We start from the raw sequence: 70861 nt of genomic DNA, 5'->3' as shown, positions 1-70861 counted from the left end.
CTAACTTAGATGCCTCCTATTTGGGACATGCCTTGCTCACAGTTATCTACATTTTAAACACAGTATGACCTTATGAACTTGGCAAACTAGTACAAAGAGGAAAGAAATGTGTTCTTGGTTATTCTAACACACTGCAAAGGTTATGTATTCATTCTTGCATTTGGAGTATGAGAATAGATGTATTGATTTCTGAGTCAGAGACACAACTTCCTCAGAGGATAACAAGACTTGTTTATTGTTTGAACTCACTAAATGAACTAGTGGTGAGTTAATACCACTTAATCAAGAGGTAATAATGTTGGTCCGAGTGAAAGCTTAGTGCTTCCACAAAATGCTAGTGATGATGAGAAGATTGACCAAGATTACCCTGTGGAGGTTATCAGTGATAAAAAATGATTAAAACGGCAATCAAGTGCCGCTCCTACCGAATGAGGTTGAGTTACCTCAACAGGAGTTCTTGCATCAAGTGTTGGTCCGAGGATGGCCTGGCATTCGATCGTATGCTTTGGTTTCCAGATATGTCATTCAGGTGCCTCAGGCTCACTTTTGAATGTCATAGAACAATTTTCATTCCTTAATTATTTAATAAATCAATATCGCATTCTTTCACTATATCTTAAAAACATTCCAGTAACAATTTTAATTGTTTAAACAGAAATCAAAGGTCTAATGCAATTGATGATTCGATACATAACTAAATAAATAATGTAAGCAAAAACATACCAAAATATTGCAGTTGATGCATCTTTTATTCTCGGGAAGTTTGAGAAGAGCCCGAATTGTCCTCTCCATTCGTTCATCATCCTTTAATTTCTTCCTACTCCCCATTTTCTCCAAAAAAGAAGAGAAGGAAAACATTTAGCCCTTCTTCATTAAAAAAGAATCAGAATCCCAAATCATTAGAGACACAATTGTTTTGATAGAAACCAACACAATAATAACAATGATGATTTGAAGCTTGATACATCCTTTCGCCATATTTTTAAAACCAAAATTTCCTAATTTTCTTTGGAAACAAAGGAGAATGGTAAAGGAATGTGAAATGCACCTTAAGTATTAGCAACAGAAAACAGGGAGATCAGAAGATGATGATGAAAAAGAAGAAGGAAGGAAGGAAGGAAGAAAAATTATATATTAGAGAAAAGGGAAAAGGGAAATTTTCCCGGAAAAAGTGGTTTCAACACCGTTTTGAACCGTTGAACTTCAATTTTGCTCACACAAATCCGCTTTTTTTTGCCCGCCAGATTCTGCCTTTTTTTTTTTTAGAATTGCACAGTGCACACCCACAAATAGCTTAAAATTTACTATAAGTCCCTGTATTCTTTATAAATTTAAAATTTAGTCCCTATACTTTTATTTCTAAAAATGTAGTCCCTCTACTTTTTATATTTCAGAATTCAGGTCCAGTTGTTAACACGGTTAAAATTATTTTATTAAATTCTGGTTCGTTCCAATATCATTCTTAGTTACATTACTATCTAATGAGTAATTTATTATTTCAAAATGTCACACAAACAAATTTAATAATAAAATTTAACGGTGTTAACAATTGACTCAAATTTTGATATTTGAGAAGTAGATAGACAAAATTCCTAGAAATAAAATTACATGAATTAAATTCTAAATTTATGAAGAGTATGGGAACTATGACATATTTTAACCAACTAAATAATAAAAATAATGAATTTAAAAGTATTTCTAAATTAAAGAAAAAAATCAAGGTTGTTAGGACTAACTGGGTAGGTCGGTTGGACCAATTGAATCGAGAATCGATTGGTACACTAGTCCAAAGAAAGAAGTTAAATTGATTGATCTATAGATTGATCTGGGCTAAAAACTAGTTAAATCAGTTTTTTTATGAATTTTTAATAATATATTTAATCAATTTAGACCGACCGGTCAAATCGCTCAAGCCGATTGGATTAGGAACTGATGGCTTGATTGGTCTTGTTACAAAAACATTGAGAATAACGAATTTAAGAATCTTTTAAATTAAATAATATACCTGCTTTTTATAAAACCTTTGATTGAATTGATGTCGTTAATTGGAAACCGATTCAACTAAAAAAATTAAAACTCAAAATTTTTAAAACAACAAATTTTATTATAAATATATATATATATATATATATATATATATATTAAAACATCAAATAGCTCAAATTACAACTTTAAAATAAATCTTATGACAATTGAGTGATTAAATTGAAAGAGTAATTGGTTACGATTTTCTTTTATATATAATTTTTCGCCGACAACATGAGTGTAAAGTATAATATAATATTTTAGTAGTCGTTAAAAGTATTTTATTTTGCTTTTCTTTTCATTTTCAAATGAGTTTTGCTTTATTTAAAAGAAAAGAAATAGTTAAAAGATTATTGATACAATTTTCATTTATTGTTAAATTTGAATTTTTGTATATATAATTTAATATTCGATTAAATCGTAATCTCAAATCAATAAAAGAATTTTAATAAAAAGTGAAAATGGAAACATAAATTATTGGCAAAATATTATAAGAAAAAGATGATACATTAATAGGGTCAAATGAGTAATTTAATTTTTTAAAGAAAAATTGTACAAGTTATATTATTTTAAAAAATTGGATTAATATTTGATAAATTAAAAATACGATTTTTAACTCTATGAGTAAAGTTAAAATTATCAATTTATTTCATTCTTTTTATATTTTTTTATTTTTAATATATTTTACAAAAACATGTCACCCTCTTCATTCTACTTGTGGAATTTTCAAACTCTAATGAGGTTTACTATTTTTAAAGGTAAAATAGATAGTATAACTTTTTATGCTCAAGAGAAATATTTCATTGAAAAAGAAAAGTAAAGATTGGACGGAAAACATTAAAAAATAAAATTATAATATTAATTTAAGAAAAAAATAAATGGTATTTTGTCATTTAAGTTTTTATAGATTATCCCGTGATTTAAGGACAACATGTATTCTATTCAGAGTAGAGGTGTTCATGAGTTGAGTTTATATATGATATTATTAAACTTTATGCTTATTCATACTAATAGTAAAATACACGTAGACTACCACATGGATTGTAACACCCTTAACCCGAATTCGTCGCCGGAATAGAGCTACGGAATATTACCAGAAATTACAGATCAATTTATCAGACATTTCATATCATATAACATTCATGCCAGAAATCAATCAAATTCAAACGTATTGTCCCTTAAATGAGCTGTAATAACTCGATTTTCGGTGATGTCAGAAAAAGTGGTTCGAGACCACCAAATTCGAAAAATAAGCTCGTACATTTTTATTATTTAATATTTATGAGCCAAATGTGATTTTTAAAAAAAGATTTTTGAAATAATAATTTGTGTTTTATAAGGCTTTATTAGGTCAAGTGATTTGGAAAAGAGGTATCGAGATCTCGGTCCTATAAAATGAGCCGTAAATATTTTTATAAATATTTACGGAGCGTCATTAAGGTATTATTAAAGTTTCGTTAGAAAATTTTAACGTTTTGGTAGTTAATTAATTAAAAAGAACTAAATTGAAAAATGTGCAAAACTTGTTAATTAAAGAAATAGTGATTAAATAGCCTAAATAGTAAATAAATGAGGACTAAAAGGGAAATTGGACCCACATGGGATGGTTGAGGCGGCATAAGTATAGAAAAATCAAGAAATTGATGTGAAATAAGGGCAAAATTGTAAATTTTGCCAAATTTAAGTGAAATAAAAGGGAAATTGAAATTGTAGACATTTTCATCATCATTTTTTAGTTCCAAAACAGCCATTGAAGAGGGTTTAAGCTGGTTTTTCAATATTTGATTCATGTAAGTTTAATCCTTGCTCTTTCCTTGAAATTTTTATGTTTTTGGGACTTTTACAATTAGGTCCAACTAACTATTTCATTAGTTTTTTTTATTTTGTTGAAAGTTTTGGAAGATACCACTGATAAGTTTATAAGATTTTAGTTATTAGATGATGAAATTGAGATGTTTATGGATATTTAAAGGTATTTTATTAAAGGATTTTGGATGAAATCATGATTTAGGGATTAAATTGAAATGTTGTTAAATTCATGGAAAATTTTAAAATTTCATGGGGTCATGGGTTGGTATTAATATATATGAAAATATCTAGGCTTGGAGTAAGGATTAAATTGCATGAATTTCATTTTTCGAGCCTAGGGATGAAATCGTCACTAATTAAAAGTATAGGGGTAAAATGGTAATTTTTCCTAAGATGTGAATTAGATTGAATTAAGTATGAAATTGCATTAAATTGAGTTAAATTTACTAGTATAGATTCGGATAGACCAAATACAAAGCTAGATCGAGGTAAAGGAAAAGTAACGGATTAGTAGCATACAAGTTCACGAATATTGTTGAGGTAAGTTCGTGTAACTTAATTGTGTATATTTATATGCTTATATTGAGTGTTGATTATGTAAATTGTGTAAATGTCATATATGTTTATGTAATTGATCTCATAACTAAAAATATCTGATAAATAAATAAGTCTCGTTTGGATAATGAGATTCCATGGATACAAGGTTCTGTTTCCCGAAATGGTAGTGTTCCTGCACGTGTTGCGGACGTACTGTGGCTCGAAAGAGCATCCTGTTACAAGCCCTATCAAGCTTCCCGTTATAGTGTTCTTGCGATCTTTCCGTTAAATGTTCTTCGGAGCATCCCGATCGGTTGTGACCCTACATGTGTTGTGGGCACACCACAGCTCTTATGAGTGTCTCATTATATGGCTCTTCGTGAGCTTCCCGATTAAAGTGTAACACCCCTTACCCATATCCGTCGCCGGAATAGGATACGAGGTATTACCAGATTTTACTGATTTTTTTTTAAAACTCAATATAACCCCTTTATAAATATCTAATCCTCCCTGCAAATTTTAAACCGAGACCAAGCCAACACAACCAATCCATTTCAACATATTTTCAAGATAGATTTATTGTATTCATAAGATAATCTCATCACATGCCAAAACCAAAATTTGTTAGCCATACCAATGGCTAACCATACATTCATTCCACATTAACATCTACTTTACTAGCTTATACATGCCATTGATTTCCAAAATAAGTTTCTTTATGTACCGAGATCTTGACGTTGATAGTGTGATGCTTCTCCGACCAAATCCGACCTCCGAGCTCTTAACACTACAAACAGGGGAAAAAGAAACAGGATAAGCACTTTGTGCTTAGTAAGCTCATGTAACAAGAATTATACTTACCTAATATTTTCCATACAATGTAATAAACATTCATACACCCATTCCATACATTATTCCCTTATCATGCACAAACTCAACATTCAAGTTAGTTCAATAATTTCCATGTATAAATACTATATATATCATGATTGATGAGCTCATCAATACCATGATTTCCATTTCCTTGTTATTTTTCCATATTTACCCCGTTGAATTTCTCGGAATTTCGATGGATTTTCAGAGGTACACTTTAGTGTACAAATCCGGGTCCGTCAATTCATATTCATGTGCGCACATTTCCATTTCAGAGAGCACACTCCCGCGAACCTCATCCTTACAATGGATTACCAGTCCGAGCTAAATCCTCAGAATATAAACTCATAGAGCATTGTCGGGATTACCAGTCCAGGCTAAATCCCCTGCAACGACAATTACTCTAATGAGCTTGGATCTGAATTACCAGCCCAGGCTAAATTCAGACCCTAATTCGGATTACCCGTCCGGGCTAAATCCATTTTCCACATATTCTTCGGGAGGGCTATATCAGGATAGGATCACCCGTCCGGGCTAGATCCTTTTTACCGTCAATTCCTTTTCAGAGATCCATCGAATTTTCCTTTCATTCAACCGGGATTTATTTTCTCTTTTCATCAAGAATATCAATACTTCATCAATTATCATACAATAAACATTCAAATCATATTCACATCAATAACAAACATTTCAAGCATTTATGAATATAATTCAAGTTACACGAACTTACCTCGACACTTGTTCGTAACCAAAAATCTACTAATCCCAAACTTTTTCTTTCCCTCGATCTTGCTTCGTATTTGAATTTTCCGGATCTAAATAAATAAATTTGATCATTAATCTAATACATTTCATGTTCATATGTAACATTCTCTAAAATTCCATTATTATTTATAGTGCATTCAAAGCTGTCTCACTGAGTCACAGTCACTAAATTATTTATATCTTAAGCTACAGAACTCCAAATTAAGATCCGTTAATTTTTCCTGAAACTAGACTCACATATCTTCTTACCATAAAATTTTCAGAATTTTTGGTATAGCCAATAAGTACAGTTTATTCTTTAAAGTTTCCCTTGTTTCACTTGTTGACAGTTCCGACCCCTCTTCACTAAAAATTAATTATCTCATTGTACAGAATTCGGATGATGTTTCTGTTTTTTTTCATCTGAAAATAGACTCATTAAGAATTCTAACCATATAAATTATAACCCATAATCATTTTTGTACAATTTTTAATAATTTTACAAAGTCAGAACAGGGGAACCCGAATTCATTCTGACCTTGTCTCACAAAATCTATTATATCTCATGATTTACAATTCCATTGATTAAACCATTTCTTCTATGAGAAACTAGACTCAACAAGCTTTAATTTCATATTTTATTCATCCTCTAATTCAATCTCTAAAATTTTTGGTGAATTTTCAAAGTTAAAGTACTGCTGCTGTCCAAAACTGTTTTAGTGTATGATGTTAATTACCATTTTTCCCTAAACTTTCAATAAATGATAATTTCATCCCTGCTCAATTAACCTCTCAATTGAGCTGATTTTTCTTAAATTAACACATTATCCCATCACTTTAGACTACTTTATAACCTTTGTAAATCAGAATTTCAGCACTAGACTTTGATTCCAAACATTTTCACAAATAGGTCCTACAAATCAATTTCTATTGAAATTACCTAATAAAATCATCTCATAAACAAATTAAAGCTTCAATTTCATCCTATTTCATCATAAACTTCCAGCACATATTCATAGAAACTTTCAAATTCATTCAAAAAACCAAAAACTAATGAATTTAGTAATAGGACGTAGTTGTAAAAGTCTTAGAAACACAAAAATTACAAGAAAAAGGCAAGGATTAACTCACTTGGTGCAAAAATTATGAAAAACCAGCTTGAATAAACCCTTAGGACGTTTTTGGCTGATGAGAATGCAGAAAAAATGAAGAGAAATCTAGATAATTCCACTTTAGTCCTAACTTTTAAAGCAAATTTTGCAATATTCCAATTTTACCCTTAATTCTTCAATTCTCCTGATTTTTCTCAGCGTACGCCGCCCAAAATATCTTCTTTTGGGGTTATTTTCAATTTATGTCCTTTCTCATTTAACAATTGAGCTATTTAATCCTTCTAGTAACTTTTACACCTTTTCAATTTAGTCCTTTTTACGTAATTGACTATCCAAACATTAAAATTTTCTAACGAAATTTTTATACCATATTATTAACACTTCATAAATATTTATAAAAATATTTTGACTCGGTTTTACGAGATCAAAGTCTCAATACCTTATTTTTACCCAATTTCTTCTATAATTTCTTTTTCTAACTAACCACTAAATCGGTAAAATTTTTCTATCGATATTTTCATACGATTTTCCTATCATACCAATATTCATGCAAAAATATTAAAATAAATTTATCTTTAAATCAGATTTGTGGTTACGAAACCACTATTCCGATAAATTTGAATTTGGGCCATTACATAAAGGCTCTTTGTGAGCTCCTCATTAGTGCTCATTTGAATTTCCCGTTATATGGCTATCCGGTACTTCCCGTTAAATTGCTCTTCGGAGCTACCTATTAATTGCTCTTTAGAGCTACCCATTATAGGCTCTTTGTGAGCTTCCTGTTATATTGCCCGGATAAGCTTCCCGTTACAAGGCTCAATGAGCTTCCCATTATAGTGCTTAAGAGAGAGCTTTCTGTTTAAGTGCTCATAAAAACACTCCCGGATATGAATTGACGAATTTATAATATTGTACACTTCAGGTGTATTACCCAAGTATCCATCGAGATTTCAAATGATTCAATGGGTGAAATTCTGACATGAGAACATGTGAAATCAAAAATGAAACTATTATCTGTATATGCATGAAATACTTGGAAACTCGATACCTGATGAGCTCATCTTTGTTCTTGTTATTCACATGAAATACATGACTAACATTTTTGTTGAGGTTATATGTGTTAGGCTAATTGCAAAATTGCTTTGGATGTATTATGCATGTTTATTACATAAGTAAATGAATGGTAAGAAAATTTATCGTTATTCGAACTTACTAAGCATTAAGTGCTTACTCAGTTGTATTTCCTCTATTTTATAGTACTCGGAAGCTCGTTGGTTTGAAAGCTTGGCGAAGATCACTCACACTATCCACCGACTCATTTCGGTACAATTATGAAACTAATTTTGGTTGTAATGGCAAGTATAGGTTAACTTGGCCATTGTTGGCATTTTAAATATTTTGGTTGTAGCTAGCCATTGGTATGGCTTGTGTTTAGCATATTTTGAAATGTGTATATATATATGGCCTTAATATGTTTGATGTGTGAACTTTAAATGGTTTAATGAAGGTAAGCATATGGATGAATGGATGAAGATAGCATAATTGATAAAGTATGCATATATGTAAATTTTATCAATTAGGTAAGATTGAGTATAGGAATACATGTGATGAAATATCATACATAAGACTTGGTTTTGGCTTGGTTTAAATGTCTTGAATTGGTTGGTGAATTTGTTTAGGTGTTTATGTCGGTGGAAGGTGAAATTGGGTGAGGAATAAGGCTTGGAAATAACCTTATTTTGTCCACACGGGCAGAGGCACGGGCGTGTGTCTTAGTCGTGTGTGACACACGGCCTGGCACACGAGCATGTGGCTTTGCCATGTGACCCCTGCTAAATGTATTGCAAGTCAGAGAGTTACACGGGATGGGGACACAACCATGTACCCTACTTCAAATACCATACGGCCTAAGACACTGATGTGTCACTTGGCCGTGTGAGCCACACAGCCTGACCACACAGGCGTGTGACCTTTGCACTTAGGAAAATTTTTAAAGTTTAGCGAAAAATTCTCTGGGTTACCGATTTAGTCTCGACTTGTTTCTAATGTATGTTTTAGGCCTCGAGGGTTCATATAAGGGACAATGTAATTAATTTCTGATATGAATGTTAAGTAATATAAAATATCTGAGTTTGATCCGAAAACTTTGGTAATACTTCTAAACCTTGTTTCAGTGACAGATACGGGATAGGGGTGTTAGATGAGCCCTCGAGGCACAAAATACACATTAGAAACAAGTCGAGATTAGATCGAGTACTCAAAGAATTTTTTGGAAAGCATTAAAAATTTTCAAAGCTGCAGGAAACACACAGCTGTGTGGCCAGGCCGTGTGATTCACACTGCCAAGAGACACACCCGTGTCTTAGGCCGTGTGGGCTTTTGAAATAGGGACACATGGCCTTGTCCCAGCCCCGTGTCCATGCCCGTGTAACTCTTTGATTTGGGTCACACGACCAAACCAGTCGCCCGCGTGCTAGGCCGTGTGAGCATACTGACTTATGCAATTTAAAATATACAGGGGACACAGGGCTGTGTCACCTGGCCGTGTGTCATACACGGTTGAGACACACGTCCGTGTGGAGAAAAATAGGTAATTTCCAAGCCACATTTCTCACCTAATTTGGTACCAACCTAAACACAACAATTTGCATATCAACAAGTCATAACAAAGAATTCAAATCAAGTTAAAATCAAATCTTAAACATGTATTATCACAACATACAACCAATATGCCCTTAGGCACCTCAAATGACAAATTAATATCATGTCAACCAAGAATCTCAATTTACCTAGATGACCAAATTCATGTATGCATATTCAAACTACATTTTACTTTCTTTCATTTGTAACATATCAATCACACATCAAACATGACAAAGTTACTTATATATATGCATCAAAATATAGGGGTGTGCATTCGTTTAACCGACCCGAAATAGCTATAACCGAATTAACCGACCTTCTAAAATTTTTAACCGTTAACCGAACCGAATTCTTTAAAAAAAATTAACCGAACCAAAATTTTTTCGGTTAATTAGGTCGGTTAACCGAATTAACCGAAAATTGTATGGTTTTTATTTTTGGTTAAAAATTAACTGAATTAACCTAATTAACCGAATTAACCGAATTACCCAAATTGAATCATTACATAATTAAAAATATTACATAAGTCTTTGAATCACTACATAATTAAAAACATTACATAATTCTTGAAATTAGCACATAGTTGAAATGTAAGTCTTTAATATTCTCCATTTATATCCATTTCTTCTCTCCAAAAAATCTCCATTTGCATTAAACCTATAAAAAAAACATGTGTAATTGGGTAGCTACTTAAGAGTAAGACTTTAGTTTTATTTTTATTGGGTTGGTAATTGGGTAGACTTTAGTTTTAGTTTTATTGGGTTGGGTAATTGGGTTTGGTTGGATAATTTTATTTATTAATTTTTTTGGTTAACTGAAAAAATTCGGTTAACCAATAGGTTTGAACAATTAATCATTAACCAAAAATCATAAAAAAATTAACCGACCCCCGACCGAAAAAATTCGGTTAACCGACCGATTAACCGAATTCGGTTGGTTAACCAATTTTTTTTCGATTTTACCCGAATTATGCACACCCCTATCAAAATATACCAAACACAAGCCATTCCAAATGGCTAGCCTCAACAAAACATTATATACCAACATTGGTCAAAATAACCTATACATGCCATTATAACCGGAATTAATTTACTGAAAGTACCAAAAGGACCGATGGATAGTGTGATATAGCTCCGTCAAGCTTTCAACCCACTTGAGCTTCTGAATCACTATAAAACACAGATAATAACACAGAGTAAGCATTTAAGCTTAGTAAGTTCGTATAACTTGAAATTTAACTTACCATTTACTCTCATTTAAGGTAAGCATACAAAACATATTCCAACAACTTGGCCAAAAGCCTAAACACATATCCTTAACATGTTAGCCATGTAAAACACATATAATAACCAATAAACATGAACATAACCACTAAGCAAGTTTCATATACATGTATCATCCATTTCCATGTATTTCATATATATTCATGTATTGGTTCATATCGAACTCATATTGTCTTATAACAGAACATTGCCCGTTGAACCGTTTAAAATATCGTTGGATACACGGGTTGTACACACGAGGTGTACTGAACTGCAATTCGTCAATTCTTATACATGTATGCTTATACGAGTTGTAAACAGTAAGTTCTTTCGAGCTGAATAACGAGAAGCTCATGCGAGCTAAATAACGGGAAGCTCATGCGAGCTAAGTATCAGAAAGCTCATGCGAGCTGTGGTGTGTCCGCAACAGATGCAGGACCCCAACCAAATCGGTAACCCTAATGACATGTCATTTGTATCCTATGAATTTCATAAGGTTCAAACGAGATTCAGCAATTTTTGTATATACAACTGGTATTTATTCATGGCAATTGTACAATTCACAAACAATAATTCAATTTAACACATATTAATGTACAATTTAATTACACGAACTTACCTCGACAATTGTATGTACGAAGGCGACTAATCCGCTATTTTTCCTTTGCCTCGATCTAACTCTGTACTAGGTCTAACCAAATCTATACAAATGAGTTTAACTCAATTCAATATAATTCATATTCAATTTAGTCTAGCACATATTTTTGGAAAATTACTATTTTACCCCTATACTTTTAATTTATTACAATTTAGTGCCTAGGCTCGGAAAATGACTTTCATACAATTTAATCCTTACTCAAGCGTAGTCTATTTTTATACATATTAATAGCAGCCCAAATAATTCAAAATTTCACAATTTTACCATAAATTTATCATCTTTTCAATTTAATCCCTAATTGATAATTTCCTCAAAATTATCTTTACAAAAGTTGTTTATCTAACAACAACCTTTCATTTTATATCATAAAACTTCATAATTTAAACATACTCATCAATGGAAAAACTTTAATACATTAATAATTTTGTAAATTAATCCCCGAGTTAGCTAGATTAAGCTACTACGATCTCGGAAATATAAAAATCATTAAACACGAGACAATGATACATACCGAATTGAGTAAAACAAGCTTGCTAATATCTCAAGCTTCCATGGCTAGGGTTTTTTTTTTAATTTGGTGGTAGGTGATGATAATAGATTTTTTATTTTATTTAATATCACTTCAATCATTAATTTCCAAAATTACCCTTAATAATTCATTAAATTTCCAATGATGACTATTCATGCTTAACCACTAAGCATTTTAATGGTCTATTTACTATATAAGGACATGAAATTTAAAATTCTATAGCTATTTAATACATTTAGCTATTAGAACTCAACTTTTGCACTTAATGCAATTTAGTCCTTTCATCAAGTTAGGTATGTAAACGATAAAATTTCTTAACAAAATTTTTATACTATATTTCTATCATATAGTAGACCATATAATAATAAAAATAAAATTGTTTCAACTTCGGATTTGTGGTCCCGAAACCACTGTTCTAATTTCACTGAAAACAGGTTGTTACATGGACTATTACGTCAATACTATTAAAAAATTAAAATTTAGTCAACTTTTCCATAAAAAAATGTAATCTAACTAAAATTTGAAAGTTGGATGTCGAAGTGATGCAAAAAAGAATATTAGAGCTAAATTAACAAAATGCGTAAACATTAAAGGGGTAAATTTGTCTTTATGCCTATGCAAAATTGTTAGTTGAAAATTTAAATTATTGAATACAAGAAAATTGGGAGGAACAAAATGTTAAGAACCATTTTGTAACAAATCAAACTTTAAAGCTAACATTTTGGTTATTAAGCCGCTAACTATAGTAAACGATATAACAGTAAGGTAACCAAAATGTTAGCTACCATTTACTAATAAATTAAAATTCAATGACCAAAACATAATTTAAAACATACATAAATAACTATTTTTGCGGTTTACACATATAAATCAATATTGGAAAAATTGGTTAAAATATGCCATAAGTTCCGTACTCTTTGTAAATTTTGAGTTCAGTCCCTACACTTTTATTTTTAGAAATTTAGTCTTTTCGTTTTAGATTTCAATATACAAATCCAATCGTTAACCTGTTAAAATTATTTTGTTAAATTTAAGTTCATTACAATGCGAATTTTATTACATGGCTACCAATTTAATATTATTTTTATTTCAAAATGTTGCACCAACAAATTTAATAAAAAAACTAACAATGTTAATAATTGATCATGAATTTTGAAATCTAAAAAGTAAAAGAGTAAATTTCTGAATATAAAGTATAGGGACGAAATATAAAATTTCTGAAGAGTATAGGAGTGTAAGACAATTTTAACCAAAAAAATTTATATAAGGAGAAGGCCACATGACACGAGTTAGGACTTACGTCGGTGACAACATTAGTGCGTTAGCCATTGCGCCCCCAAAATCTCCGCTCAATTGTTTTCTCCGTTTGGGATATTTACATCTTTGATTGATTTTCCCTTCTAAAGCCACACCCTCCGATCCCATGTATACTCGTTGCAATTTTTAAGCTTCTAATTCCAAACATTAGGATTTCAGATCTCGATTTGAAGTAAGAATCTACGTTCGTTTCCCTGTATTTTTTCCCTAATTCAAACAAAATCGAGGAAATTCAAATTTTAGGCCTTTCAGTTTAATCAAATGTTTGGTTAGGTATTTTGGGATTTCAATTTGAAGATCGAGAGGGTTTTTTCTTCTTCTCAAAATGCCTGTGAAATTGGCGCAATCGTCATTTAGGGATCGGACACAAGAGTTTCAAAGCGTAGCGGAGAGGTTAAGGAAGTCGTTTTCGTCTGGGCCGGGTCAAAATGGACCGAGTAGCAGTACGTCGAGAGCTGAGGAACAGAGATCTGTGGTTGCTCATCAATCGGAGTTTAATAGGAGGGCTTCTAAGATTGGATTTGGGATTCATCAGACCTCGCAGAAGCTATCAAAGTTAGCAAAATGTAAGCATTTACACCTGTTTCGTTTACATTATAATTTTTGTTGTTTGTATTTAAATGAAAGATTTGCACAATAATTGATGGAGGTTTGTATCATATAGTTTCTAGAAAGATGAATTATTTAAAACCTGAAATTTATCTGCGCAGGGCGTATTGCTTAGAGTTTAAGAGCTTCTAAGCGGACCTGTACTCAATGGAATGTAATTTTAGTTGACTATTAGTTCTTCATGTAAGCCTATTATAATTAGAATGAATGTCCTAATTTTTTTATTCTTCTTCTTCCTCTTCTTCTGAATTTAGTTCTTTGTGTTTTTATTTTTTCGTCGCCTTCTTATTTTTCTGATTTTGCTTTGAAATTCGGTCTCTGATTGCACAACTAGAGGAGATGACAAACAGACTTGATATTGTAGTTACTACGGTCCAATATATATATGGTGTAAAAATTAAGAAGAGGAAATCTATATTTTGCTTGCCTTGCAGTGGCCAAGAGAACTTCAGTTTTTGATGACCCCACCATGGAAATCCAAGAGCTCACTGCAGTTATCAAGCAGGATATCACTGCACTTAATTCTGCCGTTGTAGACCTTCAGCTTTTCTGCAATTCTAGAAATGAAGGTGGTGTCTCCAGTGACACGTCTAGTCATTCAACCACAGTTGTAGATGACTTGAAGAATCGCTTGATGAGCACCACGAAAGAGTTCAAAGATGTTCTCACCATGCGAACAGAGGTAAGGCCAAGGTTTTCAGTCTATTTACTTAGATATTTTTCTAGTATTCCTTGTCATTATGTCCTTGGTAATTCATTCCCTTGACAATTGGTGGTAATTGATTTGCCTTGTACAGAATTTAAAGGTTCATGAGAATAGAAGACAGTTATTTTCTTCCAATGCTACAAAGGATTCTCCAAATCCTTTTGTACGGCAGCGTCCCCTGGCTGTCAAATCAGCGGCTGGAGCTGCAAACAACCTTCCTAAGTGGGCTAATGGGTCTGCATCTTCATCTCAGTTGTTTCCCAGGTAACAGCTTATTAGATTGTATTAGATGTATCGCAGTAATATACCTATGACTTCCTGCTTCAATTTTTTTATATATGGTGACTCGTTAACTGGAGAAAATAAATTTGCACTTAGAAGACTTGAATTTCTTTACGAGCTTCCAAGTCCATTTATTGACAATTTGTTACTGAATGCTAACGAAATATTTCTTAACACTGCTTTTGTACATTTTTAGCAGTTTGTAACAATTGCATCTTGTCATTCCTTTGTCCTGAATGGTCACAAATTTCTATTTTCATTTGTTGTTTGCAGTGCACCCATATGTTTGAGATTTTGCATTGGCTTGCTTTTTTTTTTCCCCAAAATATTCAATTTCTTTTTGCAACTTCTTTGCGATAAACTATTATTGGTTGCTGCTGTATTAATGTAGCGGGTTTTAACTTCTTATATGAACTATATCAATTTGGAATGCTGCACACTGGTGAAACTTCATTGCTGTGTGCATTTGCCTCTTTTCTATCTTCTTCTTCCTCCTTTTTATTTTTGATGAAGTCATTCCTGGTTCTTAATTATACAGAAAGCAGACGGATGGGGAAAGTCAGCCATTGCTCCAGCATCAACAGCAGCAGCAGCAACAAATGGTTCCATTGCAAGACAGTTACATGCAGAGCAGAGCTGAAGCTCTTCAGAACGTAGAATCCACTATTCACGAGCTTGGCACCATCTTCAACCAGCTAGCTACTCTGGTTTCTCAGCAAGGAGAGCTAGCTATCAGGTTTTATTCATTTACTTTTTTGAAGTAAATTCACTTGACAATGGCTTACATTAGAATTCATTTTAGTTGCCGATGTATGACTTGATTTATAAGGTGTTTTATATCCTAGTATGTCTGTAGTATTATAATAATTGTTGTTCAGTTTATACTGTGTGGAAATCCTAACATGTATATGGTCGTTGGATTTGATGAAGCTAAATATTTGACTTGCAAACAAAGTTTGAGCAAATAGTTTCTCGATTCTGTTTAAAACTTTGAGGGTTGAAGTTTTGCAGAGTTTCTTGTAATTGCTTGATTGCGCTAGAAACAATGATAGAATTAAATAATCAATGATAGATTATGTTTGCTGTCATCCTGGTGTTTGATTTTATATCGAAGCATTAGTGTAATTGTTCTTACACTGGTTTAAGTTTGCAGTCATAGATATTGTGTTCTCCTAAATAAATGACTGGTTCTACAGGATATCCTTCCTATTTTGTAGTTATTTGGTCCTCAGCATGCATCATGATTTGGTACTTGGAAGAATTTGAGATGTCATTCATTTGTTAAAGTAAACAATTTTGTGATGTGTCTGTGTCTGTGTGCGGTGAAGTTTGACATGGAACATCTTAAGGATCCTGTTTTTAGCGAGTATAAATACCATGTCTAAACCCAACATTGACAACAAGAAGAGATGCTTGTATTGTTTGGTGGGCTATCAACTTAGTTCTTATGGGCACTCTTATTCAGATTTAGCGATCTTCACATGAGAGTATATGAGTGTGCAAACTAGATAGATTCATTGATAAAAGCCATCCATTTGTAGTAAGTAGCAACTGTTAAAAGTTAGAAATAATTTCCAATTATCTAGAGTAGTTTCAGTTGTATATCGCAGTCTGTTTTCTTTTGACCGATTTATGAACAACCGACTATGATGTTCCCTTTTCAGGATTGACGAGAACATGGATGACGCGTTAGCAAATGTGGAAGGAGCACAGGGAGCTTTGCTTAAGTACCTAAACAGCATATCATCTAACAGGTGGCTAATGATCAAAATATTTTTTGTATTGATTGTTTTCCTTATGGTTTTCCTATTCTTTGTAGCATAGTCAATAAAGTAAGATGGCTGGTTAGAAAGATAAAAAAAAAAAAAAAGAGGGAGAGGAGAGAAGAAGATCCTTTTCTTAGCCTTCTATTCTTTTCATATATTGCATCATTTTTCCCTTTTACTTTAAAGTCACCATCCAGTCCTGCAGAATTGTAACTTTTTGTTTTACCATGATGTGTATGTATGTATGTATCGGTACATGTAAATTGCACAAGGTATTGGGAAAATGGCTGAATTATTCCTTTTTACTGTGGGTGTTATTTGACAGAATGTCTCCCAATGTGCCACTCTTTTCAATGATATCTACTTTTAGAGGTTCATTTTAATTGCTTTATGATGATGTATGTTGCAACTAACAAAGTAAGAAATGTGGCTTTGCTCGACTTTGTTTAGACTTGGTCACATTGGATTTGTTCGACTTTGTGAATTCGTTGTTTCACCTTATTTGCTTTGCTCGGAAAGGAAATTATAAAGATGAAAAATCGAAAAAAAATATATTTTTTCATTGGAAAAAGAATTTCTTTGTATAGTTAAAAAATGATATGAATTAGAACTTTTAAAAACTGCTTAATTTTGAATTAATTTATGGTTTTCATTTTTTTTTATCAATTACATTCAAAATTTATTTTTCTACTTCTCTTTTTTCTGGCCTCATTTTTCACATTTCACTTGGGTCTGGGCATGCATCTATTAAGTGACTAGGACTAGCATAAATATAACAAACTTTGGCTTGTGGTGTATTACATGACACAATATGTTGAATAAATTTAGTAATGCTTTTGATCTTATCTTTTAGGAAATAATTATGTAGCTCATGTAATCTCTGCGAAGAATTTGAGTTGAGTTTAAATTATTGATAATTTTGATACAAGACTTAGAATTACTTATAATTCCTTTTAATTCTTAAATAGGAAAATAAAATATATTCGAATTTATGTTCTCTTGCATTAATTGTTGCCAATGCAACCACAATAGAGATAAGATCTTATGTAGCTTGAGGAATGTCATGTTTTTAAAACTTTTTTTCTATATTCGTATAATGATTCCGTATCTTCTTGCTCGATCTAAGATATTTGCCTTCAAATCTTGACGGCTTTGGATGATAAGAAGAATCTATTAACGAACATACATAAGTAGTTATTGAACTTGGTAACGAGTAAAATAATCATTCTTTTGCTGAATTAGGTAAAGAGAAAGGGAAAGGTCGAAGGTTAATATGCTCCTTGGTTGTATCATTTGCCGTTCCATATTATATGGAATTCCTTGAGGTGTTTGTGATGGTTCTCAATTTCTAAGTTGCAAAATGTAGGAAATAGGTGAATCAAAGCTAATTGTAACTTAAGAGGCATTTCTAAATTTGGATAAGTGATGCAAGGTGCAATTAGGGGTGTTCAAATTTTGGTTAAAACCGAATTAATCGACTAAATTGATCTAATTCGGTTAATCGGGGTTAATCTAGTTTAGTTGGAGGTCGGTTAAAGGCTTTTTGAAATTTCGGTTAACGGTTAATTCTGTTCGAAATCGGATAATTAACTGAATTAACTAAACATAATAAATACTATTATATATTATATGTATTAGACTATTACTAATTCGGTTAATTAGGCCAAATGAACATTATCAATTTATTTATCTTTGATATGTTTTATACTTGTTTTAACAAACAGAAACAAAACATATAAATTTCGGTTAATTCGATTAATCAGCCGAATTAACCAAAATATTTCGGTTTGGTTAAATTTTTAAAAAAAAGTTTTAGTTCGGTTAACGGTTAAATGATTAAAAAGTTTAGTTAATTCGTTAATACTAATTCGATTCGATTAACCGTTTTATCACTCTTAAATATAATGTAAATTACCTTAGCGTACAATTATTTTTAATCTTGGTCTCAAGTCTCTCCGCATTATTGGTAGTGACCTCCTGTTTAGGCTGCGAAGAAGAGGAAGATTCGATAATTCAATAGGTTGCTTGTTTTGTAGGTTCGCTTCTTCTTTTTTAAGGCACGAGCTATTTTCTTGATTCCTGGATTGAACTCAAATGTATCCATAGTACATTCAAATCTGGTCAATAAAAAAAATGAACTTTAGTTGGTTCCATTTTCTAACAACAGTGCTAAAAATTTGATGGCTTTGACTCACCAATTTTAATTTTCTATGTCTAATAATAAAATAAAATTACAGATAGAAGTGTAGGACGAAACTCACAGAAATCAAATAAAAAGAATTGAGTGTGATCAAGATCAAATAAACTAAGAGGTAATAAACAAGAAAAATTTTAATTATTCTGAAAATAAAATAATAAATATAAACAATAGAAAACAATATATTAAATAGAAAATCAAAATAGTAAATAAGTAACTAATATGATCAAAATTTGGCCATTCCTCGGCCTATCCAATGCCAAAAAAAATATATTCTTCCATAAAAAATCACGACCAACATCATAAAAAGCAACCCAAAATTATTAAGCCATAAAATCAAAATATCCACAAATCAATTTTCAACAACCTAAGCATATTTCTATAATAATAATAATAATAATAATAATAATAATTTACAATCCGTAAAAATCATATATGTTAAAAGGTGAGATTTTAAATAATATAATGAAACAAAATAAACATATACCAAAGTTAAAACCAATATGAATATACGATACACAAAATCAAAATCTTATTTGGAAAAATAAATTTAAACAATGATCTACTCCAATTGTAGCGTTTCATAATTGTAGAATTTATATACCTAAAGAACTTTTAATAGATTATTCATGTTTTTTTTACTGTTCATATCTAGGGTTTGTGACTATGCCTCCTAACAATGTCGTCTTCAAAATTTGAATCTAGGTCTACCATTACACCCAACTACTTGTTGGTAATCTCTTTTATTTAAAATTTCATTTTAATTCGACATCACACTTTTAGTTACCAAAAATATATAATTTCGTTTAATTTGTTATAAATTTAACAACTAATTTATATGTAAAAAAAATTATTGAACATTCTAACATAAAATATTTGCGCTAAGTTTTAATTTTATAATTTTTCCCTTTTATTTGAAACGAGGGTGATATTTAATTCGAATAGAATTGATTTTAAATCGTAAAGTGTAAGATGAAATTTGTGATTAATAAATTAATGAAGGAGATGCAATTTCAATAATCTAACTTTTATATTAAAAATATTATTTTAATAAATATATACATCAAATTATAATAAACATCTAAATAAATTATTGTTTAATATGATTGTAATTATATAAAAAGATGGAAGCTCTAGATTCGCGGGTAAAAACATTGGAATAAAATTTAGGGATAAATTTTAAAATTATACATCAAATTTAATTTAATGTGTAATTTGATATATTAATTTTGATTTCTGTAATTATACATTTTTTGTAGTTTAAATGTATATATGAAAATTTAATTTTGATTCAATTATACATATTTATAAAGATAAATACATCAATTTATTTTTATATTATATAAACATAATTATATGTGTATGTAATATATAAACATAAAATGATATTTATACTAATAATTATGTTAATTTATAAGAATTAAATTAAATCAAAATTTTATATATAAAATTACACAAAATCAAAATTTATATATAATTTCAAGACTGGGATGTTGATTTTGTTTGATGGAATTTCTCAATAGATTCCTTCTTCTTCTTGTTGTATCTTTCTCTTCCTGCCCAAGCCCCTCTCTTTATTTTGGAATCTTTTCTTTTTTTCCATTCTTTTAAGTAAAAACAATTTGAAAATATTTTAATGTTTACTTGGAATAAAAACTTATTATGGTTTAAAAAGTATATATTTTAATCTCTGGTATTAATTTCATCGAGATCCTCATTTTAAATTAGTTCTTAAATTTTAAGACATTCTAATTATATTCTTAAACTATTGATGTTATATCATCATATCCTTTCATCACTAAAACATTGAATTAAACTATTAATGACATGTAAAATATTATGTGACATAATTTAAAATAAAATTTTAAAGAAAATTTAATATTGTAAAATAGATGCCTTAAAAATCTGGATTTTAAGGACATGATTTTACGTGTCATTTAATGATTAAATTAATAGTTTCAATAATGGAAGGACTTGATCGACATATCATCAACAAAAGATGTAATTAGAATGTTTTGAAATTTGAGGACCATTTTAGAATGAGGGTCATAATTAGAGATGATTGATGCAATTAACTCAATTTCATTAATTTACTTTATAAAACTGAGAAGATAATTAAATTGTAAAAATTTGATATATTGTTATTGTACCAAATACTAACTCTTTTCATAAAGGGAATGAAGAAATTGATAATTAGCCCTTTAAACTTTTATCGGTTCTTGCGGTAAAAGTATCATGGAGACCCCTTTAATAGGAGTTAAATTGTATTTTGCCCCTTTTATTAAAAAAATAGGTAAATTATTTTTTATATGTTAGAGCAAAGAGCAAACTAATCGTTTTGTTAAAATTCCATCAATTTCTATTGTTAAAAACTAATAGCTTACAAAATAATAAGACAATTACACATGGTGTATCACATGAGCCCCGTTCTAATGTATAATGATCAGATTTTAATAATAGAAATGAAAAAAATTATTTTTTAATTTATTATACAAATATTAATTTACGAATTTTTTAAATAGAAAAATAAAGTGAAATATGACTCTTAGGACAAAAGGGTAGAAGGTATTTTTACTTGGTCACTTGCTGATGGAGGTACAGGTAGGTTGTTTTACAACGACTAACGGCAGATAAGGTTAATGAGGTCATTTCGTATGTTTCTGGGTCGCATTTTTGTCAACAAAGGCAATAAACTCCACAAAGTTTTATTCTTGTTATCTCTTCTTTGCTGCCAGTTGCCACGCAAACTAACAAGCAAAATATCACATTGAGAATTCGAAAGCAAAGCCAAGCAAGCAACCCATTGCCTTCTCTTCTTGTTCTTCTTCTTCTTTAAAGAAAAAGACAGAAAAAAAGAAGAAGAAAAGAATTCTAATTAGGAATAACGAAGGCGCAAGCATTCTCAAGACTTCCAGGTTTCCTTATTTTTCCCTCCCTGTAAACCTATAAATTTTAGTTTCTTCTCTTATAAATATATGGGTAAATTCTTTTTTGTTGATTTGTTGAATTTGTAAATTTTAGGGTTATTTTGGAATGTTGGCAAACTTTAAGATTGTTTGAATTGGAAGGGGACTAAGAGCAAGGAGGTTCTTGGTCCCCAAGAGAATGAGTTGAAGAAGACCTAGAAAGTAGAGGAGAATGAGCCTAGAACTCAATTCCCCTTTTCTCGGGATACCTCTGGGAAGCTCGTCAAATGGTAAGATAAGCAACCGGCATTGCCTGGATTTTAGTAGAGGGAAGCTCCTAAAAAGAGCTTTTCGCAAGCGTGTATCTGCGGAGAAACAGAATGATTGGATTGCTCAAGCTATCAGGTTTTCCCATTTTTGTGGGAAAAATATTGAGATGTTTAGGAAAACCATTGGGTTGAGAAATGGGTTTGTTGCCAAAAGTGTTAAGGAGCCTTTTGCTGGGAGTAAAGCTCTAGTGAGGTCTTTGTCTCCGTTGTGGAATGAAGGGTTACTGTTGGTTAGATGCTCTGTTCTTGCTTCTGTTTTGTCTGCTGTGTGTTTAATGGTTTGGTATGGACAGAAGAAAGCTAAAGCTTTTGTGGAAGCAAAGCTTTTACCTTCAGTTTGTTCAGCGCTTAGTGAACATATACAGCGCGAGGTTGATTTCGGTAAGGTTAGGAGTGTTTCTCCATTAAGTATCACATTGGAAGCATGCTCCATTGGGCCGCATACTGAAGAGTTTTCTTGTGGTGAGGTTCCCAGTATGAAAATTCATGTTCAGCCTTTTGCAAGTTTGAGGAGGGGCAAGATTGTAATAGATGCAGTTTTGTCTCATCCTAGTCTATTGATTGCACAAAAGAAGGATTATACTTGGCTGGGGCTACCCTTTTCAGAAGATGTTCTACAAAGACATTTATCAACTGAAGAAGGGATAGATTATCGTACTAAAAGCAGGAGGATTGCAAGAGAGGAATCTGCCACTCGCTGGGCTAGAGAGAGGGATGATGATGCTAAGAAATCAGCAGAGATGGGTTACAGTGTTCCTGAGGGAATATCAGATAGATCTGAAGATGATACTGTTAAAGAGATAGGATCTTCTGCTGAAATAACAAGCTCAAAGTCATTTTCTTGCTTGGATGATAAGATGCATCAGAGGGATCATCATTGCGTGGACACCAATGTTGATTATGAGACGAAACATGCTGAATTGGAGAAATCATTTGGTGTGAAAATTCCAGGTTCAGGGCTTACGTTGTGGCCAAAAGTTATTAAAGGGTCTAAAGGAAACAAATTCAAGAAAAAGTTTAATGGGAGAGATACTTCCTCTGCTGGTGTTGCTGCTAAGAGACGAATACTTGAGCGCAGTGCATCTGCAGCGGTTGCATATTTTCATCGTATATCCCTAGAGGACTCTTGTGATCATTCAGAGGCATCTGGAAGTTATGATTTATCGGATCTTAATACCCACTTGTTGAAAAATAAAGATGATTCTATTGCTGAAACTTCTGTTAACATTAATAGTGGTGAAGGAAGTTTACTCGCTTATAACCAGGACGGGAAACAATGTGAAGAGACAGAAAACCAGTCTATTAATGATAATGCAACTCTAGAAAATTTCAGTATCTTACGTGACCCATTTCTTATGACTCTTGAAAGACTTAGCGGTGTTAGGAAAATTGGCAAAAATTCTCCATATGATGGAAATGCTGCAGCAGCTGCTAAAGCAATGAATTCTAAAGTATATGGTGAAGATTTGGTTTTTGATGTTGTAAATAGGAATATGGATGAGGATGGGTCTGAGGGTGAAAGGAGTCATGCATCTCCTTTTACTTCCATACTGTCTGATCCCACTCCAGCATACCATTCAGTTACATTTTGGCCTTTGGGCTTGAAATTTAGCTTGCCTTCATTTCCTGCCAACACGGGGGAACGGATTTCCAACTTTTTAGCTGAATCCTTTCAAAATCTTAAATTTGGTGTGGCTCCAAAGCTTGAAGATATTGTAGCAGAACTTGTTGATGAGGTAGATGTGGCGCAAACTGAAGGCATTGAGAAGATGCTTCCAGTTATTGTGGATTCCGTCCATTTCAAGAGTGGAACACTGATGCTGCTAGCATTTGGTGACAGAGAGCCCAGGTGCAACCTCCCCTTCTACTCTTGACCTTTATGCATTTATGCATGCATGTAAAAACATATTTTAATTTATTTTAATGATTTCTTTCTTATGTCTGATTGACTGGCAATACAAGCTTTTATAGTCATGCATGGTATTCCATAGGAATTTTTTACTCCCATTCTGATATGGTCTGCTAATATAACAAATCTCATTTGGTTTCTGTTGATATTTGTTTTGGAGGGGAAAAAAGGAGAATCTTATACTTGCATACTAGATGGCATCTTGTATATGATAATACGTGGGAACTAATATGTGCTTTTACCTGTATCTCTTTGAGTTTCACCATACTCATTTTTGCTTTAAGGAAGACATTGTTCTTTAAGGTTTTGTTTGTTTAGATTTTTGCTTGCACATTTTAGAGTTATGCATGTAAAATGTAGTTTTTTATCATGCGATTTCCACTGGATATCTGAGTTTGGTGTTTGAATGAAGTATTTGAGAAGTTCAAGAAATTGTACTATCGTGAAATCCATGATTTGAGTAGTTGTTTGGGTAACAATGAACAATTTGAAATGATCTCAGCGACCGAAAAAGAGACTTTGAAAAAGTAAAAAAGAAAAAAAAAAGGGAATCAGTTATGCCTCGTCGTTTCTTTATATCTCACTTCCACCACTGTGCAACAACTGCACCAAACTTTCAAACAAAATGAATTCCCTATCATTAAAGTTACCAGTTGAACCTATTAAACCACCATTTTAAGTAACTCTAAACCATCTTTAAAAGAGTCAAAGGCCCACCATTTTCGCCCTCTCCAAAAATTTTAAACTAGACACAAAATTAGTAACTCATGTTCTCAACTTTCTATAACTTAGTTTCTCTACCAAACATGCTCTAGATACTGGGCAAGTCTGAAGGCAAAGAAAAAAAAAGATGATGAAATCAAATTTGGAGGAGAGGAGACTAAGAGGTAAGAAAACTACTGAAATTGATGTTAATGGTATTGCCAAAAGTTGAAGGCATCTGTGGTTGAGGAAACATAGGACTAGAGAGAGCTGTACTATCTTCTAGTGTTTGTCTTTTTCAGAAGTACTTAACTAAGTCAGTTGCATTTTGAAATTTGGCCATTGGAGGTTTAATCTAAAGCATGTAATTCATTCCCTCACGCTCAGTATTCAGATCTAAAATGCCGACAAATTTACCAAATTCATTGTCTTGGTTTATGAAATGAAGTATTCAACACATTTTAAAAGTGAAATCACTCTTGAAGTACAATCCTCCTTGACATAATCCATACACACTTATTCTATCTAACTTTTGTCTAACGATGTGTTTGCCATGTCTGGAGAAAAGTTTATGAACAAGAGATGGCTTATATTAGTTCTATATATTAAAATGTTTGATATTGTTTGTAGAGAGATGGAGAATGTCTATGGATATGTGAAATTCCAAAACCATTATGGCCTTGTGCACGTACAACTCTGTGGTAACTGTAAAACTTGGAGATCAGATTTGGTGTCTGACGATGGTGGCTGGTTGTCTACTGATGTTTTCATTGACAACTTAGATCAGAAATGGCATGCAAATTTAAATATTTCCAACCTCTTTGTTCCGGTAAGGTATAAAAAGAATGTGATGATTAACTTTTCTGTCTGCATTTGATCCAGCATGAATCTGATGTCTATGTTTTCCCTGTTTATCTTTTCTACAGCTTTTTGAAAGAATTTTAGAAATTCCAGCCACATGGCTTAAAGGAAGAGCCACTGGTGAGGTGCTTTTCTGACTTCACTTTGTTTTTTTTCCTGCAATTGTGTTTTTTGTCATTATATACAATAAATATCGTGTTGTGATCTTTTAGAAGCAATATGGACAACCAAGTTATTTTATACGCATTCCAGTAATGTTCAAAGTTGCTTTTACTATTCCAATATGATATTTATGATCTCTTTTACTCCTTTTCAATTGACTTCTCTTTACTTCTTAAATTTCATTGCTGACTTCAATGGAAGTTGCTGAGTGAATTTCATGCTTTACTTCCCATTGCATGATCAATGAAGGGGGATAGATTTCATAGTATCATTACACTACATTAGCATGTTGCTCCAACTCTCATTTTTCATGAAGTATCCATATCTGACACATATCAGACCATGGCCATGGCTCTAAAGACATTCCAAAAACATGAATAACTTAGAAAATAGCACATATACATGTCAGAAACATGCTTGTATTTGACACTCTCATACTTTCACCCAAGTCCGAATTACACAGCATTAGTTTGTAGAATGGTTGATATTTATGAGAGTTTAGCACTATGAGTATGATTTGTGTCCATCCCCCCTTGCCATTGGAGGGACAATTTTTCATGAATTGTCACCTAGAAACATATCAAATGGCAATGGATGACGTTGTTTTAGGCCTTACAGCTTTTATTTTTCCCCTTAATAAGTAGAAAAGATTCTACCAATTTTGACTGTTTTCTTATAGAAGAGAAAAGGAATATGATACTCATACTAGAAGTACTGATTGGTTGATATCTATATCCTTGTCAATTTTGTTTATTGGAAGGACTATATTCTGCAAGAACCGAAATTCCTACTTACAGTCTAAAGTGATGAATGATTGATCTATATACCGGTCAACGTTGTTTATTGGCAGGTTCACTTGTGCATGTCAAGGGGGGAGACATTTCCTAATCTTCATGGACAGCTTGATGTGACAGGGTTGGCCTTCCAGATATACGATGCTCCATCATGGTTTTCTGTATGTCCTTGTTTCTTTTTCTCTATACCACTTCCCTGCTTCTATATCCTTCGAGATATTTCTTGTAGCACTCCATCAGAATCAGCAATATATAGTTGTAGCAAGTACTCCAAAACGGTTTTTTTTTTGCTGGGTAGCATGTACAAGGTGTGAAGCTCATTTTGCATATCTTGTTGCCTGGTTTTCAATTTACCATGTACTGTGTACTTAATGCCGATATGATGTATGAAGAGCTTTTAGTAATTTATGGCCAGCACATGCAATTGAAATGAGCACGAAAAAAACATTATTCTCTCTGTAGCAGGTTCTAGGTCTGAAAGTCATTTTCTATGTAGTTTGTTGCGTGGTTAATGATTGTCTCTGTTTTATACAGTTTATCACTCTATCTGCAAATGATGCATGGGTACTCTTCTTTCTTTTTCCTGTTTTTTTGTTGTTATGTTCCAGTAGTCTTGAATGCTTTAGTTATTTTATAGGTGCTAATGGTACATTCCAGTCTTTTAAGATTATGACATGAACTAATTTTTATCTTCATGGGGGAATTATAATTCAATCAGCCTAATATGAATAGATTTGGTAAGATTCAGTGTTTGCAGTTAGTATGAATTGAAGAGTGGCATAAGAGAAGAGAAGCTGGTTCATGTATTCCTCTTTGTAGATTTTCAAAAGCTGAAGCCGGTGCAGTTGTTGGGAAATAATTTCCTCAAGAGTCAGTTTTTTATTTCTTTCTATAGGAGTTGCCCCCATTTTGATGGCAATGTACTGGCCTATTAGTAAATTCATCATAACTTTGCTGTCTCTATGCTACATCATTATTTATCTTTCCTTTTTTTCTTTCCACAATTGTTGGCAAAAATTGCTCAAATGTTTAGCTTAGATTGCCCAATCCTTCTTTTCAGATGCATTACTATTTTTCTCAAATTTTAGCAATCAGTTCTATTGCAAGACTAAACTCCATTTGGCTTGGGTCTTGATGTTTAATATGGGAATTGCAAATGTTCTTACAGATGTCTTTGCCTTTGTTATTGCATCAATTTGAAATTACTTTTCTGGTCTGGGTGGTGCCATGAGGATATCATTTTCTTAAACGTTTGCTGTTTCTCTTTTCCTGTTGTCATTAGGTTATGTTTTCTCTGCAGCGATTGAGATCTAAACATTTGAGAAAGATGGTTTTAGCAAAAAAATGAACTTGAACTTTGCACCTAAAAATTGATCCAGCTGAAGGAAGAACATTGACTGGATGAATATCAAGTAAACCTTGGCTTGATGTCTGTTAATAAAAACAGCAAAAGTGAGAGATGATTGCTTAGAAAGGAAAATTTTATGGCTCTGCATGAAACTTAATAGTATTCATATACTTGATTTTTTTAGATTAAGGTTTTCTTTTGCAAGTTGTATATATTGATGTTGTCTGTGAACATCACACTAATCTTGCATGTCCACTTTTAGTTTTGGTAATATTCTCATCTTTCTTGACATAGGAGACCGGAAAAAGTAGTCTAAGGTTTACTCCTTCTCTGCCTTTTCATTTGATTATTTTATGTTCATGAATGCTTTGCACTTGCATTGATACATTTAAATCAGTTAAACTTGAGCATTAGGTTAAGGACCTAATCTTATATGCTCTCTGAAGTTATTGATCTATCCATTTTTTTTCTTTGCAGGATATTTCAGCAAGTTTATGTTTCCGGGGTCAGAGAATATTCCTTCATAATACACGTGGCTGGTTTGGTGATGTTCCTTTAGAAGCTTCTGGAGATTTTGGCATCCACCCTGAGGAAGGAGAATTCCATCTAATGTGTCAGGTATTTACTTGAGCACAATCTGGCCTGGCTTTGCTTGATGACATGGTTTCTGAATCAAACTGTGTTATTATACCGGAAGAACTCTTTTTTTCAGAATTCAGAATAAAAGTGATGCTGCTATAGGTGCTAAAGTAAATCTGGATTTTAAAGTTATTCAATAGGACTATTGGAGGTTTTTCATGCAATTGAAAGAGGGATAATCCCTATTGATAGTTCGATGGTCGATTAAGTTCTTTTCTTTGTAGCTTGAGCAGTTGAATACATGATTTCTTAGGTAGTATTTTTCGCATTGGTCAAGTTTGAGGTTTGTTAAGTCCTTTTATGTAGGTTAGGCTTCCCACTTCCTCAATTTGCTTCATTTTGGATGCCTAAATTAGTATGAGAGCTCAAGATGTTTATTGTCAATTTATTATTTCTGACTTACAGAATTTGTACTTGTTGTCAAGAAGTAGGCTTGTTCTATTTGTTTTAGTTGTTAATATTGTGCCTACATGCTGTTGGGAGTTTTGAGCAGTGCCATCACATATCTGTTACGCTTTGGGATTGCTGTAGTGTTATATTCAGGTTGGACTATTTTGTCTATTGCCAATCGATTTTGTGTTTCATGTTTAACATGATCTTCATGTTTCCAAAAAGAAAAAAAGAAAATTTCTCTCATGTTGTGTTTCTTTCTTCTTTCATTTTCTTAGTTGTAATCATATTGAAGATTATTCTTCAAAATTTTCATTGTTTTCTTTGGTTGATAAGAAGGTTGCTATCTCTTATATTATAACCACCAGCTTCAATCTGTTTTAGTGCTAGGTTTCAAAAGGAATGTGTGAAGTTAGATGCATATTTGAAGATGAGCTGTAACTTCGGTGATCACTTCAAAGTTGCTGTCATAGTAGCAACTTTGCCCGTATATTTTGCATTTTATGGAGTCTGTAACTCTGTGTCCACTGATGGAAGTGTTTGATTATTGCTTAAATTTAAATGCATGTATTTATAACATGCATTTCACGATATTCACGTCTGAACTTACTGTGAAGAAATAAAAGAAGTCATGGCTTGTAATCTTATGCATTCTCTTTGAGCTTGAAGTGGCAGCATTGCTGTGATCCTTTTATCTGGCACATGCAGTGTTTTATTTTCCCCCAAATTTCTAATTGTGTCACCGTTACTCATTTCCAGGTTCCATGTGTGGAAGTAAATGCCCTGATGAAAACCTTCAAAATGAAGCCTTTGTTGTTTCCGGTACGCATATCATGTATTTTTATCATCCTCAGTGTTACCATCTCAATGTCTGCTACCATGGTTAATTGTTTAGGATGACATATTTTTATTTCTTAGGACTTCTCTGCTCTCATGAAGTGATGCCTCTACTGTTATTATTATTGTGATCAGTGCAGGATGACATTGTCATTTTCCACTTCAATCAGCATTAATTAGTGCAGGATATTTTAATACACTTTAGGTTCATCTTTATATCTTTCCACTTCTTGAGGAATTTAGTATGGTTACATCACCTCTTAATTTTCTTTCATATCTGCTTTCTATCTTGATTGCAGTTGGCTGGTTTTGTGACTGCGGTGTTCAACTGTCAAGGTCCACTGGATGCCCCTATCTTTGTGGGGAGTGGAATGGTGTCTAGAAAGATATCTTACTCTGTTTCTGATGTCCCTTTGTCCTCTGCATCTGAAGCAATGTTGAAAAATAAGGAGGCTGGTGCAGTGGCAGCATTTGACCGTGTTCCATTTTCATATCTGTCTGCTAATTTTACCTTTAACACAGACAACTGTGTACGTTGTTTTCAATAGAAAATCATGTGTATTAAGATGAACTTTTTTTTGAACATAAGTGCTGTGGCAAGCTCTTTGAAAATGTGTGATATGTGATAGGTTGCTGACTTGTATGGAATTAGAGCTAGTCTTGTGGATGGTGGGGAAATTCGAGGAGCAGGAAATGCTTGGGTTTGTCCTGAGGTATGCTAGTACCCCATTTCCTGCTTAATTAGCTTGTCTGACAGAAGACTTAATGTCCTTGGAGTATCATCTTATTCTATCACTTTTTTCTATTGTCATGTTGACCATCTGCTTCATTCCTTCTTTCTTGATCTGTTTGTTGGCTATGATATTGGAATTGCAGAGCTTGGTTGACTATTTTTATACATTGATCTGTTATTTTCTGGACTAACAAGGTTGCTTCTTCTATAATGATATTATTTACTTGTGCACAATTGTTTGTGATTTATTTCATGCTGGGTGGTTGGCTTTTTTTTCTTTTCTTTCTTATCTTTTGTCCTCGGTAAACTAGTTGGTGAAGTGGAAATACAGTAAATCATATGTTTCTTTGTCCCACGATTCATTGTATATGCAAAAGTTATTTCTTCTGCCATTCTGATGTATGGTACTGGCATGCCACAGGGTGAGGAAGATGACACAGCAATGGATGTAAATTTCTCAGGAAATTTGTCCTTTGACAAGATTATGCAACGATATATACCAGGTTATCTTCATCTTATGCCACTCAAATTAGGAGATTTAAGTGGAGAGACAAAACTTTCTGGATCACTTTTGAAACCGTAAGCTGAACATCTTCTTGGATGAGGACCACTTGGTTTTATTTCTCAAATTTCTGCTTGTTTCTACTTTGGTGCTGCTTACACTTTAAGTTGGTTAATCGACATTCCTTTTGAACATAGGAGGTTTGATATCAAGTGGACTGCACCAAAAGCTGAAGGATCATTTAGTGATGCTCGGGGAGATATAATGATTGCACCTGATTGTATCACTGTTAATTCTTCATCTGCTGCTTTTGATTTGTTTACAAAAGTTCAAACTTCATACCCTGAGGAATTCTGGCTAAACAAAAAGGAGTGCAGTGAGAATATCACTGTGCCATTTACTGTTGAAGGAGTGGAGTTGGACTTACGTATGCGTGGTTTTGAGTTTTTCAACCTGGTCTCCTCATATACTTTTGATTCTCCAAGGCCTACTCATTTGAAAGCAACAGGAAAAATAAAATTTCACGGAAAGGTTCTGAAGCCTTCTATTATAAGCGACGAAGCTGTTGGTCCTGAGGCTGAGGGGGAATCTGAGAAAATGATGGATAAAATAAGCAAAAAGAGTCTTGTTGGTGACTTGTCGGTCTCAGGTCTCAGACTGAATCAGTTAATGCTGGCACCTCAGTTGGTTGGGCAGTTGAGCATCTCTCAAGACTCTGTCAAGGTATTGTGCACAAACTTTCTCCACTAAGCAAGATACCTATTAAAGCTTTTCTTGCATTAAAATTAGGGCATCTTAGAATGCTAAAAGTTTTTGTGTACATGAGAGGTCTATGAGATACTGCTAAGAGGCGAGATGAAACTTTAGCATGCTGCAGTAATTACTTTACTGCAATATAGGCAATATAATATAGAGGCTTGAAATTTTTTTGTTCTTTCATTGAGTCAAGAGGAGGGAAAGGAAAAAGAAGTCATGGGTTCAAACTGTGAAAGGATGTTGCTTTTACTGAGGATGCTTAGGATAAGGACCTAAATAGAGTGATGGTCTGGCATTGCCTTTAACCCTTATAGCCTATACGACAAAGCGTGGAAGGTTTAAGTTGTTTTTGTCGCTTCCAGGTGTCTATTGTTGACTGGTGATATGACCTCTCTACAACACTAATTGTAATCTGATCAGATGGTGAAGAAGTTTGCTAACCTTTCTTAATAATTCTTCTAGGAGAAGTTTTAGACTTAAAACTGAGATTAATGGCCTGTTTAGAAACTTGAGTTTGAGTAAGAAAGGATTTGGAGTTACCAATCCAGTCTTTTTGTTTGGATATTAAATAAAAACAATTGAATTTGGATTTGGTAAATTCAACATTAATTTTAGATAGTTTGAATCTAGAATTTGAAATTCCTTTTGAAACTAAGTATTTCTGAAGTCTACCACATTTCCTTATCTTCTTTAGCTCTACGTGATGATAATCAACCTTTCTTGGTTATGAAAAACACAATTATATAATAATATAAATTATCTCTCAGTTCAGTTATTTAGTTTATATGTGTTGCCATCATATTATTTTTTAATGTTATAATTGAATTCAAGATATTATGTACTTATATAAATTTACGTTTGTAATTAATTTGTTTTATATAGATTTTGACTCGTTTATGCATTTTGATTGTGTTCAACTTTTATTGTGCCATGTTTAATTATTTTCTTATATTGGTATCATATAATTATATTATACTAGAAAACATCAAAGTCTAATTGAAAATATTCGGGTATCATGTCTCGTGTCACTGTGTTTGCATTTTTTGTGATTGTTATTTAGGCAATACATATTTATATAAAATTTTAATAATTTGTTTATGTCAATTTCGACATGTTGACCTATTCATGTTGTGTTAATGTTATTTTTCGCTTTTCATTGTACTTTATTATTGACTGAGTTGAACATATTATTAATTGTCATATTTTAATTATTAATTGTTGAGTTTAACATGCTACTAATTAAATACAAAGCCAAAAGTTGCATTTAGATCCAAATCCAAATCATGAACTTGAATTTGAAAGTTTATATTCATCCTGACAAAGAACTTTAGATCCATAAATTTGAAATCTAAAATTTTGATTGTCGAAACCATTTCTATTGATATTCAAATCCAAATTTAAGTTTTCAAATTCAACTTCAAGCAAGTTTGGAATGGTTGCTTCCTCAGTTTAACCTTTTAAAATGTTGCATCCAAGAGGTGCCAGTCTTGAAATTGTTTCAGAAAAATATATATCATAGCAAAGTAGGATATATGAAATTTGCCCATTACTTCTCTTTTACAGTTGTTTTTGTAGCTTCCAGGTGTCTACTATTGACTGGGTAATGATTTATCATGCATCAATGAGTGTTATCTTAAGATGGTGATGAAGTTTGCTAGCCTTTTCTTGTAATTTGTCATTCAGTTCTGAACTGGGAAATCTTTTAGACTTAAACTGAAGAAAGAAGAAAAAAAATAAAACAACTTTGAAATGGTTGCCTCCTTGTTCTAATGTGATAATTACATGGCAATTTGAGAATTTATGTGGTTAGTCTAGAAACAAATGCATCCTTCCTAGTTACATTATGCATGCAAGAGTTGTGTTGGAAGTTTTTCTGACTAACATAGAATAAAAATGTATTTTGTAGGCATTTGGCCTATAGAATGTTTCTTTCCTATTTAAAGTTTTTTCCTGACTCCAGTTTACGAAGGGAGTATTTTAGCAACTATATTTCTATAGGTCTTTACCTTTTTAATTCTTAAATAGAAAATTGGATTTAGTTAGCTTTTTTGTGGATATTTGAAGCATACATAACCAATGAAATGGGAAATAACTTGTATTTCAATGCTATGAATAAGATGGCTGCTACCCGGTTTATAAAAGGGAAATAACACGAATTTCATCAAAATTAGATAATGTGATGAGGTAAAAAAATTATATGATGAATAACTTTTCAATGCAAGTTTAATTGACTACGGATGTAGTCATTCTCAATACTTGTGGCTAACTTAATAAAACTATATTTTTGTTATTTTGCTGTTTCATTCATTCTGCCTTTTTTATTTACTATTATTGGAGCTTGTCCTTGTTATCAGTATATGCCAACTAATTAAATACCCGTTTCTGTCGAGATGATGAGATCTTAGTGTATCTATTTGATACGAAAACCTCTATCTCGTGTTTGTGTACTATATTGTGATCTTTATTGGTCTTACAGTGTATAATTTTGAATTCTAAGTTTTGAAAAGATAAGAATGCATCACAAAAGTGTATATGCCAGTTAGTAATTTATGTCTTTATCATCAAGAGCCTTTATTAGAAATAGGGACTTAGCCCAGTCACCCACCTGCAGGTGGATTCTCACAAAGCTGGGTTTTGATCCCTAGTTCTTGCCAATTATCCTTTCGTAGCATCCCATTGGCCTTTGGCCTCCTTTCTACCCAAAAAAAGACCTTAGGTCTGTTTATGTTGGGCTGAGTAAAATACAAGTAAACATTTCCTTTCAGGATGTCAAGTATTTCATTGTCAAATAGAGTATCTGTGGTGGAGGTCCATAGTTTATTCTTATTGTGTACACATATATTGCCAATTCTTTCTCACTTATTTACAACAAAATTTTTATTCACCCTGGTTGTGCAGTTAGATGCCGTAGGCAGGCCAGATGAAAGTCTTGCAATTGAGGTTGTGCAGCCTTTACAATCTGGCTCTGAGGAGAACTTGCAAAATGGAAAACTATTCTCCTTTTCTCTTCAGAAGGGGCAACTGAAAGCTAATATTTGTTTACGCCCACTTCATTCTGCTACTTTTGAGGTATATTAAGATCTTTCCAGTTTAGTTTGTAAAGTTAGAATCAGTAAGTGCTAAAGGTCAAATGAACTTGAAACGTTCTTGCCATGCGTCTGTTGTTGCAGATACGCCACTTGCCACTTGATGAATTGGAGCTTGCTTCACTTCGTGGAACAATACAGCGGGTAAGCTTTTATGTGGGTCTTCTTGTCAGCAAAGAAAGCTAATACTAGAGATTACAGCTGAATTGAAATGATAGGAATTTTCTTTAGGGAGAGAGCAAAAGTGAATACACTCAGTTTGTTAATTTGGCTAGAAAGAATCCAAAAGTAAATTCTATTTGGATAATAATAGCATTTTTAAGCTTGAAGGTAGTAATATCTCTCCTTTTCTGTTCTTCTCTTTCCTCTTTCAATATTTGAGAATAGAGAAGAGGAAAAAAGGGAGGGGGCCAGGGGGGTGTTTTCTGTACATTATACGTTCTAAAATTTCTAGAATCTAAAGAAATTTCTACCATCTTTTGTGGTGCTTGTATTGATGTTTTAAGCTGTTGCTGATCTCCATCTCAAACATTTTGTTCCAAGTGAAGTTTGATGGGAGCTTTTTCTAGTTTGATGATGACTATTGACTAATCATTTAATATATCAGTTGCTAGTGGTAATTTGAACTGGAAATAGTTAGTTAATCATTCTTTTTCGACTTTCAGGCTGAAATCCAGCTTAATTTCCAGAAAAGAAGAGGTCATGGTGTTCTATCAGTTCTTCGGCCTAAATTTAGCGGTGTGCTTGGTGAAGCCCTAGATGTGGCTGCTAGATGGAGTGGTGATGTTGTTAGTATTTGAAGCTTCTATTCCTTTGATATGTCGATTTTTTCTGGTTATTTTATCGGGTCATCTCACATGAAATTTCTGTGACTTACATATATATATGTGTGTGTGTGTATTATTTTTGTTTGTGAATAGGTTTGAAATTCTTTCAACCAAGTTTAATTTTAAGTTGTCTTTTTTACTAGTAGTGGTTTTTAGGCGATTATATTATATATCCAGTTCAGTATAAAATAAAGTTGGTTGTTTATCTTACTGATCTTGTGATTTGGAATTTTCTTTTTTGCAACATTGATTTCTATTATCACATGCTAAAGATTTTACAAATCTTTAAGGACACCATTCTTAATTTCCTGCATTGCAACATATAGACACTGCAAACTATGATACTGATGTTACTCGCTGACATGAACTTTTGTAGATTACGCTTGAGAAAACTGTTTTAGAGCAAATTAGTAGCCGGTATGAGCTTCAAGGTGAATATGTATTGCCCGGCAGCCGGGATAGAAACTTTTCTGAAATGGGAATGGATGGTTTGTTTAAAAGAGCAATGACAGGACATCTTGGTAGTGTCATATCTTCTATGGGAAGGTGGAGAATGAGACTTGAAGTTCCCAGAGCTGAGGTTGCTGAGATGCTTCCACTTGCTAGACTCTTGTCTCGAAGTATAGATCCTGCTGTCCGTTCTAGATCAAAGGTTGTTTTGGGTTTTATTTATTAATGGATTTTTTCAATTTTCTCAAGGCAGCTCAGATTGCAGGAAGCATTTTGGTAGTTGCATAACAGAGATTTTATTCTTATGAACTGTGCCCACTTCATCCTAACCAATTTCTTCAAAATGAAAAATAAGAGTACAAATGGTTTTAAACATATTTAGAATTCTCTATAGTTGTTTCTTATTTGCATTTGGAGATCTCTCCTGATTATGTATTCCTTCCATTTAAAAATCTTCATGTTTCTTGATACTGTGTGCAGGATCTTTTCATTCAAAGTTTGCAGTCGGTGGGAGTATATACTGAGAGTCTTCAGCATTTGCTTGAGGTACTTGGTCAATACCTGATTCTAGTAACTTCTATGACATGAACTGCATGTAGAACACACCAAAATTCAGTTCTTGTACTTTTCTACACTTTTGACAGCTCTTTGAATTTTTAGGTAATACGGGGTCATTATACTGCATCAAATGAAGTTGTTCTTGAAGACATAAGTCTCCCAGGTTTAGCTGAACTTAAGGGCTGCTGGCATGGTTCTCTTGATGCAAGTGGGGGAGGCAACGGAGATACTATGGTGTGCATAACATGAATAAGTTTCTGAAATTTTTGTTTTTCAAATATGAAATATTATAGCTACTGGTAAGGCCAGCATATAATCATGTGATTGGCGTGCAAAAATTGTTGTGTGAAATAATGAGGTCAGGATTTCTTCGTGTGAAGCTTAATGAAACTGGATCCTGGATGCATATTGTTAAGTGGGATAAGTATTTGGTCTTCTGTGGTCTTATTTAAAGTTGGGCCCGTCCACCTATTACCATGTGGTTTTAGGTTGGATACTTAACACATCTATAGTCCTTCAAATGGGAAAAGCCAAGTTTATATTTGTCCATCATCATTCACAAAAATTTGGATTTACAGCCTGTTATAACTATATCTTAGGAATTATAAAATATGAATATTGCTGGTGTATTTGTTAAGGTTGTGCAAAAACTCCTAAAACAACATGCAGGCTGTCAATCTCAAGCAAAAAATTATATCCATTTTTTGTGAATTATGATCTCAAGCACAAGGCTCCTATGGGGGACCTTCTCTTTCTCTCACTTTTTTGAACCCAAATTTCATATAAGGAATCTTAAATTTTTTGTTTAATTTGCATTTTTTGGAAGAAATGATTGCCATTTATCATTTGCAGCAACTTTTTGGAACTTGTTTCCATGCAGTATATTTCCTCTGACATTATTGGTTCTTGTAAATATTTTTCAGGCAGAATTTGACTTGCATGGGGAGGAATGGGAGTGGGGAAGTTATAACACTCAACGTGTAGTGGCAGTGGGTGCATTCAGTAACGATGATGGTTTGCGTCTTGAGAAAATTTTTATCCAAAAGGATGATGCAACAATCCATGCTGATGGAACTTTGTTGGGGCCAAAAACCAATCTTCATTTTGCTGTTCTAAATTTTCCTGTTAGTCTAGTTCCTACCATAGTGCAGATTATTGAATCATCTGCCACTGAAGCTGTTCATTCTTTGCGACAATTGCTGGCCCCGATTAAGGGTATATTATACACAGAAGGAGACCTCAGAGGAAGTCTTGCAAAACCAGAATGTGATGTACAAGTAAGGCTCTTGGATGGTACCATTGGGGGCATTGATCTTGGGCGTGCTGAAGTTGTTGCTTCCCTGACCTCAAGCAGCCGCTTTCTGTTCAATGCCAAATTTGAACCAATCATCCAAAATGGCCATGTACACGTACAGGGAAGTGTTCCTGTTACTTTTGTCCAAAATAGCATCTCTGAGGAAGAAATAGAAATAGAAACAGAACGAAGCGAGGCAACTTTTGTCCCTGGCTGGGTGAAAGAAAGGAGTAAGGAGTCAACTGATAAAACTAGTGAGAAGAAAACCTTCCGAGAGAGAACAGAAGAAGGTTGGGATGCTCAGTTAGCTGAAAGTCTTAAAGGTTTAAACTGGAACATCTTAGATGTAGGAGAAGTTAGAATCGATGCTGATATAAAGGATGGGGGCATGATGTTGTTGACAGCATTATCTCCTTATGCAAACTGGCTTAGTGGCAATGCTGATGTCATGCTTCAGGTGGGTTAACTAAAGGTAAAGAATTTGCATAACATTTGACCGAGTGTAATTTAGTAGTAACTTTCAATTGTTTTCTCGTCTTTTAAAACAGGTTAGAGGCACTGTTGAACAACCTGTGCTTGATGGATCTGCATCATTCCATAGGGCATCTATATCCTCACCTGTACTCAGACAACCACTTACAAACATTGGTGGCACTGTACATGTGAAATCAAATAAATTATGCATAGCTTTATTGGAAAGCAGGGTAAGCAGAAGAGGGAAGCTGTTTCTAAAAGGGAATTTGCCCCTTAGAACAAGTGAAGCATCCCTGGGTGATAAAATTGACATGAAATGTGAAGTTCTCGAAGTACGGGCAAAGAACATTCTGAGGTGAACATGATTTATGATGCATAATATAATGACTTTGTTCCTAAATGCTGGTTCTTGTGTTTATTGTGAGTATTGATGAAAGGGAGTAGTTGCAGTACTCTGACCCCCAGCTGCCATCTGGCATTTGCCCCTACTCTCCCTTTAGATCCATATACAGAACAGATCTCCTTCCTCCTGCCCTCTTGCTTCCTGTTAGCTGTCTATTTGTATTGATTTCTTTCACATGTTGCTTGTGGAAAACTGAAATCTTGCTGAAATCAGTGGCCAGGTTGACACCCAGTTGCAGATAACTGGTTCCATACTGCAGCCAACCATCTCAGGCAATATTAAGTTGAGCCATGGAGAGGCATATTTACCGCATGATAAGGGTAGTGGAGCTGCACCTTTGAATAGGCTGGCATCAAATCAGTCTAGGCTTCTGGGTAGCGGTGTCAACAAAGCAGTTGCTTCTAGATATGTCTCACGGTTTTTCGGTTCTGAACCTGCTTCTTCAAGGACCAAACTCCCACAACCCTCTGGTAGTATATGCCATTCGATGTTTTCAATTCTGATGCCTTTTTCTTTTTTTCTAGCAGTCACCGAATACAGCAATAGAAATCAAGACTACTCTTTTATATGGTTTTAGAATTTTGAAGCCTTTTTCTTTTTTTCTAGCAGTCACCGAATACAGCAATAGAAATCAAGACTACTCTTTTATATGGTTTTAGAATTTTGAAAATTTCAGTAGAAAATATTTCTTTTTCAATAACTGAATAAGACTCCTAGGAAACAATTTTATGCGCTATTCAATACCCATTACTTGTGGATTTATCAATCTAGTTAAACACAAACAAGTCTCTCAATTAGAAAAGAAAATTGGAGGACTTTTCCTTCAGGTAGGTTCTTAGATAACTTGAAGAGGTTCAAGGGCAAAACCTCTGATAGAGGATTTTCTTCTTGTGTTTCAATACTTTGAAGCCTCTCATGGGTTACAAATACAAGTAATAAGCTACTTTGATGCAACAAGAAGTGGAAGAAGGAAAAAAAAGTGAAAAATCTATTGGTAATTTAAGAATTTATGGCATCAGGTTAAATTTTGTTTTAGAAAATTATGGATATGGATATGCCTGGTCTATTGATGTCTAAACCTTTGGTTTGCTATTTTTAAATGCTATTTAACTTAAACTTATATTTAGATTTTGTTCTTATTTTCTGCACAAATTAGGTGATACTGACAAGATGAAGCTTCTTATTAAAAAGAATAATAACTATTGTCAATCTCCTGAAATGAAGAATACAGATTTACCATCAGTTCTATGAACATGCAGAATCCTGTCTATTGTTGTATAATTAATTTGTCTTTATTATTTGTTTCTGATCTTCCATGTGAAGTAATTATTATTTCTTTTTTCAGTTAAGTCAGCTGGAGTTGAGAAGGAGATGGAGCTAGTGAACATTAAACCAAGTGTTGATGTACGCCTTAGTGATTTGAAACTTGTTTTAGGACCAGAATTAAGGATAGTTTATCCTTTGATTCTTAACTTTGCTGTTAGTGGGGAACTCGAATTGAATGGCTTGGCTCATCCAAAGTGGATAAAACCGAAGGGCACTTTAACATTTGAAAATGGTGATGTGAATCTTGTTGCAACTCAAGTGAGTCCTATCTATTTCTATGTCACTCTTGTTTAAGCTTCTTTCCTTGTGCTCAAATTTGTTTCTGGTGGACTTTTCTTTTATTGCATTTAATATGCTGAGATTGACTTCTCCAAATCAGGTAAGGCTTAAGCGGGAACATCTCAATATAGCAAAATTTGAACCGGAGTATGGTTTAGATCCAATGCTGGACTTGGCTTTGGTTGGATCAGAATGGCAATTCAGGATTCAAAGTCGAGCCAGCAATTGGCAGGACAAGTTGGTGGTGACCTCAACACGTTCTGTGGAGCAGGATGTTCTCTCACCCACTGAGGTAACTACTAATTAATAAAATATGTTTGATGATGCATCATTTTTCTGTTCCCACTGGGTCCCCCTGAAATGATCTATTCTGTCTTACATGAGCTGTAAGCGTTTGTCCCACTTCCTTTTAGCAATGTGCCAACGGTAGAATGATACAATTCAAGGTTCCCTTAGAAACTTTGAACCTAGGAAAGTAGATTATAACCTCTTGTACTAGGGTTGCATCCTATGGTGTTATTAAATGATTTATTATTCGTAAACAATGATGAGGTTTTCTGGTTTCTTTCTTTCTAAATTGACCTTGTAAGGATAAAGTTGTCAAACATCATTCTTTCCTATATCGTGGAAATTTGCTTGAGATGTAATGGCAAAGTTGAACCTATCTACTAGTTTGTTTTGTGTACCTTCATTCATATTCAATGCATGTCGCCGATCTCCATGCCACATGTGATATTTTGTTCTGGTTTTCTGTTTATCTAACAAGGCATCCAATGAGGCAGGGCATTTATAAGTTTAACAAGGATATGTGAATATTGCCCTAAGTTTTAACGTAGCTTATCCCCTTGTTTGTAGTTGCCAAATTCAGCTCTCATGGACTATAGTGGGTTGTTTTGAATTTTGCCATCTTGTACAGGCTGCTAGAGTGTTTGAGAGTCAATTGGCTGAGTCTATATTGGAAGGTGATGGCCAACTTGCATTTAAAAAGCTTGCGACTGCAACACTTGAAACGCTAATGCCAAGAATCGAAGGGAAGGGAGAGTTTGGTCAGGCCAGGTGGAGGCTAGTGTATGCCCCACAAATCCCTAGTTTGCTATCTGTTGATCCCACGGCTGATCCTCTCAAATCTTTAGCCAGTAATATATCCTTTGGAACAGAAGTTGAAGTCCAGCTTGGGAAACGTTTGCAGGTAAATCTAAATTCTATCCATTCTTTTTTTTTTCTCTGATCAATATTTCGCTTCGTGTAAGCAGCTCTTCCTTCACGCAAATGAATTAATATATAGAATACCAAAGTAGGGAAAAGAAAAACCAAAATTGTAAACAGTTTTTGTTGGGTGCTTTGATTATGCACTAATCATCTGAACGTGGCTCAATAAGCTTCTATACGATCTTCAGTCAATGTTGAACTTTGTTCTTACCTGGTGCTTTTATCCCTCTCTCTTAGGCCTCTATAGTTAGGCAGCTGAAAGAATCAGAGATGGCTATGCAATGGACCTTGATTTACAAGCTTACAAGTCGTCTGCGAGTTCTACTACAATCTGCACCTTCCAAACGTCTTCTTTTCGAGTATTCTGCTACCTCGCAAGACTAATCTGCTATCAGTTGTTTGTTTTAGGGCAAACCTGCTACCTGCCATTTTCAGGGCTTTGCACAGGTAAAAGTGCCACAGTGATGCTTATCCTTCAAGTAAAACGAAGGGTAAGAGAGGTCTAGGGAAGGGGTAGTAGTTTTTGAAAATGCAAAGGTAGGTTTAGTTACGTATTTCATTCTTTGCTCAAAATGAAGAGCTTGTTTATATTTGAATCACCTTCATCTTTGTACAGATGTAAAATTCAACAAAATGATAGTTTCAAGAGTAAATATAGTATTGCTCAATCTTTAGCCTTTTCAACTAAGCGTATCAAATGTAAGGAGTGATTTCATGAACTAATAAAATTAGATTTCTTGGCTTTCCAATTTGCAAGTTTGTAACATCCATTCTCATTTGGATAAAGCAAAGATTTGAGCTTGTTAAAGTTTTCCATTTGATTCAAAAGAATCCAAATGAACGAGTGAGTAAATAAGGGGGTATAAAAGAGAAGGCAGATTAGTGCAATTCTTTACTATTATATAAGCAATCTAAGGAATTATACAGAAAATACATTCTACATGTAAATATACTCGCTTCCTAACTTTTCTTTTTCTAGTCCACATTGGAAACATACGAAATTCTTGATTAACGTTGCTTCATTCAATTCAATTTTTCAATGTGGTTGGCAGTAAGGGGGAAAAAAGTCATGATAACAGAGTGTTGAAACCCTTTAAAATTTACGCTTGTTATCAACATCGTGGACCCAAGACAAGAAAAAAAAATCAATCGAAACAAAAGGAAAAAGAAAAGGAGGGCTGTCACCAAAATCTCCATGGATCCTTGTATGGAGGAACGTAATTATCTGTGGGAGGGAGAAGGCGAAAGGATGCAACAGTCTGTTCCAATAAGGGACCCATCTGTATTATGCAAGTTTCACTTAGTAAGTAATTCACGCATTATTCTGAATATATATATATACACACACACACATATAATCATCCCTTTTCCTTGAATTGGATAAAAACTACCTTGACCACAGTTACATACAAAATGACCATCTGATACTTTTATTCTTCCATTCTTCTGTCCTATTAGAAATAGTCTACTAATGTTCATTTTTGTATGTGTGTGTGTGTGTGTGTGTGAGAGAGAGAGAGAGAGAGACCTTAGTCCACTCCTTGCTAAGAGTTGAAGCACTTAGAGAGTACAGATAGCCTGCAATAGACATTTGCATGGTTGAATGATAACAGAAGAAGATGATATGCAGAAGTCCCACAAACAGAAACATAAGCCGAATATGTCATAAAGTATCCGGAAGAGACTATGTCAAGTCTCAAGCATTAACTACAAAACTGTAGTAGCAAAGGATATCTGTGCTTAAATGAATGAGGCATCTTTCTATATATATTTTTTCCAGATTTGACTTAGATGACTGTCAGTAATTCACTTTTGAAATTACAAACATCACCATTCCCACACATTCTTATTTATTAGGACAAAATAGTTATTTAATTATAATTTTAAAAACTTGTGTAAAATTGTTAGTAACTATTTTGATGAGTTCCAAGCTGTCATGCAAGCGATTTCCTTTTTTGCCCCCTCTTTACCATGTTGGAAATATTGGCAGATAAGTTATGCGCATAAAATATTTTGGTAACTGGTTCCTAAAAGCAGATAAGTTATGCGCATAAAATATTTTGTTAACTGGTTCCTAAAATCTTAGATCTTCAGGACTCTACCAAGGAAGTTTCAAATTTGTTTTCAGTACTTGGCGAGAAATTAGATGACAAGCTGGGTTGCAAAGATTTTAATAGCTTCATAATACAACTACACCTTTGGGAAATGAGGAACAAAGGTAGAAATTTTATGATCCTACCTTCTCGTTCAGCTGTTGAAGCAACATAATGTCGGTACAGGTTTGCTTCTTGAGCCTGCAAATATCCATTAAACGCATCAACACTCCACAAAATGGAAGGTTGACAGATCTTTGCACTGATGATAACTGTCAAAAAGGGAACACTTACTGATTTTGTTGGTGATTTGCGAACAAGGTACTCATAGTACCAATATAGCTCGCCATCAATCTGGGAAAGAGGAAAAAGAATTATACAAGCCACTTTGACTCCAAAGCTTTTAGATGTATATCAATTATATTAAAATAACCGAGAGAAATGGTGATACAAATTAAAGCAAGGTCTTCAAAGCTTACTTCACTAGCATGCGCATCAAGAACTGAACTCTCACTCATCCGCTGACTCGAGGTGACACGCTACCAAAAGATGTAGAATGTCAAATGATAAACAACTTGATGTAAGTTTTTGGCAATTAAATCCAATATCCTTTCTAGGGAGCAGTATTTATTTATTTGTTCATTCATTTAAATGGTCAAACAGTAGAGATATTTTATAAATTAAAAAAATATATGAGAAGAAAAGTAGAAAACTAATTTACATGGTTCAGACTCCATGAGAGCAACACAATTTAAACTGTAGTTTAGCGTCAAAAAATGTTCAAAGACAAGCATTTTATTTAGATTAAAATATGCTCAAAATCCCTGCACCTTTCATACATTTAGAATTTAGTCCCCCTAATTTTATTTCTAGGAATTTAGCCCCTCTACTTTCTGAATTTAAAAGTGCAAGTTCAATTGTTAATGCCATTAAATTTTTTGTTAAATTCCGGTATATTACAACTTCATTTTTTCTGTTACATGGCTACCTAGTGAATTTATTATTATTATTATTATTATTATTATTATTATTTCAAAATCTCACACCAGCAAATGTAACAGAAAATTTCAGCTGGAGTGGACGATTGGACCTGAACTATGAAGTATGAAAAGTAGAGGGCCTAAATTCTTGAAAATAAAAGTAGAGGGATTAAATTCCAAATGTGTGAAGAGTACAGAGACTTGGAGTATATTTTAACATTTTATTAACATCTACACAACTTTTTAGGTGGCTTATAGTTTCTACTGCAATTTTCAGTTTCAGGAAGATTTCAGTCTTAATTGAGCATTTGGGACAAATTTTCAGATGAACCAAAGTTAGAAATGTAAGTTATCTATCATACACATGAACAAAAAGAAGTCGTGTATTACCAGTGCAGACTTGTCAGACAATACAGAATCAGCAACATCTTTTGCTGCCCATGTCTTCTTATCCTTTGACTTCAAAAACTGAACATTCGGTGGACCTATCTGAATCAAAGGATGAAATAAAATTCATAAAACATTGGACAGTTAACAAATAGGAATACATTCAGAAAGATGCAATTCTATAAAATTACCGAAACAGATATGATGAGATTATCAACAATGTCCACACGTTCAGACACAATGCGTAGGCGTGCATCAGCTGCATTATATGTAAAATCTTGTTAGTATATCATATATTTTGTGTCCAATATCTAATTGTGTTTTAGAAATATTGCAACAAAACTTGGAATTCTGAGTAGTACTGATTAAAATGCTATAGCACACAGAACTTTTCTTTTCCAAGTTGTGAGATTGAGTAAGACTTACGAGACAATGGTGCTGCAGATGAATAGCGTTCTGGCTTTCTAGATTCCACCCTTCAGAAAAAATGCAAAAAGAGTCATGTTCCTACACTTTGAGGTGAATTGGTTTACTCTTCCTTGAGTGAAATTGAAAGTGATATTACAGGTGTATCAGAATCTCATAGCGAAAGAACTATAAGATGCCTTTAAACAAAATACGTAATTTGAATCCTCCAAAGATATGTGTTACTGTGTGTGCCAATCATACTGCATAAACTGTAACAAGAGTCAATTCTCCGCATATATTAGGGTCAATTGCTCCATAGAAGTAAACGAGGTAATTTTTCAATAGGACTGAGAACGATGAGACAGAGTGAACAACATGTTTTCTTTACAGATTTCTAAATTTATATATGATAATAATGAAAAAAGGCAGCAGGTCATGTCACGTATAATTTTGATGCTGAAAACCTACCATTTAAAAAGGAACTTCTTGGATGGCAATTCCACTGGGTATGAATAGGTATAAGCATTTATTTCATCAACTAATGAAGTCATTCTTACATCTTCCGCAGCAAGACATCCTGCAATAAGCTTAACATAATACTTGGAAGAAAAAGGAAGAGAGTATGGATATAGAAATTATTGAAAAACTAGATAGCATGCATTCAAATGTTTCCTTCCAACAGAAGTGTTACAAAATCAGAAGAAGGTGAAGATTCAGTGGGAGATTGTTGAAGCCTAATAGTAGGAGCAATAACAAAAGAAAAATAAGATCCCTTTATGATCCTCTAGATAAACATTACATAGAAGGATCCACTTAAATTTCTAGAAATAAAGGGTTCTTTCTTCGGTCAGAGAAGAAGGCTCTACCAAAAATCTAAGACATACAATTTGATCTTGGTGCAACTAGAAACTGCTTACACTCAACCATGGGTAAGTTTAAATATCACAATTCTTTACACAAGCTCAAGCCATAACAGGGATGCCACACCTAATATTTTGTGAATTCAGCACTATAATGATTCTTTTGGGATATATAATAGTCTTCATGGTTAACAAAATCAAAACGAAAGCAACATAAAATAAGTATAGCACATCATGTAAATTTTCCATCACTGATGATAGATGGGCATATAAGACAGCCTAATAGCTTTTAAATAACTGGTCCCTTTTCTTCACTAAAAACCAACTAAGCTAAGCCATTCGTTCTTCATACCGTCATTTCATCATGAACAAGGTGAACTAGTGAAAGAGGCAACGAAGGTATAAACATGTACCTGAAGATGGAAAATGTGTGGAGAGCGAAGAAGAAAGAGCCAAGAGCAGCAAATCCCTTCTCCATAACACGTTTGGGGAAGTGGGTTTTGAAGCAACACTGCAACATAGTGTAGTTTTCTGATGAAATTTTGTACTGTAATTACTATAATTATGACTTAGCATTCCACTGCCATTACTAACCGGTTCATGCCTGAGAGAAAAGCCCAGAAAAAAAAAAAAGAAACAAGTTGAGAAGAAACAAAGCCAAAAAGAAAAGGTAGAGATAGAAAGAAAAAGAGAAAACCTGAAGAAAGGGAGGGTTGGGAGCGAAAGAAGAGAGGGAGAGAGAACCACCATTTTTACTCTCTCTACTCTGCTACTTTCTTTCTTAGCTTATTATACTTAGCTAAACTCATCCGCTTGGATTTCATTTTTCAGATTTTCTTCACTTTTAAATGGGTAATGTTCTTCTACAACTCAACACCAAATCGGCTAAATCCAAGACACCAATAGTATGTTGCCACGTAAAACAGTTATTATCATTATTAGTCCTGAACTTAATAACTTTTATCAAGTTGGCCCATTGACTCTTTTTTTTATCAAATAGATCTCTGAGATTGGTATCCATTACACAAATTCATCCTTATCTTTGTTTTTTAACAATGGGGTGACGTCCCCAAACATAAACATGACACGCGAACAAAAGGGAACGCATGTGTTTTCTTCTTTAATTATTTAAAAAAAATTAAAAAATTATAATTAAAATTTAGAAAATTACAAAATATAAAAAATCAAAAAATATTTAGAAATTCAAAAATAAATAATAATGGATCAACAACCGGTCACCGCGATCAATACCCAATCAATATTGATCAATTTTTAAATTTTATAAAATTTTCCATTTTCAATTTTCTAAATTTAAACTACTTTTAAATTTTGTTGAGTCTTTTGTAATTTTCTAAAATTTTAATTATATATTTTTATTTTTGAATTGTCTATATTTTTCAATTTTTATAAGTTTCTTATTTTAAATTTTTTATAAATTTTTAAAAATTATTTTTTAAATTTATATAAATGTTTTGAATTTTTCAACTTTTAAAATTTTTAGAATAATTGAAGCTAAGATACATGTCATTCCCTTGTTTGCCCATGTGTCATGTCCATGTTTAGCCGGTAAAATTTTTTTAGAATAATTGAAGCTAGGATACATGTCATTCCCTTGTTTGCCCACGTGTCATGTCCATGTTTAGCCACATTACCACATTGTTAATGGTAGGGACCAATTTGTGTAAGTAATGCTAATCTCAAAGACCAATTTGATCCCAAAAAATGTCTAGGAGCTAATTTGAGAAATGTTACCATGTTCAAGGGCTAATCTATATATTAGTAGGAGGAGGAGGAGGAAGAAGAAGAAGAAACGTAAATAGAAAACCTACAAGACAAAAATAAACTAAGAAGTGTCAGAACTTGTGTTCTGAAACACTTTATGATATTTAAGTATGTGTTTTAGTAAAGTGAAGTAAGATTGAATATAATAAGAAAGGAAAAATGAGAGGTGAGAATAAAACTCGATATTTATAAATGATTTTTCTTTTTTTTTTTGTGTGCTGACCAACTTTATTAACCAATTAATGATTGGTTGATATGATGTCTCATAATTGTTAAAGATGTTAATAGCTCACACTTTATTAATGGTTGTGCAAAATGTAAAGAGATGAATCCAACTTTTTTCATGTGGCCTCATTGATTTAGCAAATAGTCCCCATTTTAGTCTAAGACGGGTTATAAAATGACATATGGAAGATTAAGATGAGAAAAAAATATATCACTAAATAAGAGAATTGATGATAAGAAGAGCGATAGAGAAGTAGTTGGATCTCGTGAATGATTTGTGCTCAATCAATTAATCGTATCAAAATATTTGTGGTAACTAAATTGTTTAGTGTTATCGTATCCCATTAATGACTTTTGTTATACTAAACTCTGTCTAAGAGTATTTTTGTGGAAGCCAATTTGTTTGACAATATTGTATTCTCTAGAGGATTTTTTGCTCAACCAAACTTTGTGTACGAGAGCATTATTTGTTGGGTGTAATAGTAACCCCTGCGAGAGTTCTGCTTTACCAAACTCTACAGTTACGTGTGTGTTTTGGAGCGCTTAGGAGCAAAAGTTTAAACTGCTCGGTAGAACAAGATTGTGAGATAATAAAGGCAAAGCTATAGGAGTGATGCATGCACAAAGGCCTGGCCAAGTCAAAAACTTACTCTTGGAGAGGAAGAATTTGACTTGTGCTATGCCTTTTACTAGTTGTGGCTAGTCGAATTGTACAAAAGATGTCTTTCAAGATAAGTTGTTGCTAATTTTTCTTAAATAATTGACGTAAACTGGCCAAAATTCTAAGGTAGGGATTCTTTTATAAACTCCTAAAACGACTTTCTTCAAGATTTTGGATCTTCCACTAGTAGTGAAGTCCTCCAAGCAAGCTTCAATTCTTCTTGGCAGCTTTGTAAACCCATGGACACATGATAATACATATATAAATTTACTTGGCTTGAATTTGCTTGGACCTTGTCTTTGTAACCGATCTTCTTAAAAAAGAAAGTTTATCTTGACTTTGGTAAGACCTTTGTGCGTGCATTAAAGAGGTTGCTAAAAAACCTTCATAACATATGTGGAGCCAAAAACAAAGAAAAGCAAAGGTTGAACCGGAGTTGAAAGGAGCTTACAAGAAGTTGAAAGGACAAGAAGCTTAGGCCCAGGAAGCTGAAAACAACTAACATATATGCACCTAAAAATGAAATGGTGAAAAGCCACAGTTCAGTCGACGAAGCTGCAACAAGCTGTAAGAAGCATAGGTTACAGGGTGAGATTTGAAAAAAAACAAAAAAACAAAAAACTAACATACCATATGCACACCCAAAAATAATCATGGCAAATTAAAACCATAGCCGCAAGAAGCTATAAGAAGCTACATAATGCATCTACAGGAAGCCACAAAGGCTACAATGTGAGAATTATAGCGTAGAGCTACATAGGTCGCTGAGTTGCATCCAGAAACAACAAAAAAGAGAATTGGAGCTCTAAATAAATGAAACCCACAATAATATAGGAGTTGTATTAAAAAACAACATGAAAGAGAGCCGAAACTCCATAGAAATGAAACTCGTAAACAACATGGGAGTTGCACCAAAGAACAAAAATGAAACCGCAAACAACATAAGAGAAGTAAAACCCTAAAATAACATTTGATAAGTAAAACTCAAAAACAAAAATGGCAGATATGTAACTGAAAAGACAAGAATGGGGGTTTAAACTTGAACTTGAATGAGGACTACATAACTAGGCTTACAGAATTTGGGCTGCAGAATCACCACTATGGAACCATGGCTACAAAATCAAGATTGTAGAATCAAGGTTGAAAAACCGAGACTGTAAAATCAGCAGAATCATGGTTGCAAATTTATGGTTGTAGAATCTCAGTTCTACTATGTTTAAATTTAATTAAAAACAATATTTTAAATAAAAGTCAATTTTTTATTAAATCAAATGATAAATCATCGTGTTAAGCATAAATTATTTTAGGTTAAATTATGGTTACAATCCTTCTATTATGTTTAAATTGAAGGTTTGATATCTATACTTCAATTTGACATGATTTGATTTCATTATTTTATAATATCATTAATTAGTTAAAATAATTTACACCCTTAATTATCTTTTATTAAAATGCTAATATCAATTTTTTTAAATATCCATTATACTTGTGTTAGAAAAATGTTTTTAGCAGTAATAATTAAAGAATGTTAACTATTTTGGTTAATTAATGTAATTGTAAAATAGGTAATGAATTTATATTAAATAAACTCTGCCGACTAAATTACTAAATGTGAGCATAATAGAAGGACCAAAATTAAAATTTAATATATTACGATGATTAAAAGAATAAAATAAAGGAACTAGGCAAATCCATGGAGAAAATCCTTGGGGCATTCCTTTCATGTAAAGTTAGAATGTGCTTCCCATGTCTCTCATTTTATATAATTTTATTTATTATGTAAAATTGATATTTATTTTTATACTTTAATTTTTAACATAATTTAATTTTATATTTTTATAATATTGTTCATAGAGTTAATATTTAAGTTAAATTGTTGATATAAATTTTTAAGAAATATTATTTTAATCAAAAATTATTTTGGCACCATAAATTGTAATAAATGTTTTTTAAAACCTATGTTAATTATTGAAATCATTGTAAGACAATGGTAAATTTTCAATTTTAATGTCTCTATTATACTCACATTTGGTACTATTCCAATTAAAATGATGATTAAAAACATATTTCTAACATAAAAATAAAATCTATTTTAGCATGATAAGTTTGAATGAGTGTTTTTAAAAAAATATTGACTTCAACATTTTAACTGAAAAAATTAAGGGTGTTAAATATTTGATTAATTTATGATATTACATAGCAAAACCAAATTATGTCAAACTAAAATATAGACACTAAATCTTAAATTTAAATATAGTAGAAAGACTGTAACCATAAATTGGCCTAAAATAATCTATACCTAACACAATCATTTGCCATTTGGTTTAATAAAAGAATTAATATTTAAAAAATGTTTTAACTTGTATTTAATTAAATTAATATAAGTTATTATCTATTCACCCAAAGTGAAGTGGGGATAGAAAAAATTTCTTTTGACAATGTTTTCATAAATAACATGGTATGATTTTTAAACTTTTAATATAATTCATAGTGGTGGTGATATTTGAAAACACGAGTTTTTCTTAAAGTTTTAAAATTAGATTAGTTATTGAATCGATCAAATCATTTATTCTTAATTTGATCGGTTTGTTCGATTAATTGTATAAATTATTAAATATTATAAATTAAAAATAAAAATAAAAATAATTTTAAATTTAATTAATTTAATTTTTTAGTTCGATCTAATCGATTTGCGTCGGTTAGTGGATCGATTGGTCTAATATTTTATTTCAATCGATATTTTATTTAACTCTGATTCAATTGATCTAACATGATCTTATCCAATTTTGAAAATAGTGACTTTTTTTCGATTTTTGAAATTGATATAAGTTTAAAGGCTATTATTTAAATTATAAAAAAAGGGGTATTATTTACACCAGTAAAATATAACAATTCCGTAGAGGATAAAATTTAAAAGTTGGTGGATAAGGATTTACCCGTTTCAAGCATATTCCATGAGATGAATTTGTAAACCGATCTGAGATTGAAGTTAGGTCTGTTTCCAAACAGGACGCGGACGTCACTGCTTGTCAAGTAGTCTCCTCTCCCCTCCTCGCTAAAAAGCATTTCATTATTGCTTTCCATTCTAATCGCCGATCTCTTCAATCTTTTTTTCTTCTTGCCCTTTTCTCTGTTTCTTTCTTCAGACGATCTTCAATCTCTTCAAACATTTTAGGTAATTTATCTTTCGGTTTCCCTTCTCCTTTTCTTATCATATCATTACTGAATCTTTTTTCCCCTTTTGCAGTATTTTTATCGATTTTTTGCTTTATTTCTCGTTCAAATTTTCTGCCTAATCTTTGATTTTTGATGTTTTATCCCTTCTTTTTGGTTGATCTTCTCGAGATTTAAATTGGAAAACATAATAGAAGAACTAAAAGCTTACCCGAATTTTCGTTACTAGTTGCTCTCTTGATATATATTTAAAATTTTAAGGAATTATGCTTTTTCCCATTTTATCTGGTGATTATATATCGTTTAGTCCTAAGAGTTTGATCAAAATATTTTTGTTGGATTTTGCATTACAGAAAAGCTTTGATAGAAAAATTCATATGATCGAGCTGATTGAACGTGTGTATTTGTATTAAGAAGAGGCTTATTCATTGTAAATGTTTATTTTCAATAAATCTGATTATTGTTATGGTTAAAGTAATTTTGTTATTTGATGAGAAACAGTCATAACTCAGCATCTTGTAAGTAGAGTTCTTTTTAGTTGTTTGATGGATTTTAGGTGTTGCTTGTTTTCAATCTATAAAATGGTCGACTTGGTATCCATGTCTTATAATAAATCATACCCAAATTCAGTGTTTATTACAATTTACAAACAATCTACTCTTTTGGTTTTTAATTCATTGGTGCTTTCGATGGTTGTTTCCTTTCATTTTACTACTTTGCTTATAGGTTGAACTCTTATTAAATTTCCTCTTTGGGAAAATTAATGATTTGCCTCATTCTAATAATGGTTGTCTAAATGAATAGTGTTATTTGTCCATGAAGGCAATGAAGCCCGGAGTTTCTTCATTGAACCCATATGCAGCATCATACATACCTCTTGCCAAAAGGGAGGCCAGTGATAATGTGACAGCCAAAGATATTAAACACGGCAATGAGAATGCTTGGTTCAAACCTTCCTCACACTTTGCATATAACCCGCAAAGTAGCAATGCTTTTCTTGGCTCTTCAGCCTATGGTACTGAAAAGCACCAGGTTGCAGAAGGTTCTGCAGTGAAAAGCCATCCTGCTCATGGTTCTTTGATGCAAAATCCTGGTGAAATGACTGACAAGCAGATTGTGGATGAAGAATTTGACATGGATTTGGAGTATCTTCGCATGACATTTCCTGGTTTGTCCAATGAGTCTCTTTTGGATGTCTACTTGGCGAATGATGGAGACTTTGAAGCCACTGTTGATATGCTGAACCAACTTGAGGTAAATTTGACCTTTGTTTATTTTATAATTACGAATATCATCGTGAGCGTGATATTGGTGGATTGCTTTCCTTCATTCCTTCTCATTGTGAGTTTTTCTTTTCTTAAGCCTTGGGAGGATGAATGTTTGAGCTCCCCTCCTGCTGTTCTATCATGCACATCTCCAAGTGTCCCGCTATGAACTGCTAATAGTGAAGTAATTGAATTCCAGCATAATTTTCTGATTTTTATTGTCTAATTACATATTTAACCTGATTTTATATTTTTGGCTTCGACTAATAATTGTCTGATCAAAGAGTTCGGGATCTTACTCCATTTTTGGCCTATTGTGGTGTAGCCACGGTTTTCTTCTTCATTTCTTTTGTGCAACTTCTGATCTCATCATCATGTTTGGTGACTGAAGTGAAAGATCTTTTGGTTCCCCCCCTTTTCATGTTTTCATCTGATCTCGTACATTCATTCATGTGATTGATTTTTCATATGGATTTTTGGTTCTTACCATAAGTAGTATGTCATTGTGTACTTGTTTTTATTCACAATCACGTAACTGTTAGTTCAATATGTCCAAAGTGAGGATTCTATGTTAGGTTAGTCTGTTAATAATTTCTGCTAATTGGGTAGATTAAGGATGCTGGTCTGGGCTTTTCCCTCATGCAGCAAACTTGGTTTTTGATCGTTGTATGACAAATTCTTTATGCAGTTTGCTTCAGCTTATCAGTATTTCACGTAGGTTTTACACTGAGCTAAATGTTTAATTTGTATGACTTTCACTGAAAGATGTAAAAAAGAAGTTTTTGTTTCTGATAGTGGTATACTTTGTTGGAAATAATTTCTGGAGTATATGTCATGTTGATTTTTTAATTAGTTGATAATTTTGCAAAATGTGTACTTAAAATTTCTCTTGGTATTCATGGGATTGTTGTCTTGTTCAGATGCACACTGTTGAGTCATCTGAAACTCTTCCCGACACTTTGGATATCGGTGATGTCTCAGAATCCGGGTCTTCAGCAACCTGTGTTGGTCTTAAACTGAAGAACATGGCGGGTGAAACCAGTGCTTCTTCATCAGGCGGTGCAGAATCTGCTGTTGCCTCATGATTGACTTCCTGAAAGGATATATTTCAGTGTTTGTGGTATAGATGTATACACAACAAGTAGGGGCTTTCTTAAAATCTGAGAAATATGGTAAATGCTATAACATTTGAAAGATTGTTTATGTTGTATAGTTGTATGTTGCTTGTCTTGCCTAAACTGATACTGCAGTTGTGAGCTTTAATTTGATTGATGGAAAAGCTCCTTTTTGCAGTTAACATGCAAAACATAGTTTTTAAGAATGAAAATGATTCTTCCCTGTTTCTTTATTGTTGTTTTGGTTTTACATGCATTGCGTTCATGGTGTTATAAATTTGTATAAAATCTGCCAATTGTCATGTGTGTGTTTTGTTTGGTTATATTTCAATTCTTAGGTCTTTTTGTATGGGTTTAATTCTAGTTCCTCCAACTTATATTTGTATTTGTAAACTCTTGAAAAAGGTTAAAGTCTACTAGAAATCCCTATACTATTATGTAAATTCATTTTAGTCCCTGTACTAAAATTGCCTCAGATTAGTACTGTTACCTTAATTTCTTATTTAAATAATGATATTGTTAAAACTTTCTGTTAAGTTGTTGGTAATTTGGATAAAATATATCATGTCCAATTGATTTATCTATGGCCTGACGAATCCATAAAATCCAACTATCCTCCATATAATGCATTTTCTATCACATGATAATTTAAAATACATGAATGTTTTTTGGGGATGATTGGAATTTTTACGAGTCAAGTCAGGATAAATTATTTTTAGTGTATAAAAATTAATTTAAAGCAATTTTAATAAAAAGATTAAAATAAACTTTACATCAGGATAAATTATATTTTAGTGTATAAAAACTAATTTAAAGCAATTTTAATAAAAAGATTAAAATAAACTTTACATATTAGTGTAGTGACTTTTGAAAAACTTTAACCCTTAAAAAATAAAATATATTAAGCATTTTAAGGCTGAAATTACTGCATCAACTAAATCAATACTCAATCCGCTTCTTACTAGTTTCAAATACAGTTATAATTATTTATTTTCCTGTTTAAACCATAGAAACGACGGGAAATTGGGAATCAATAAAAAGAAAGTGTGAGAGAAATTTTAGAAGGTAAAAATATCGTGTAAGTCCAGGTAGTTACAGTGTACTTTTTTATTAAAAATGGGTAAATTAATATTTACATGTTAGATAAAAAATTGGTTAAATAAAAATTGGTCTTTATGTTAAAAATTCATCTATTCTTATTGTTAAAATTAGACTTTATACGTCAGGATGATACATGTAATTATCTGGTTATTTCATCAATCACATCAATTTTTAACAATAAAAATAATTTAATAAAGTACCGATTTGTTGTTTAATTTAATATAAAAAGACAAACTTACCCAATTTCTAACAAAAATAAAATAAAATTAGATCTAACTATTAGTTCAAGTTCTCTATGAAATTTTATCCCTAAAAGAAAAGCAGCCCAGACCCATATAATGGAAGGCCTGACACCCATTTGCTCTTCTGAGTCTAAATTCAGCCACTAAACCCTCTTTTCGTGTTCCTTTTTCTTTTAATACATAACCCTTGTCTTCTGTTTCAGTTCCACCATTAAAAATGACCATTTCTTCTCTTCTCTTCTATTCCCCTTTCTTCTTTCTTCTTTGTTTCCGCTGCGAAAGGGTACCTACAAATATTTATTAAATGCAATTGTATCTCCCAAGTTCAAAATTTTATCCAAACTTCCATGGCTTTTTGTTTATCTTCTGCAGTTACTTATTCATGTAGAGTTTGCAGAAATTTTCGTGTTCTAGCTCGTTTTTCTACTTCATGTGCTCTAAATACAGTAGATTACTTCAAAGAAATCGATACCCATGTTTCCGACTATCCTGAATTACAACGGAGGATGCAGAGTTATGCTATCTCAGGTGACTTTAGCAATGCTTTCTCTACTCTAGATTTGATGAAAAACATTGATGGGAAACCAACCGTGTATGATTGTAATGCTTTTATGTTCTTTTACTTGAAGTCTAAGAACGCGTGTTGGCAAGAGTTGGTTGAAATGTATACCGGGATGAAGAGATTTGGTCCTCCACCAGTTGCATCCACTTTTAATACCCTTCTTAATGGAATGTTATTTCTTGGTGATCTGAAACATGCAATTTTTATTGTTGAAGAGATGTATAGAAATCATTTTGTCCCATCCTTCACTTCTTTATCAAAAACGTTGAAAATGGCTGTCAAAGTAGGGAATTTACTTGATGGTCTTGTTGTTTTTGAGCTCATGTTGAGGTATGATTATCACCCAACAGAACCAACTTTGAGTAAATTTATTTTAATGCTTTGTGAAGCTGGGATGGTTTCTGATGCTTGTTTTGTGTTCTCTGTTCTTTTGAGAAAGAGTTATGTTTATAGTGTATATTGTTACAATCCTATTCTATGGGCTTTATGCAAGACTGGTCGAAGTTATACTGCTTTGCAATTGTTTTATTTGATGAAGAAGAAAGGGTTTGTTCAAAATGTGTGTTCCTATACTGCTTTGATTTATGGGTTCTGTAGAGAAGGCCTGCAAGATAATGTTTTTCAATGGCTGGATTTCATGCAAAGTAATGGTTGTAAGCCTAATGTGATTACATACACGATAATTGTTAAGTTTCTTTTTGATAATGGGAAGTTTGAGGAGGCTATGGACTTCGTCAGTAAGATGGAAAGGGAAGGTTGTAACCCTGATCTGGTTACTTATAATGTCATTCTTCGTGAGCTTTGCCATAGAGATAGACTAGATGACATTTCTGAGTTAATTCAGGTGATGGAGCAAAAAGGTCTTTCTCCAGATTCATATTCATATGCTGCTTTGTGTGGAGGCCTGCTCAAAATAGGAAAAGTAGGGGATGCATGTGAACTATTGCGTGATATATTTTCCAATGGAACTGCGGATGTTGCTGTCTATAATATTTACTTCCGATGTTTATGTCAAGAGAATAAATCAAGAGAAGCATTGTCTAAGTTGAAGCGCATGATGAAAGTTGGCTTTAAGCCAAACAATGTGTCGTATAATACTATCTTGAGTGGTTTTTGTAAAGAAAAAAATATTAATGAGGCCATGGAGCTTTTGTACCATTTTGAGTGGGATGTGAATTGGCCCGATGCAGTCACTTTCAATGCAATTTTGTCTACTGCACGCAGGCTAGGGAACTCTGCAATAATCCAAACGATCTTGTATCATATGAGGGATGAAGACATGAAGCTTAATATTTTCAATTTGACTTGTTTGGTTCGATATTTCTGCAGTAGTGGAAAATTTTCAGAGTGTTTGAAGTTAGTGGAGTCCATGATGTATAATAGTCCTACTCCAACTGTAATCACCTTAAATATGCTGCTTCATAACCTTTGCAAGAACCGGTTACTTGGAACTGCATTCCGGATTTTCCAGAATTTAAGAAACACCAAGTGCCTTCCTGATGTGACTTCATACAACATTCTCATCCATGCTTCTATAAGAGAGCACAATCACCTTCTGGTTGGTCAACTGTTAGGGGAAATGAAGAGACAGGGACTGAAACTGGATGTTTTTACCTATGGTTCATTAATTAGTGGACTGTGTAAAGAAGGGAAGATATCAGCTGCTCTCCAACTGTGGAATCAAATGCTAGAGAGGGGCCTTATTCCTAGTGTTGTAATTTTTAATACCCTATTACATGCAATATTTCAGAGAGGCAAGTTTTGGGACATCCTCTTGTTACTTAAAGCCATGGTAGTACAGGGCTTTCAACCTGATGAGGTAACTCTAGGGATCCTTAGCCAAGCAGTTTCAAATAGTTCGATGAAGAGATTTCCTCAAGTCGCTAAAGTTCTAGATTGGGTGATAAGTAATGACTTTCAGAAAGAAACAGATCAAAAGACAATAGCTGGCTGATTTATTTAGTTTTTGAAGTTTCTTTTCATATGATTGCTTGAAGCGAATTATGGCTCGCTTGGTCTTTTCTAAGAACATTTATGAAGATTCAAGCCTGAATCAGGTATGAAAAGTTCTTAATCAATGGCCAAAAGAAGATACTTCTTATTGAATCTATGTGTTGATGTTTTTTCACCAGAGAAAAGACACGTAAATCATTAATATTGAGAATCAACCTCACATGTTTTCTCTTCTTCTCATGTGCAGTGGAAGGGGGGAAGTCCTTGCTTTCAGGAGCATCGAATTTTTTTCCATCTAGAGCATCTCATGCCAAACATCTTAAACGTAGGGTAGGTGATGTGTGTGTATTCCTCTCTCTCTAATTCGTTCCCTTTGGCCACACCCCTTAATGTAATATTTACCCAAGGATCTCTTAACTCTCGTGATATTACTCTCTATACTATCATTTTTTAAAAAATTTACGGTGAGAATGGAGTTGCTTAGGATTTAACCCTTATTCTTATTGGTAAATGTTAACTATACCTATCAAATCCCCCCATATAGAGACTGATTCAAATTAGTTCTTATACTATTAAATGAATCAACTAAGTCCCTATACTATTAAAAAAAAAAAATAAGGGCAAATTTTAACAGAGTTAATAATTTTAAAGCTTTTATGGTTCTGTAAATAAAATCTTCTGTTTGGAACTGAATTGCAAATGAAAAAAAGTTTATGTTATTTTCTAAGCAATAAATGTTAGTCTGTTAAATTTATTCTTATTTGATTTTTTTTTTTACTAGTACGAGGATTGAATTGATTTATTTAATAGTAGAACTTATTTGAATTGGTCTTTATAATAGGGGGGCTTGACAGGTGCTTTCACCTTAACAAAACAGTAGCCTTAGTATTCTGCATTTCAAATAATATGCTTCAAAGACGGTAGATGTCAGATGGCTGGCTTGAAATGGAAAGAATTGACAACTTTATAACATGTTCTGTTTTGTAGAAAACTTCATCACTTCTTTTAGTATCTTTCTTGTTCTAGTAGGATTTTAGCTATGAGAACTGATTCTACTTTATAGTATCCTATCTTACTAGAATATGATTTTGATTTTGAACATGGTTATGATGATGAACAGGAATCAGACCAGGGCATAAAACCGCAGAAGCTGAATTACCAACTCAAATCAGGGGTCTGATCTGGGATTGGATTGGACTAGCTTAGGGTCAAAACAGTACATACTGGTTGGTACAGCGGTTACTGGTAGGGAGCTGACCACCATGGTTTAGAAGTCAGAATCACCTTTGCAAACTGCGGTCTGTCAGCTAGTTAACCATGGCATCTCTTTTCCTCCTCCCATTTTACCCATCTATTGATTTCCCACAGAGCTGCTTTCATTTCTTAAGCTGAAGAGACGGCATGTGGGTTAGGGTTAATGCTAATGATTTGCTTTATCATTGATTGTACCATCTCTTTATATGAAAATTCAGAATAACTATCTGATTAGCATTTCTTGAATGTCCATGAATATATCATACATACTGCATATATTGTTTTTATAGGTAATGTGCAATTTAATACCAATTACTGTTTCAGTTACAGTTCCATGTACTATCATTTTGACATTGTAAAAATGTACATTATTATTCATAAGTATAATTTTAATTTTAATATATAAAATTTCCATATACAGTTTATGAATATACTTGTGTCATGGGTCGCAGTTTAAAGCCCGTAATCATTGCGCACAACATCCCATAGAGGTCAACTTATGAAATGAGACTCATTTGACCCAATTCGTAGAACCCATGGAGAAGTCTATTTACTTAAAGCTTTAATAGCCTCCTGAAACACTCTAGTAAAACTAGAGTTACTAGGATAAATAGTGTAAATTCTAAAGGGATAAGACTTTAAATCTTCTAGGACTTTTAATTGTAGATAGGTTTTAATCTCGATTTTCTAAGTAATTCAACATGTATCATTGAATTTGGAGGAGTTTAATTATAAATAGAGGTTTTCCCCCTCATTTGTATTCACTAAGTTGTAATCCTTCATAGTAATCGAATACTATTGAGAGCATTTAATCAAACACTTGGTGTGTGTTATTTTTCTGTGGCTTTTTGTTCTTTCGTAGTTTCTTTTGTCTTTCAAGTTTGCTTCCACTTTGCTTCAGTGTCTCAGAGAAATTCTACAAGAATTCTCATTTTTCGAGAGTAGGTTGACTTAGGCAAGATTTGAACCCAAAAAATCACCTAAGGTCGTGTGGTTTGCTAGACTAAAGATCTAGCCCATGACAATTGGTATCAAAGTCAATGTTCGAAGGCGTCGATTGAGATGACGAAAGGAGGAGATGAATAGAATGTCTCGATGGAGTCCTGTGTGAGGTCTAGGAAAAATAGTAGATCGAGAGATATGTTATCAGCTCTGGAAGGTTGAGTGATCAATCTTGAGGAATCCATGGGTGGTGTGAAGGGAACACTTAAGGTAGTTGAGGGACGCACCGATAAGTTAAACTCGATGAGAAAGCAACACAGGGACTTTGTGACAGACTATTAGTTCCAATCGGGGTGCAATGAGAGAAACCCTCAATGTCGCTATCGATGATCAAACAGAGAAGTTGACTAAAAGGAATGATGCTCTCGAAGCGGTAGTCATGGCATTGAAGGAGGAAACTAAGGTCATGATGGCAAAGATTGAGGAACTCGAGGGAGAGCTTGCGATGTACAAAGTTGTTGTAGGAAAATGGATGCTAGCTACAGTTCCTAAGCAACGTAAGATGGATGTCCTTAAGTCAAAAGAGTTTGGAGGGACGAGGTCTGCGAGAGACGTGGACAATTTTCTTTAGGGGATGGAACAGTACTTTCGTGCGATAGGCATCAAGGATGATGCCACTGAGATAAACATTGTTGCAGTTTATTTTACTGATGTCACTCTTTTATGGTGGCGTCGTAGGTCCACAAATGATAGATGAGGTGGTACCGCAATTGAAACTTGGGAGGTGTTCCAAATATAACTGAAAAAGTAGTTTTACTTGTTGGAAAAAATCTGGTTTGAAATGATTTTCTTACACAGTGGAAAATAAAAATTTTACAAACCGACCTGGTTTGTGATATTTATGCAATAAACCTTAGACCAAAATTGTACCTGTATTTTGGATAGACGAGTCCTTGTCGTTCCTGGCTTTCAACCAAATGATCTTTTCCGCTATTCTCGTACCACGAATTGCCTCGAGTGTGGCGTCGATCAAATCAAATCAAAATATAGAAATAAAAATGATTTTATTTTCTTTTGGGTGAAAACGAAAATTCTCTTCTCAAATAGAGATCGGTATAATTGTTATTCCGGAAAAATATATTTAAAATCACTATTCTTGTATGAAATCTTCTAGTGAAAATCTGAACATGATGATCATATATTTAAAATCGAGATCATACCATTCATATTTATAATGATGCACATAGTAGTTACGGCTTGGATATGATCTATAATCTCATGTTCTGTCAAATTTAAGATATTTTGGAAGCCATGAATTAAAGATCTCATGAGCATAAAAATAACAATATAAAGCTATTTGACCCATTTAGGTGATGAGCATAGTTTTAATGATAGTCACTGTAACACCCTTCGCTCGACCCAATCGTCAGATTCGAACTACAAGATGCTACATTCATTGCTGGAGCAACAACAGTCAATTAGGTAGCATATAAACATTTACACATGTAATCAAGTGTTAATCAAATTCAAATTATATTAAACAATCATTTTCGGGTCTTATGCAAGCTTATGATAGCTTTTTTGTCAGCTTGAGCACAAAATAGGACCAACTTATAAGGATTTTAAAATGTATGGATCGACATTACGACTTCGTCATGTTTTCATTGCGACGTGGCCATCATAGTAAGTCACGTCGCGACGATAAGCCTCAGCTTGTCACTGTAATAGCCCGATTTTTAGAAATGTTGAAAACAGTGGTACGAGACCACCAAATTCAGAAAATAAACTCGTAAATTTTATTATTTAATAATTACGAGTCAAATATGATTTTTAAGAGATTTTTGAATTAGTAATTTGTGTTTTATAAAAATTTATTAAGTCAAGAAATTGAGGAAAAGAGGTATCGAGACCTCGATGTCATAAATCGAGCCGTAAACATTTTTATAAATATTTACGGAGTGTCAATATAGTAGTGTTAAAGTTTCATCAGAAAATTTTAACATTTCGGCAGTCAATTAATTAAAAAGGACTAAATTGAAAAGATGCAAAACTTGCTAAAGTGATTAAATAGCTTAACAATTAAATAAGGAAGGACTAAAAGAGTAAAAGGACATACCGTTAAAAAATCAAAGATTTTTATGTATTTAAGGACAAAATTGGAATTACAATAAAGTTTATGTGGCCAAAATTTATTTTAAGGATTTCAAGACCATTTCTTCTTGAAATTTCGGTGGAAAACAGCCATGGAAGAGGGTTTAGAGCTGGTCTTCCATATTTTAGCTTCAAGTAAGTGTAATTCTTACTTTTTCCTTGAAATTTTTATATTTTTAGGCTTTTACAATTAGGTCCAACTTAGTATTCTACTAGTTTCTCATTTTTTTGAAAGTTTAGGAAGATACCATTGATAATTTCATATGATTTTTGTTATTTGACGATGAAATTGATATGTTAATGAATGTTTAAAGGTGTTTTATTAAAGAATTTTGGATGAAAACATGTTTTAGGGATTAAGTTGAAAAGTATTGAAATTGTGGAAAAATTCTAAAATTTCATGGAATCCATGGGCTGTTAATGATATGTATGAGAATTATTAGGCTTGTATCAAGGATTAAATTGCAATAATTTCATTTTCCGAGCCTAGGGATGAATTGTCATGTGTTAAAAGTTTAGGGTCAAAATGGTAATCAATATATTGCACTAAAACAGTTTTGGGCAGCAGCAGTGTGCCAACTTTGAAAAATCACCAAAAATTTTGGGAACCGAATTAGAAGATGAGTAAAATATTAAATTAAAGCTTATTGAGTCTAGTTTCTCATAAAAGAAACGGTGTAAGCAATGAAATTGTAAATCATGAGATATAATAAATTTTGTGAGACAGAGTCAGAATAATTTCAGAATCCCCTGTTCTGACTTTGGAAAATCATTAAAAATTGTACAAAATTAATTATGCGTTAAACTTTATATTTTTAGAATCCTGAAAGATCCTATTTTCATGAGAAATAAACGGGAATACCATCCAAATTCTGCACAATGAGATAATCAATTTTTAGTGAAGAGAGATCAAAACTATCGAGCAGTGCAACAGGGGAAACTTTAAAGAATAAATTATACTTATTGGCTAAGTCAAAAATTCTGAAATTTTTATGGTAAAAAGATATATGAATCTAGTTTCAGATAAAATTAACAGATTTTAATTTTGAGCTCTGTAGCTCTGGAATAAAATAATTTAGTGACTCTGACTCAGATGGGAAACTTTAAATTTACATATAAGTGAGTAATGAAATTATGTATAATGTTATTAAGCGTGTTATATACATTAAGGATGTGGAATGGAGAGGAGGAGGAGGACAATAAAATATATGAATGAATTGTGTATAAATAGTTATATGCCCGATTATAATCGGTCAATGGTAAGTTGAATGGTAAATACATATTGGTATTGAAAGAATTATTGCGGTATTAAGAAGCAATTGATCAAATGTATAAGAAATTTAGTCATGGTATATATATGTGTGTGTGTGGTAATTTTGATATATGGATGTATTTTGGTTGTGGATTGATCATGATGGTAAAGGTTAGGTATATTTGGTCTATTAAGTGACATAATTGAGAAGTATGATAGGTGGGTCATTCTATGTGTGAGATGATGGTATAGTTTGGCTTGGTTAAGTAAGTTAAAAGGATGATTATGCCATTGAGGTTGTAGTGATTAATTCTGTTTATGTGATGGAAATGTCAAGTACGTTCGTCTTTGATGCGTGATGATTATTTAATGCCATGAGAATTTGTTTATTGGTGAGGTTTAAAATGTATCTATATTTTGTTATATAACTTGTTTTTGTAATTTATCTGACAAATGATAAAAATTAACTCGTTTACTATGTGAGGTGAATTATGATTTGGGTAGCACATCTATATTTTGCAATAATAGATAAAATATATTTCTGTCATGGGTGAATGGTTAAACACTTGGGCTAGTATAAGGTGTATATTTAGTAAGGTTAGTTGGTAATGAAGTAACATGTTCTGGTTTAACATCGAATAGAGAAAATTTGTACTATCTTTGTGGCTAATATTGATAGTTGTATGGGAGATGAATGGATAATGTATATGTGACACTTAGCTTATGAGATATTGAGTAATTGATATATTACAATAGTTAAATAGGAAAATGTGACGACATGAGAATATGTAATGATACGGATCAATTCAAATACTCGTGACGAATTCAACAAGTAAGTGGAAATTTATAAATTCATACGACGAGGAAGTGAAAGATTGTGAGTATATTGGGTCACGTAAACCCTAATTAGCGAATCAAGAATAACAATTTGAAAGTTTTAGTTTAGATGAAATTTTACAACTCGGTTTAATATGGTTAAAAGTATATGTGTTCTGGTAATACCTCGTACTCTATTCAAGCATCGAATACGAGTAAAGGGTGTTACAGTCACGACATCACTCACTGTGTTTGTAACCTCCCTAACCCGATCTAGACGTTATGGTCGAATCATGAAGGCTACATTAGCTATCGAAATGGCCAAGTGGTCTGTTTTACTCACGAAAACCCTAATCAGGCTATCTTTAGGAAAACTGCTACTTTCGAGCTCAAACGCTAAAACATTCATTAATTAGGCCAACTTTATTTAATGTCCGTCTTATTAATCGATCGCGACATTTTAAAAAAAAACAATTGAGTTGTCAATTTTATTTATGAAAATCTCATTTCATTCTAATACAGCAAAAACTTCAAGTATGCCAAATTTTACTTTAAAGCAAATAACATTCATTTACCGGTTACTAAATTTAATAGACATGCATGCATAAAAACCCCAAATTAAAGTTTACCAAGCCACAATCCAAAAAAAAAATTATTACAGTTCAAACTAGAGAAATTTTTCGATTAAACATTTAATTAAAAATAAACAACCCGATGTCCGAGTTGCTACTCCGCATGCTGAGTTTGGTCCTAATTACTAAGGTTACTAGAAAAGTTTGAAACTAATTGGGTGAACTTATGAAAGTTCAGTGTGAGTCAACAAAATGGGCAAACATTCTGTCAATCAACCAGTTAACAATCATAATTTCAGAAAAGTACATGGCAAAACTAATCAGTGTATGAACATGTTATGCATATGATGCTATGCAAAAATGTTCCTACCCAACCATCCGCTACACGCCACGAGTTTCCCAGAACCCGTTTACCAAACTCCAAACAATGCGAGCCAAGGCTCAATGTGGATAAACCTCCAATCAATAGTGCAGATAATCTGCCGGTAAAAATACAAACTAGCTGTTAGTAACGTGGACTTGCCACCAGTATCAATAATGCAGTTAAACTGCCAATAATGCGATTAAATCGCCCAATCTTGCAGATTTAATGCAGTATACTAACTCAATATTGCAGATTTAAATTGTCACTGGTACTCCATGAAACTCCTCCGTCAACCACAAAACTCAACCCAATGCAAATGCAAAACGCCATACCATCAGTGCAACAAATCATGCTTATTAATAATAGTTTAGTACAATGGCATACTTATCATGCTTTTCGGTAAACAGTATCAAAGTATGCCTTGCATACTTTCAATTAACAGAATCAATGGCATATGAACATGCTTTCAATACAATCAGTGTTATGCATAAAATGTAACACAACACATACTTATAACATTATCAATCATGGCAACTTCATAAGCACATCGAACAATGTCACAATTTTTAACATGCTTTTCCATGTATCAATGATCAATATCCATCATACAATAAACATTACAAAGTATGTCAAAACTTACATAAAATCAACCACAATTATGGCACATTCCCATACAATGCACATATATCCCATATACAATCAAACAATCCCCAAACTAGGCCTTTTACGAATGGCTTAGCTATTTCAGTACGTACCTTGTCTGGCACACCATTTATTTGGTTTTAGGTCATTCGGTCATGCCACAACCAGAAAGTATATTTTACCAATTTTCATCATACAATGTTAATTTATAACTATTAACACAAAGATAAGACCCACACTTTATTTTTGAAAACTGCAACACTACCGAAAAATCCACACTTCCGCTTCTAAGCCTTAGATGAGCCTAGATCCAAAGATAACACTTAGTATGATAATATATGATTAATGACCAGCCTTGAAACACCACTAAAGGTTTGGCTATAGCAATGTTACAAGCACAAATTTGAAAATTTCAAAATATTGAACAAACTTACACTAATTCATTGCAAAAAGGGAGTTCGAACGAAATTCGACTTCACTGTTGATCCGGGACGTTTTGATCAACACCTATGAAAAAATATTATTAAAAATTGGTAACCTAAAATAAATTAAGGGCCCTAGATTAATCGGCCAAAACAACAACCATTAACAAAAACAAATCGACGCAAGATCTCACTTAAATCCGCACTTATGCTAATACCGTTACTAGATCTGAGATGTCGGTTGTTCAAGACCGAATGCACTCTCAATTGGAAAGGATAGGGGTTGTTTTAACAATGGAAAAAATGAGAAAAAAAAAAGATAACAATGAGGTGTGGCAAAAGGAAAAAAAATTACAGCAACCTAAAATCAATGTTCAAAGGGGCGACACACCACTACAAATGACACCAATAAGGGGCTGATTTGGGCGGCATAAAGAGTGGTTTTTGGGTAGTAAAGGGACGGTTTTTAGTGGCTGAAATATCAATGAAAAGGCTATAAAAATCAGCAGCAAGAATTGGCAATCAAACCCTTAATGAGAAGAGAGGAAAAGAGATCAAAACGACACCACCACAAGCAAAATAGAGGGGGACAACAATGGAGGTTAAATGAAAGTAAGGTGGGGCGATTTTTGGTGACCAAAACAATAGTATAATGTCTAGAAAAAAGCTGCAAAATACTAGGTAAGGCAATGGCACAACAATGGTGAAAACACCTTGTTTGGGACAGCACGAGGAAAATGAAAGGGGAAAATTGAGAGAGAATGGGAGAGGGAGAGGGAGAGGTGAGGGATAGAGGTGATCATGGGCCGCCCGGCCCGACCCGACGGCTTGCCCGAAATATGGGCTTGGGTAAAAAAGTAGGTCCGTTTAGAAAATGGGCTGGGCCTTAGGCAAGATTTTTTTGGCCCGAACTTGGCCCGGCCCGGCCCGAAAATAATATATATTTTTTATTTTTTTTAAAACATTTCTTTTTAGTTTGCTTCCCCACTCCCCAGGCCATTTCCCCACAAATCCCTACTGCCCGACTGAAAAGAAATTTTTTTCTCAACCTTTACCTCCAGTTCGGCACCAATCTAATGAATCCACCTCCAATCCTCCACCGATCCACCTCCGGTCGTCCATGGACCACGACTCCACCTATTTCCCCATTTCCCGTTTCCCCTCCTCCACAAATCCCTAACCCATGGCTCCACCCATTTCCAAAATCAAATGTTGGTTTTTTTTTATTATTTTTTCTTTCTCATGACTATGTTAAATTTCCTGGGGTTTTGCCATTTTGTGAATAGTTGAAATTTTTAGGGAAAGCGGTTGATGTCGGATCACATGAACGAAGCAGTGAATTATATAAAACATTTGGAGAAGAAAGTCAAGGACCTTGATGCTAAAAGACATGAACTGAAGAGAGTGTCTGACTTAGCAAGTGTTGGTTCAAGAACCAAACCAGCTGCTGCTTCAATTTCACATCATTGTTTCATAATCCGACCATGTTTGATAGGTATTGAGATCATGTTCCGTTGTGGCGTTGAAGACCAAGATTTGTCTTCATCAAGAGTGTTGGTTGTTCTTGTTGATGAAGGGCTTCATGTTGTTAGTTGTTTTTCTACCAAATCAGAAGAATTTTTGTTTCATAGTACCATCCAAACCGAGGTGGGTTTTGTTTTGTTTTTTGTAGAAAATAATGTTAGGGTTTTGTTTTACTCATGGAATTTCATTTCATACAGGTTAATGATCCGACAAGTGTTAACATATCAAGGCTGCAACAGAAATTACCCCAATCTAGTGAAGTAACTAAAAATTAACCATTTATGTATCATTTAGGTTTCGTAGGAATTTGATCTTTTCACCATTGGCTTATATATATATATTGACTTACTCCAGTGTTGGAGTTTTAATGAACATCAATGGAAGGAGAAATTGTTTTTATTTGGAAAATATGTGTATAATAATTTTTTTTTCTAACTAAGCTTCTTTACAGGATTGTACTGCTTCATCTTATAAGACCCAAAATGAAAGTGCCAAAGGTAGCAACTTGGTTGTTAAGGTCAATGGTAAGTTAATATATAGATACTGCATTTTTTTGTTTAAAAGTATATATGCATAAAAGTTTCTGTTTGTTGGTTTTTGATAACGATATTGCTGGGAGGGACAATTATAAATCATGAAAAGATTAGTTCCCATGGATCGCATAGTGGTCATGGAAGATAACTTGTGATTACACCGAAAAGTTTCTCTTTAGTTGATTTGAACCTCGAAAGGATTAATCCCCTAAAAGAACGTAAAACGGTTATAAGAGATACTTTGTGGTTGTCCCGAAAAAGTTTCTCTTGATTTGGAGCAATACTTAGAAGCTTCTATAGAAACTTAATAGAAATATGAGCTGTGAAGTGCTTTTGTTGATAGTGTTTTAGTGAATGAACTCAATGCTCCTGCTAGTTTTATACGTATGTTTTTTATTAATTTAACTTTGCTGGCGACATGTCACATTTTACCCCATCATGAAAGGTTATTCAGTGAGTTGCAATATGTTATTTGTTAAAATTATTGCTGTTATATTTGTGTTTTTTTATAGTGTGTTCACAATATGCTCCACTAATTAATATTGTATGAGCTTATAGACCATCACTTACATTATAGTAATTATGTATATGCAGGTGTATATAGATATATATATATATTTCATCAGTAACTTGAATAATGGGTTAATGTGTGGTGCCGCCAGCCAAGCTAATTAATTGAATACGCACTTACTGTACATACGTACCTATATATAAATATATAGTATATGACTATATGTATAGGAGCCATAAGGATCTTGTGTTGTTTTGATATTCCTCATCTATGATCTGTTTATTCATGAAAATTAAAAGAAGGTCCCAAGTACATGCTTTGTTGTTATAACAGTGTAAATATAAGTTTGATCTATTGTAATTAAATAACTAGTTTATTATACTGTTTTAATATATTGTTTTAATATATTGTTTTAGTATACTGTTATAAATATATTGTTTTAATATAATGTTTTAATATATTGTTATAAATATACTGTTTTAATATACTGTTTTAATATAATGTTTTAGTATACTGTTATAAATACTACACCTTAATTATTTCTAATAGCCCGATTTTAGGCCTACTCGGAACAATGGTTTCGAGACCACAAATCTGACGAGAAAAAAAAAATGTAATGGCCTGAATTTTCAGAGGTGTCGGAACGGTGATTCGAGATCACTAAATTCGACAAATGGGTAGAAAATATTATTAATTTAGTAAGTATAAGTTAAATGTGAAGTTAGGAAAATTTTTGAAATAGTGAATAGTGCACTAGAAATAAATATTAAAATAATTAGAATCGAAATGAGGTATCAAGACCTCGGGGATTTTAAACCGAGCCATAAATATTTTTATAAATATTTATGGAGTGTTAAAAAGTTAGTATTAAAGTTTTGTTAAGAAATTTTAAAGTTCCGATAATTAATTGAGCAAAAAGGACTAAATTGTAACAAATGCAAAATTTTGGGAAATGATTAAATAGCTTAAATGATAAAAGGAAGAGGGCTTAAAAGGCAAATAGACCCAAGGTCTATTTGGGCTGGACGGCAAAGGCATGAAATCAGCAAGAAAGTGAGAAGACTTAAGGGCAAAATTGGAATATTGTAAAATTTGCTTAATAAAGTTAGGACCAAAGAGGAATTATCTAGATTTCTCTTCATTTTTCTGAATTCTCATCAGCTAAAACACCATGGAAGGGCTTCTTCAAGCTGGTTCTTCATATTTTTATTACAAGTAAGTTCAATT

At 33.0% G+C, this 70861-nt stretch overlaps 7 protein-coding genes across 14 annotated transcripts in view; 5 read left to right on the top strand and 2 right to left on the bottom strand.

Moving 5' to 3' along the window:
* Positions 1-1145, bottom strand: part of LOC105774141 (probable ADP-ribosylation factor GTPase-activating protein AGD14) — a 5680-nt gene extending 4535 nt beyond the window's left edge. For 2 of the 3 annotated variants that reach the window (XM_012596515.2, XM_052632219.1), the window contains exon 1: positions 724-880. In XM_012596515.2, the coding sequence (XP_012451969.1) occupies positions 724-858 (135 nt within the window). In that variant the 5' untranslated portion in view covers positions 859-880. Of the gene's footprint in view, positions 1-723; positions 881-1048 lie in introns of those variants that run through there. The other variant, XM_012596516.2, reaches the window with a different exon arrangement.
* Positions 1146-13489: 12344 nt separating this feature from the next.
* On the top strand, positions 13490-17255 carry LOC105773881 (syntaxin-32). 2 transcript variants are annotated; one of them, XM_012596061.2, is made up of 6 exons: positions 13490-13681; positions 13783-14075; positions 14553-14800; positions 14916-15088; positions 15645-15842; positions 16771-17255. In XM_012596061.2, the coding sequence occupies exons 2-6, from the start codon at positions 13835-13837 to the stop codon at positions 16928-16930; spliced, it is 1020 nt and encodes a 339-aa protein (XP_012451515.1). In that variant the 5' UTR covers positions 13490-13681; positions 13783-13834; the 3' UTR covers positions 16931-17255. The 2 variants fall into 2 exon arrangements, with proteins under 2 accessions (XP_012451515.1, XP_012451514.1); XM_012596060.2 differs by having other exon boundaries at positions 13490-14075.
* A 4527-nt stretch (positions 17256-21782) lies between these two features.
* LOC105772684 (protein TIC236, chloroplastic) lies at positions 21783-42592 on the top strand. Its single transcript, XM_012594090.2, has 24 exons — positions 21783-21984; positions 22091-24153; positions 25546-25744; positions 25842-25901; positions 26789-26893; positions 28558-28698; positions 29869-29931; positions 30246-30476; positions 30576-30659; positions 31101-31258; positions 31379-31904; positions 34836-35006; positions 35108-35167; positions 35689-35811; positions 36227-36502; positions 36781-36846; positions 36961-37092; positions 37782-38609; positions 38701-38981; positions 39243-39499; positions 40375-40613; positions 40735-40926; positions 41551-41823; positions 42081-42592. Exons 2-24 carry the CDS (start codon positions 22208-22210, stop codon positions 42225-42227), a joined length of 6558 nt encoding a protein of 2185 aa, XP_012449544.1. The 5' UTR covers positions 21783-21984; positions 22091-22207; the 3' UTR covers positions 42228-42592.
* Positions 42593-42722: 130 nt separating this feature from the next.
* LOC105772685 (psbP domain-containing protein 5, chloroplastic) lies at positions 42723-47396 on the bottom strand. Of its 2 annotated transcripts, none has more exons than XM_012594092.2 (11): positions 47269-47396; positions 46985-47175; positions 46180-46288; positions 45730-45779; positions 45495-45562; positions 45307-45405; positions 44416-44475; positions 44231-44290; positions 44083-44137; positions 43372-43421; positions 42723-43123 (listed from the first exon to the last, which is right to left on the bottom strand). In XM_012594092.2, the coding sequence occupies exons 1-11, from the start codon at positions 47319-47321 to the stop codon at positions 43025-43027; spliced, it is 894 nt and encodes a 297-aa protein (XP_012449546.1). In that variant the 5' UTR covers positions 47322-47396; the 3' UTR covers positions 42723-43024. The 2 variants fall into 2 exon arrangements, with proteins under 2 accessions (XP_012449546.1, XP_012449547.1); XM_012594093.2 differs by having other exon boundaries at positions 46985-47082; positions 47269-47394.
* Positions 47397-52241: 4845 nt separating this feature from the next.
* LOC105773883 (polyadenylate-binding protein-interacting protein 5) lies at positions 52242-55026 on the top strand. 3 transcript variants are annotated; one of them, XM_012596064.2, is made up of 4 exons: positions 52242-52414; positions 53218-53667; positions 53776-53862; positions 54599-54741. In XM_012596064.2, the coding sequence occupies exons 2-3, from the start codon at positions 53230-53232 to the stop codon at positions 53845-53847; spliced, it is 510 nt and encodes a 169-aa protein (XP_012451518.1). In that variant the 5' UTR covers positions 52242-52414; positions 53218-53229; the 3' UTR covers positions 53848-53862; positions 54599-54741. The 3 variants fall into 3 exon arrangements, with proteins under 3 accessions (XP_012451518.1, XP_012451517.1, XP_012451516.1); XM_012596063.2 differs by lacking the exon at positions 53776-53862 and having other exon boundaries at positions 52246-52414; positions 53236-53667; positions 54599-55026; XM_012596062.2 differs by lacking the exon at positions 53776-53862 and having other exon boundaries at positions 52246-52414; positions 54599-55026.
* A 1248-nt stretch (positions 55027-56274) lies between these two features.
* On the top strand, positions 56275-60244 carry LOC105773925 (pentatricopeptide repeat-containing protein At1g09900). 2 transcript variants are annotated; one of them, XM_012596135.2, is made up of 4 exons: positions 56521-56664; positions 56766-58755; positions 58899-58981; positions 59772-60244. In XM_012596135.2, exons 1-2 carry the CDS (start codon positions 56611-56613, stop codon positions 58650-58652), a joined length of 1941 nt encoding a protein of 646 aa, XP_012451589.1. In that variant the 5' UTR covers positions 56521-56610; the 3' UTR covers positions 58653-58755; positions 58899-58981; positions 59772-60244. The 2 variants fall into 2 exon arrangements, with proteins under 2 accessions (XP_012451587.1, XP_012451589.1); XM_012596133.2 differs by having other exon boundaries at positions 56275-58755.
* An 8098-nt stretch (positions 60245-68342) lies between these two features.
* On the top strand, positions 68343-69818 carry LOC105773501 (transcription factor bHLH55). Its single transcript, XM_012595475.2, has 3 exons — positions 68343-68713; positions 68788-68850; positions 69042-69818. Exons 1-3 carry the CDS (start codon positions 68378-68380, stop codon positions 69165-69167), a joined length of 525 nt encoding a protein of 174 aa, XP_012450929.2. The 5' UTR covers positions 68343-68377; the 3' UTR covers positions 69168-69818.
* The last annotated feature ends 1043 nt before the right edge of the window (positions 69819-70861 follow it).

The sequence above is a fragment of the Gossypium raimondii genome, chromosome 6 (assembly GCF_025698545.1).
Source record: "Gossypium raimondii isolate GPD5lz chromosome 6, ASM2569854v1, whole genome shotgun sequence".
Lineage (NCBI taxonomy): Eukaryota > Viridiplantae > Streptophyta > Magnoliopsida > Malvales > Malvaceae > Gossypium > Gossypium raimondii.
The sequence above is the reverse complement of the archived record's forward strand: the minus strand, read 5'-3'. Positions and strand labels throughout refer to the sequence as shown.

Coding starts and splice junctions, on each gene's coding strand:
- LOC105773881 (XM_012596061.2), top strand. CDS start 13,835: ATGCCTGTGAAATTGGCGCAATCGTCATTTAGGGATCGGACACAAGAG. Junction 14,801..14,915: donor TTCTCACCATGCGAACAGAG/GTAAGGCCAAGG, acceptor TGCCTTGTACAG/AATTTAAAGGTTCATGAGAA. Junction 15,843..16,770: donor CAAGGAGAGCTAGCTATCAG/GTTTTATTCATT, acceptor TTCCCTTTTCAG/GATTGACGAGAACATGGATG.
- LOC105772684 (XM_012594090.2), top strand. CDS start 22,208: ATGAGCCTAGAACTCAATTCCCCTTTTCTCGGGATACCTCTGGGAAGC. Junction 37,093..37,781: donor GAGGCAACGGAGATACTATG/GTGTGCATAACA, acceptor AATATTTTTCAG/GCAGAATTTGACTTGCATGG. Junction 38,610..38,700: donor ATGCTGATGTCATGCTTCAG/GTGGGTTAACTA, acceptor CTTTTAAAACAG/GTTAGAGGCACTGTTGAACA.
- LOC105772685 (XM_012594092.2), bottom strand. CDS start 47,321: ATGGTGGTTCTCTCTCCCTCTCTTCTTTCGCTCCCAACCCTCCCTTTC. Junction 47,176..47,268: donor CCAACCCTCCCTTTCTTCAG/GTTTTCTCTTTT, acceptor CTTTTCTCTCAG/GCATGAACCGGTTAGTAATG. Junction 44,138..44,230: donor GCAAATCACCAACAAAATCA/GTAAGTGTTCCC, acceptor GGATATTTGCAG/GCTCAAGAAGCAAACCTGTA.
- LOC105773883 (XM_012596062.2), top strand. CDS start 53,230: ATGAAGGCAATGAAGCCCGGAGTTTCTTCATTGAACCCATATGCAGCA. Junction 53,668..54,598: donor ATATGCTGAACCAACTTGAG/GTAAATTTGACC, acceptor TGTCTTGTTCAG/ATGCACACTGTTGAGTCATC.
- LOC105773925 (XM_012596133.2), top strand. CDS start 56,484: ATGGCTTTTTGTTTATCTTCTGCAGTTACTTATTCATGTAGAGTTTGC.
- LOC105773501 (XM_012595475.2), top strand. CDS start 68,378: ATGTCGGATCACATGAACGAAGCAGTGAATTATATAAAACATTTGGAG. Junction 68,714..68,787: donor ATAGTACCATCCAAACCGAG/GTGGGTTTTGTT, acceptor CATTTCATACAG/GTTAATGATCCGACAAGTGT. Junction 68,851..69,041: donor AATTACCCCAATCTAGTGAA/GTAACTAAAAAT, acceptor GCTTCTTTACAG/GATTGTACTGCTTCATCTTA.